The following is a 60,948-nucleotide window of genomic DNA, read 5'->3' on the forward strand; positions in this document are numbered from 1 at the left end:
TTGCAAGTTTTTTATATATATCTATAGTATATTCATAACGTAGTAACTAGTGTCAGATAGGCTAAGGAAAAAAATATTTGTTTGGTATGATTTCAGTGGTTTGAAAAATGACCAGTTTCCAGAAACATTTCCATTAAAACATGAGATAGATGGTCATCCATTCCCATGTAAATACCTCAAAATAGGTATGTATCATTTTCAGTATTAATAAAGATACATGTATAATGCCATTATCAAAAGTAATTAGATACACGATATTAGTGAGTGATATTTATGCTTCCTTTTTAGTTTTAATATTTAGTGCTGAAGAGTTTTCTGCAACATGACACATTGACTTGAATTCCAGTTTCCATGGTCTTGAAGAAGTTGTTCACTGCCATCAATTCACCAAAATAAACATCAAGCAAGATTTATATAGTTTAACAAAATGTGGCAGATAATATTTCAAAAGGAAAACTGTCAGCCATCCTTTTTTTCAAAGTTGTAGTGAATCTGATTAATAATTAGAGTCAATTAATTGGCAGAGTTAGGGGTGATTCTTGTAAGTTACCAGTAGCAATGTTTGTGATCATTCTAGTATATATTTTATGTTTCTTTTGCACTTTTGCAGTGCCAATACAGTCATGGGGACCTAGTTTTAACTTCAGTATTTGGTATGTAGAGTTACAAGGAATCTCGGACTGGAATGTAGTCAAACCAACAATGCACTGGTACAATAATGTAAGTATGCATGGATGTTATGAATGCAAATTACAGGAATTTTTTTTTTTAAGGATCCTGTTTTTGATAATTGTGTTCTTCGTGTACAAATTCATAAAATATCTGAAATTCCCGAAGATTCTGCAAGTAAGAATTTTGGACTTTCAATATTTATGAAATAAAAACTAATATGTGATGGCACAATATGCTCATTTTTGCCAAAATTCTTAGTGGAAACAACAAAATTTACCAAAATACTGTGTATTTGATCATTGTGTATTCAATGTTTATATGTAGATAATTTAATTAAAAAAAAAAAAAAAATTAAAAATCATTTACCAGTTGTGCCAACACAACATTACAAAATTGTATTGATCAAGCATTTCTTTCTTTTAGTTTAGAGAAAGAGAAGCAATAAGACTGTGCTTAAAACATTTTAGACAAAGACAATATTTAGAAGCTTATGAAGCTTTAGAAAAGAAAACAAAAATAGTGTTGGAACATCCTATATTAACTGAATTACACACTAAATTGGTAAGTACAAGATACATGTACAATATGTTTTTAGGACTTTTTATGAAGCAAATATTTGAATTAAATGGGTAGTTTGACTTTATTTAGTTTCAGCATTAGCTTTAATTATTATTTGCCAGTTCAGTTACAAATTTTCTGGTCCATTGCAGTACTCTATTAAAAAAAACAACAAAAAAATCACTATTGCAAGTTTTCTGGTCCCAATCCAGGAGGGAGCCAGTATTTTTAATTGTCACTGTTTTATAGAACAGCTGATGAGAAAAAAACTTGCTAAATTAAGTATAATATGGTGTATCAGGTCTTCCTACACGCTAGTACAGTATAGAGGAGAAGTATAAACACCATACATATAACTTTTTTTTTTCATTGGCCAGAAATATATCTATGTCATGTTCATAATCAATATCTGATTTTAAGAGGAAAAAGCAAATGTTTAAATGTAGGAAATTCTGTGTTAGGCTGAGAAAAAGATCTCTTTTTTCCAATTTGTCTCACTACATTATTTTACAATGTATTTGTTGGCTGCCTGTTTAAAATTTTTTCTCTAAAAAGTCAGATAAAAGGTCAGGTCATTTATTAATGTTGATGCTTTTATAGTTTTTATCTATTTTAGGTGAAAGATGGGGATTTTGATTCTTGTGAAAATCTTATCCACAAAGCATGTGATGGTTTGTAATTAATGTGGTTTAAGTTGCGAATATAAATATATTTTTTTTGTTAATTTTATTTCAGGTCTCTTTGCTCGTAGAACTTGGATTGATGGATTTTATAAAATATTGATGAATTACATAAAACGAATACCTCAAGTACATAAAGTATCAAAATCAATAATGAATTTTATTTTTATAAATTTACTTTTTAATGGATTGCTTCTTCTTGCCATTCTATTTAAACTGAAAAAAAAATTGTACAATGTATAGCAAATAAATAATAAGCATTGATCTTTTTTCTTTCATTTGTATTTGAATTATTACGTGGTACAAGCCATAGTCATTGTTTCCTATTTCAGAGGGTTTATTTCAGCACTATATAACATTACAAGATTATAAGCCTTTGTGGTCTCCTATAGAGCCCGTAAATAGAAGTAAGTTCATACAAAATGAATAATATTTTTATTATATCCCCACTTGCAGTATAAAATAGGAGGTATACAGTGATGATGCTGTTTATCAGTCTGTTCTTCTGTTCCCAGTTCTAATTGGCAATGACTGTCAAATCTGGATGAAATTTGATGAAACATTTACAATTCTTTATCACACCATGCCATTGTACACCTCCTGTTTTGTTTTTCCATCTGAATGACTTTTGGGATTTTCTATATGGTTTCTAGGGAGGGGAGCGGGGAGTATCTAGTTTCAACTGCACAGTTTGAATTTTACATCTCTATTTACCAACACAATGGATAAAAAATATCTCAGAACATGCTTTTAAATGTCATATAGAATATTCTAACACAATATGTTGCTCATAAAAAGAGGAAGAATGCATACAAAAGAACATTAGTATATATATTTTCACAGTTCTGCATGAATGACAGTCAGATTAAATATGCTGGAGGGTTACGTCATGAAATATTTGTTTTACAGATAATGAAATATCAACTGATATAAGACCTGGTATGAGAGGCGGTCATCAGATGTGTGTAGATGTTTTATCAGGTAACAAACTTACCAAGTATAATGATTAATCTTTTTTTGTATGTTGTGTGGATGGTCACAAAGTGTTTCACACAACAATATAATCAGTGTTCTACCCAGGGCCTTTTAGCATCATGGTAATGTAAAGCTATTTTGATTTGATGTGATGTTATCTGATTTGATTTACCTGTAGATTATGTTGCGAATGTGATGCTGTGATTTAAAGGAAAAGATGCTATCCATATTGTCTACTTTACCAGGATGCTATTTGAATTTTCTAGGGGGAGCACTGGTAATGCCATCTCCATCTCTGTGGGTGTGTTTTTTTCTGTGTATCCTCCCTGAAGATGTTGTAAACATTACTCCTCTTTGGAAACAGTGTCATTTTGAATGAAGCAACCGATCTACTTTGAATATGTCTGCATGTCTACATTTTTTTAATACAATGTAAATATTTGAGTTTAAATAGAATATGATATCAAACCATATCTAACAATAGGAAAGTTTTACGTTTTTAAAGGAAAAGTATGTAACTCCAATTAGATATTAGTAGTTAGTTAACTGTTGGTCCCTTTGCTAAAATCCTTTTAATTGGTGTTTTAATAAACTGTTTAATATTTTTTTTAGAATCTTTGTATCTGTTTGGAGGATGGGATGGTAATCGTGATTTATCTGATCTGTGGTTATATCATGCTCCTTCAAAAGAATGGACTTGTTTATCTAGAAATACTCAGTTAGAGGTAATAATATATTTTACTTTGTTATTGCTAAACAAAATGTATTTATTCCTTAAATTTTATCGATGAGAAAATATTATTTATATGGATAATTCTATAAACATTTCAGTAGCCAATTTAACAAAGGGTAGTTAAATTGACTTCGGTAGTATTATTCTAAATTACTTCAATATACAGTACTTAAAGCTATGTATGGAATATCAATTACTTTGTTCTTGCACTAAATAGAGAATGCTTTTTTTCATTGAACAATAAAATATATGATGGAGTAACTTTGATTATGAATTTCCAGTATGTATTACTCCTCCCACAAATCAATCTGTGTGAATAGCACGGAACCTACTGGGCTTCTAAGTCTCAAATTGTGAGTTTTTATATGATCTGGGAACAAAAATAGCTTGTTGTTTTTTTTTTTGTTTTTTTGGTTTTTTTTGCACCTAGGTTTTGTACATTGATGAGAGATTATTGTTGCAGTGGCATTCCTATTCATCCCCAAATGTATTGTAAATTTACATAGAGATTAAAACCATAGCAGCTTTATGACTGAAGCCAATTTAATGTAGACAGGACAAGATAAGACAAGACAAATACTTTATTTAGGTTTCACCTCTTAATATTGAATGACAAATATAGATTACTTATTTTCATACAACACACAAGAGCCTCTCTAAAAAGAGTTATGAGAGACTATATCAGATAAATTAAAATATACATGCTATAAATTTCTATGTGATATTATATACATTAAAATGTTTTAGAATTATTTATATAAATAAACACTTTCTCGTAGATGAAATTTAAAAGCAGGTTTTCACAGTATAACCCACATCAATATTGGGAAATAAAAAGTGATTTTTTCATTATTTGACTTATTCATAAAATTCTTTTCATGTAAATAAAAGTGCTCATCTTGGTGACCAAAATAGGCAACTTTTCTGTTTTAGAGCAGTCCATATTCTAGAAAGATCTATATTCGGTTTCTTATATATAAAATGCTGATTCAGGAATAAATTAGAGATATTTTAGATAAGTATGAATACAAACAAGATGTATTTGTAGAAAATATTCAGTTTAGTACTTCCTAGTATTTTAGTATTTGATGCATGGTATTGTTCCATCTATAGGGCGGACCTGGTGCAAGATCTTGTCATAAAATGTGTATAGACTACGAAAGAAAACAGATATTTACATTGGGAAGATACCTTGATTCTGGCATGAGAACCCCCGAAAATTTAAAGGTACACATATCTTGTAGTACTAAGAGGCATAGGCAACCTATTTTTTTTCTCAAAGATGACTTAAAAGGAACATATTGTAAAATTTTAATGTAAAAAACATGGGTCAATGAAATTGATTTCTAGACGATTAAACTTTATGGTAGGCAATATTTTTTAAAATTTTATATGGGTTATGTAGTAAATTCTCACTATCTGGCAAACTATTGAGAAACTGGAAAATAGAATTCTTTTTAATTTATTTAGCATTCTTTCATATTTCATCTGGAAAATAGAGTTCTTAAATAAATTATCTTGCATTCTTTCATATTCCAAAAAGAAAACCAGGTGTCACCATACTATTAAAAAAACTAAAAATACCTATTACATTTTATAGAACAATTACCTGTCAATTATCTCCCCTTGAAGAGACTTTATAAAATATTAATGTCAGTAGTTTTAGCTTACATATTCATAAGTCAAAAATTATTTTAAAAGAATTTTACATTTGAAATAAATATGTCTGACAGAAATCAATGCTCAGTGTAATATGTATAATATACCTTAAGTTGGTAAGATAAATGTAAAAATAGACCAAACTGAATGTTAAAAATTACATGCAGTTTTGTGATTCTTTTAAGTTGAAAGAAATATTTTGAAGCAGTAAAAACTTCTTGGACAAGGAATACACAGATCATTAACTATACACTGGTAAATTTTTAGAGTGACTTCTACATGTATGATGTATGTTCTGGTAAATGGACATTGATAACAGAAGATACTTTCGCTATGGGAGGACCTAGACTTGTTTTTGACCACCAGATGGCCATAGATGTAGAAAGACGTACACTTTATGTATTTGGTGGTAGAGTTTTGTTAAGGTAGAACAGTTATACAAAGATTTTAATAGATATCACAAAGGTTTAAATATAAAGGAGATAATCTTTTTTTGTAGTACATGATAATTTTTCAATTCAGGAGCAGATAACTCTGTAATAGTTTAATTTCTAATAAAATGGTCCAGATTGAAGAGATTTCCAGCTATGGTAGAGTTCAGAAGACCAATAATGTTTATTTACAATGAAGAAATAATTGTTTTACCATGGACTAGCCATTTATGTCACCTGATTTTACACCAAGTGATAGCACAGGGTAAAATAATGACATAAAATGGAGTTTCTGTGAATTATTTCAACTCTTATAGGACAAGTTTCAACATGTTTATCAAAAGACACAGCTTCTGTGATGCAGAAAACTGCAACCACTGTGCAACAGAGTTTTGTGACAGTATGGAAAACACATCGTATAAAAAAATTAGAATATAACAAGTGTGTGGAACTTGTTTGAGTTTAATCTTCACATGTTCTGGGTGATAATATTGTGGTTATTCAGTTGATTATACTTTTCATTATGTACATTTCCTCCATTATTTGTTGCTATTTTCAACATCAATTTTAAATTTTGTGAACGGCTGATTGATATTCGTGTTGTGACATTTGGTGGGAGAATGTCAAAGAGTGAAATTACAGAATTTATTTCACAGAGTGAATTATCGAAAATTTTTACACTGGGAACATTCAGTAAATCACTGCTATGTGTATAATTATACAAAAATAACTTTGAATGAGAATAATATTGTTTTATCAATGTATGTGGGATTTTGATATTCAAGTTTTACAATTCTGAAAGAATTTTACAAGATTCTAACAAATATAATACATATTGTGTTTTAAACATTTTACATACCATGTCTCCTTATTGCTGTGAATACTAATTTCAGTCCAGCTGATGGTGGAGAGAGAGGAAGTGAACCTATATTTAGTGGATTATATGCATATCATATACCAACCAACACATGGAAACTAGTGATGGAAGACAGTAGTCAGCTGAGGTCCAGGATAGGTCATTCTATGTTATTCCATCCAGTATGTATACTACTAAACAATCTATACTTTTATTTGATTCAATTTGAAAAATGTACAAATGTATGTTTGAGATTGTTTTATTTTTTAAGTTATATGCTGGCTATAACCAACTTTGCGGCAGTTTACACTCTACGAACTGAAAAGTGGCTTATAGTTGGATTTAATTCCTAATTCCATTTCAAATTTTATGTGATCTTTGATAAAAAGGCTATTTAGTTTGGTAGTTTTTTTAATCACAGACAGCAAACAAATTAATGATGATAAGTTCACTGTACCAGATTAGTTCATATAAAACAACCTATGTTGTCCAGAGAGAACTAACCATTCAGAGGGCTTATTAAAAATCAAATTAAATTATGTTGATGTAAATTTTGGTATTTATGTTTATTTATTTAGACATGTTTTTTAATTCTTTTTTGTGCTTTTTAAAGTGTATGACTATTAATCAAATATTTCTGGTCCTGTTTTTCACACTTATGTCTTTTCAAATACAATACAATGTATCATTATGTTTTTTGTTGAGAACATGAAAGCAGCAATTTAAAGAAAAAAAAACCAAAATTTACATTAGCTATTTACTAATTACAAATCAACACTTCTATTTGTTTGTCTGCCCATTCCTTTTGACATCCCCAGTACTAATCTGCAACTCTTCTCCAACCACTGAAAAGAATTTGATGAATCTTTCACACATTCTTTATCACATGATGCCATTTTGCACATCCTGTTTCGTTTTATACCCCGCAACATGTAGTGGCGATGTATTGTGTGTTACCCTCAGAAAAATTTTGTGGTTATGTGTCAATCCATCTGTCTGTCCTTTTTCTGTCCGCCCCTGCTGCCCCTAGATGATAAATTGAAAATGGGTCAATTTATTGTTTTGAAACTCTGCACAGTTGTTTAGTACATTTGTACTATAAAATACAGATTAAATTAAATTTTCATGTAAATTCAGAAATCACTTTTTAAGTTATGCCTTTTTTCACTCTGTACTATTCCTCCTTTTTTAAGCAATACATGTTTCCAGATGATAACTTGAGAACTGATGAAAGAATAGCTTTGAAACTTGACACAGTTGTTTAGTACTGTAAAATAGAAGTTAAGATGAATTTTCAGTTAAATCCAAAAAAAAAAACTTTTTGAGTTAACCATACATTGAAAAGCCATGAGCTGCCTTTGGCTGATATTTGTCATTCTAGTTTTGTTGTTTCTATGACATATTCACCATTTCTACTCTTTTTAAATCCTGCATTTATATATAAAACAACTTGGCGGGGTATCATTTAATATCCCATTAGATGCCCTTTTTTTCCATTTGAATTTTGGCGTTACCTATATGTTTTTTTGGCCCCATGCAGGTCCGGGTGTTAAAAGAATTGGCCTGCAGCAGCGCTAAGCTTGTCATAAAAGGTGACTAAAGTGCTCAGAAACCTAGCTGGGGGCTAGGCGCCTCTGCCCACAGAGCAACTGGGATGTGTGCCCCTGGTGGTGGAATGGGGTACCCCTGGCATGTTACATGCTGGGGTTGTCAGGCTGTAATACGGAAAATCTGACCGCAAACCATAGTGGTGCACCGTGTTGAGAAAGATGTCACATTCCTCGCACGTTAAAGAACCCTGCTATGGTATTCAATAGGAGTAGGAACCTTTGCGCTCTGCCACAGGAGGCTAAATTGCCCGACCTTTCCCATCCCTCCCTTTTTCTAGTGGCAGTCAAAATTTGTAGACCCTATTATCTTTGTGTCCCATCCTTTTTTTTTTCATTTCATCACCATTTCATGTTCATTTTATCATCCATTTCATGTTCATCGTCGGAATATAGCTGAAATATTGCTGCTGGGACGTTAAACCCCAACAATCAATCATTCAATCAATGTTTTTTTGGGAAGGGGAGCATTGGGTATCACCAAGTGAGCTTTGGTCATATTATTTGTAGTTTAATTGTAACTGGTCTATTTACATAACAATTGTGTGTATAAATATCAAATTTTTTCTCATCAGTGCTGTTTTCTCTTTTCTTACAGAGGCAGCGGTGCTTATACATCTTTGCTGGTCAAAGATCCAAGGAATTTCTGAATGACTTTTTTACTTACAATGTTGACACTGGCCATGTTAATATGATTGTGGATGGAACAAAGAAAGATTCTCTTGGGGGTACGCAATCATGTCCATTATCAGAACAGCCAGTTCGTCATTTTTCATATCATCATGTTTTGAAAGATTTCATCAGGACCACTGGTGAGAGTTGTATCATATTTCATGCATGTCCCTCATTCACCATTCCGTGGAAAACTCTTATTGTTTGGTTATTATGGTATTGACATGCAATTAAATCAAATTCTTTATAATGAATTTACTTAACTTTAAAACTACAAGAGATATATAATCATAGGTGAATTTTGACTGCAAATTATGCTCTATGGTTTGTGATCTCTACATAGTATCTATGTTAAACATTTACCAACTTCAGGATTTTACATGTCATTTTCATTAAAATAATGACGTTAACAGTTTAAAACTTTATTGTAACATTTACCTAGCTACAAACTGTTAGAGAACAATGCCATAATATAAACTCTCATGCCAAGAACACTTAAAGATTTAATTTGATCCAAGATTGCTACACCACAATGACCATATTTTGGTTATTTACTTCTCCAATTAAATTTCCTATTCTGTTAGTTTACATTTTGCCATGGTTTGCACTATGAAAAACCATGGTAAAATAACAAGATAAAATGGATGAAAAGTATTAAGGTAAAAACTATCTAAACCAAACCCTGGAAATCCAGATACCGGTCTAAACCAGACCCTGAAAATCCAGATACCAGTCTAAACCAGACCCTGAAAATCCAGATACCAGTCTTTGTTTCAGTTATTTATGAATAGATGTATTTTGAACCTCTGTAAACTGAACACCTTTCTAAACCAATCCAATTTCAAAGTACAAAAGATGCATTATTTGCTTTTTCTTGTTTTTATAAAGCATTTTGTCTGTTCATCTTTAGTGCCAGCAGCTGGATTTACACAGAGAGCTACCATTGACCCTGACAGAGATGAAATTCATGTTTTATCTGTAAGTTACAATACTTATCTTTTTCTACATTGCATAGGTGGTGTGAAGAGTGAAGACCTTTATTAAAAACTAGTTGGAATAAGAAAAAAAGTCAGTTAGTCAATTTGCACAGAAAATGACTGCTCTTTATTGGAAGTCTTCAGTAGACACCTATACTTTGCCATGGAATACAATGGCTAAACTTTCAAACAGATTTTGAGGAATAACTAACAGAATTGAATAAAAGTAAACGTTTCCTGGTGATAAGGCACTGTTAAAAGAATCTTTGTTTCCCCTTTGTCCGGGTCATGATTTTGAGACAGACCAGGCAGGCAGGTGTTTTTTTAATCACATGAGATGAAGTATTTTAGTGACTTCCAATTAATTCCTGTGTCAGGACCAATGACGGACTCATTTTCCACCATTTATGAAAGCAAAAAAGAAAGATGGATTTTCCTGTAAAAAATTGTTTTGCCCCACGGCTCTTTTCAGACCCAGTTGGCAAAGGGGAAACAAACTTAATTTTAATTTAGGCCTAATAGATATATTAGATCAATTTTGTGTTCTTTTGAAGGGTTTGAGTAAAGACAAGGACAGAAGAGAAAATGTGAAAAATTCTTTATGGGTTTACAATATCAATAAAAATAAATGGTAAGCAAGGGTATAACTCAATAAATATAACACACAGCTTTTATATACATTTGTATTAACAAATGTTAGATATACATTTTAGATGCATGCTATTAGAAACAAGTGTTTTCTGTATTAAATAGTGATTATTGTTCCATGCACAAAAAAGTCTCACTGCCCAATCTGTAGAATAAACAGTTTTACAAGTTCTATCCAAGTAGACTAGACCTAATGGCATATAATACATACAAATGTTTCCATTATAATAAAAAAAAAGAAAAATAAATACTCTTAGAGCATGTTGTAAAGATACAATGTTCAATACAGTATTAAAGTCTACAGTTTTTGTATCCATAACAGACTGTTCGAGGATGTATAAGAATTCCTTTATCTGTCAAGATCTCATTCTCTTGTACTGCTTAATGGATTATGATGAAACTTTATATGAAGGCTAGGCATTACATGTAAATGTGCATGGAGGAGATTAATTATTATCAAATTACCTACTAAGGAAGATACTCCAACTTGAGAGAAATGTGGTTTTGATAAAATTTTATAAGAAAGTAGATGTAAAATGTAAATGATTACAGTTATATACAAAAGTAGATAATCCATTTTAAGAGTTTTATATGTTGAAACTTTGTAATAAATAGCTCAATGGGTTATATTGAAATTTTATAGGATAGGAAGACACCACATGTAAAGTTGCATACTTACTAAGTCCTCTTTGTTCCTTTTGAAACATTCAGCTGATACAGTCATTCTGAAACTAAATCTGTTTTGGCATTTGGCTGCTACAGTCATTCACAAACAACTCTGTTTTGGAAGTTCCTTTTGCCATATTCCAGAACGATATTATTTTCCAGTTGTATAATGGTCATCTTTGTTTTCTGTGCACTTGTGGATTCCAATCCAACTCCTCTGTATTAGAACCGTTTTTGAGTTTTTGTGATCTTTCTTTTGCATGCTTTCTTTTATCTGAATTTCTGTTGTTTCCTGGCTTGTTCAATTTATTTTTTCATTGGCCACCAGACTTTACAAGTGTGTCTTAAGCATTTGTTGGTAATTTCCTGGATTTTTTTGTTGTAATCCTGCTGTTAGTCTCCAGGATTCACCTCTGAAGATCATTGGTATTAAATATGCTGATCTTGGTGTTTTCCTTTAACCAAGGCTCTGGAAATTTTGACACCCAATGTCGATCATTTTATCAAACTTCAGCAGACGAAATGTTGTGTTTGTCCTTTACTTGCTCAGATCAATAATAAACTTTAAAAAAAAAATATTTTGTAGTTATTTGAAGACAAATATTGAACTTTGTGTTATTTCATCACATACTATGTCTGTTACAAAATAACTGAACGAGTGAACAAGGTAAGTTTCAACCACACGTGGACATTCAAACAAGTAAACAAAACATTGTATATTTTGGGCATCAGCAAACAGCTGAGAAGTTTCAAGTGATAAAAAATTTTGATAAATATAAAAGAAAATTGTGAACACATTTTATATTTTGATTAAGTGTGTTGTTGACTTTGATGATAAAAGGATTCAATAGATAAATTAATAATTACAAACTCCGACTGATTCATGTTAAATTTTCATACTGGCTAGAGCAATGCAAAGATGTGCATGAATACTAGCTTGATCACCCAGACTCCATGGAACATTTTTATTTGTAATGAAAGAGGAATGCTTAGGAATTTTGATTTTATGATAACTACTATATCACTGATGTCATTGTAGTGGGTGTTACTGTTTCAAATCAAGACAGTAACGACAACCAATGATTATAAAAGGTTAAAGACACAAAACCGAAGGTTAAAATGTGGAGGAAATGCCCATGATAAGTCAACAGTGTTAGCAGTCATATACAAATAAACAAACGAGAAGGCAGCATTCTGCCTTCAACATTGAGTACTTCTCACATTTTAACTGCCAAATCTTATTGGTAAAAGCTACAATAAATAAGTTATAAATATTTGTACTTAATAAACTAACATAAATGAAAAAGAAGAGATACATGAAAGATAATGTAGTATGAAACAGGAGTAGAACAAGACAACCATTTTGTAAGGTATAGACTTAGGACAGATGCATAGAAATTCATGTACGCGTCTTCATCTCTCTGCTTGTGGTATTTGCCCCTTGTAAAGGCCTTATTCCTTTTGTTTTATTACCTTTTATTTGTATTTTAATTGTATTCAGTTCCTTTTCACCTTTATATGGGGCTATTTTTCTCTTATTATTTGCATAGGAATGTGGACTACAGGTACACTGAGTTGTATCTCTCTCAACAAGTTTGTTGGTAAACAAATTTATGGCCTTGAGTTAGTGAGATGTCGATAGTAAAAAAATTGAGTTAGTGAGATGTCGATAGTAAAAAATCAGTAAAAAGAGAAATTTGGCACAATACATGTACTGCTTTTTTACTAGCCATAATATTGTCTTATGCAGGGATCCTTTTTCCACAAAAATAATAATCCTTTGTTAAAATATTGGAAAAAAATGATAATTTGAATTTTTACATTTTTTTCCCTTCTAGTTGTTATTAAGAACTAAAAACTAAAGAGATTATATGTACCCGGTAGTCACAACTGAATAGTTGTAGATCATGAGATATAAACATAATTATTTCCACAGACCAACTTCTGTATTACCTTAAATGATATGTAAATGAGCCAAAAATATGGCCTTAATTGTAATACTAGTAAATACAACAACAGAAAATAAAGAAGAAATAGCAGTTAGAAAAATGAAATTAATTGAGTTAAATAGTTATAAGAGAAAAAAAGAAGTGACTTAGGATGAAGGTTTGAATCTTAACAAAAGCAAACAAATGTAAATATACCCGCTTACCCCTATACTTGAATGCTTGACTTATCACCTTATTGAGAGTTGCAGGTTTTACTTTTTTTTCAAAATCTAAAATAATTCCAGATTCTATAAGATAAATTTTAACATGACCTATTTAAATGTATGTTTTATAATGATGAGGTGTAAAAAAGTCTTCATAGTTTCATAATTGCAGGAAGACTCCTTATTAGAGTTATTGCTCTTGAAAGGCAAAAATGGAGATTTTTTGGGGTTTTAGCATATAGCTTTAAAACTAAATAAATTAAAACTTTCAATTGGTATTATGATCCATTTGATAAGGCTTACAAAAGCCCTCCAGGGTCCAAGATGTGTAAATAAGCCTTATTAGATCTATTACCATCAAAATGCCAAAAATGGTGATTTTGTGGTTATAGCTTACAGCTTGTAAATGAAAAGAAATAAAAAGAAACTTTCATTTTATAAGATTATCCTTATGACAAATGCATGATTAAGTCTTCATTGTAGCTCTTTATTTGAGTTGTTACATTTGAAATGCCAAAAAAGACTTTTTACCAGTTGAGCAAATCAGGCTTTAGAGCTTGTAATTGAATAGAAAATCAATAAAATTTTGATTTAGTTAAGCCTTTGTATGTCTTGAAAAGTTAATTAAACTGGTCTTTGGCCTTGTTAATGTAAACTTTACCAAGAAGTAAAGCTGAATTGACAAGTAGTAAAATTGATGGGTTGTTAATTACCGCAACAAATGAAACACTTCAAGTTTCAGCTGTTTTTTTTTCTGTCTGATATCACAATTTCTTTTCAGATGACTTCAATTTATGAACCTTTTACAACAAATGTGAAGAAAGAAAATGTTATATTAAAGCTTCAAAATAAATTCTACTTTATATATTTTAAAATACCACAGTTGCTAAAACTTCATTGTGTATAGTAAACAACTTAATTTTATTATCTAATCTTGTCTTATTGTAAGATATTATCTTGTTTGTTTTCTTATTTATGAGTATTGTATTTTATTTTTTACTGCCCAAATTGGTCATTGAAGATGAGCCATTAGTTTTATCATGATTTCTTAAGAATGTATATTGCATCATGAATTCAATACAGTGAAACTGTCTAAACCATACCTTTGAAAATGGAAAATCTGTGTAAAGCAGGCATTCATATTAGTTTCAATATGTTTTGACCCTGTGTCGCCAGTCTTCACTAAATAGAACTTAGAGTCAATATTGTACTCCCTTTTTTACTCACCTGGTCTGAAGGGCCACATGAGCTTTTGCCATCATGGCAACAGTTGTCTTTGTAGTTGTTGTCTTGTCACCATCATGGTTGTTGTTAACAGTTTTTCAAAACTCTTCTCCTCTGAAGCTACTGGACCAATTAGAACTTGGTTTGATTGTTCCTAAAAATAGAACTTAGGAATCAGACAGAAGTTTTTCGCATGTATCTGTAAAACCATTAGGTTTAGCAAAATTCTGGCATGGGGGTTAATGTTTTCAGCATGTTGATATTTATTTGTGGTTTAGTTTTCGTGTAAATCTGTTAAGCTATTTTGGAGTTATTGCTCTTTTGAGACATTTTTTCATTATTTTTATTGTTATTACATTCAAAATTTTCTTCTTTGACACTACTTGACCAATTAGAACCAAACTTGGTATGAATGTTCCTTACGGTATTCTGCCTCAGAGACTCTGGACAGAATTCAATGAAAGTTGATATTGTTGTTCCTTAGGCATGAGCATTAGGGAATTTTTATCCAAGAAAAAACATGGCTGCCTTTACAAAAATAGAATGTTGCTTATCAGGTGAGTGGTTCAGGCTCTTTAGAGCCTTTACTTTAAGCTCACCCATTCTCAGGTCCATGTGAGCTATTGTGCTGACTATGTCTACTGTGGTATCTCATCTGTCGTTAACTTTTCTAAAAAAATTTTCTTTGAAACCCTTGAGTGGTTCATTCCTAATTTATGTCATCTGCATCTATGGGATGTCTTCATACATTGTGTGAATTATGTAGATCAAGTGTAAAACATGGCCACCATTGCTATTTATAGACCACAGGGGTCAAGTCACCAATAAGAGATTCTGTCAAATGAATGTGAGATGCTTTTTTAGCTTAAAGAGCTCTACAAAAGTTTCCCTTTGGTTGAAATTATATGATGACTTCTAATTGGAATTTTTGCAATTGGAATTATTGCCATTGGAATTATTGCCCTTGGAAGGTCAAAAATGATGATTTAGGTTTTTTTAACTTTAATTTAAAGAAAACTGTAATGGTTAGAAGCAAACTTTCAGTTGTTCAAATGGTCCTTATGTGTCCTTAAAGGTTCAAGGTTGTGTGACTTTTCTTCACAAGATTTATTGCCAAGACCAAAGATGATAAATTTTGTAGTGCTCAATTTATTAGGGCCTTGCCACGAAATGTGGTGGTTGCCTTATAGGGACCACTCTGTCTGTTCCTGCGTCTGTCTGTGTATTACAAAGTTGATGTAGACTTTTGATATTTGGCATGTAGGTAGATCACCTAAAGACAACGTGTTGCATACCATGGATAGTGGACTATGATCTTGAACTTTGACCTAATGGTCAACTTCCTGTTTTTTTGGGGTTTTTTTTTTGTGACAAACTTGTGTCCGGAATATATATTTGATGCCACACTACTTTCTCAACTGATAATTATTGAATATGAGTGCCACATTTAAAGCTGAAAATTTTTAGTAAGCTTTTCCCAAATCCCTTTTGTACATATAGCTTAATTGCCTTGGCAGTGCCAACAGTGATGAATTCCATCTCAGTGATTTCCAGTAAACTGTAATAGACAGAAATAAATTTTCAATTGATGAAATGATCCTTATTGCAAGGCCTACACATTTTTTTAAGAGTTAAAGTTGTATAATGATTCAGTGTCAGAGTTATTACCCTTGAAAGGATAAGCCTCTGGTCTCTATCAAATTTTTACCTGTTTCACCAACAATGGAAGCAACTTTAGTAGCTACTCAAATCTGTCCAACCCCGTTTGTCAGTCTGTCCATCTGTCATGCTTTGGGGTACCCATTTAATGTGATCTGTGACTCAACAAACCCATAAATATTAGAAATTTGTACTGTGTTATTAAACACATTGAAAATGTACATCTCATATCATAGAGAAATGGAACAAATTTTTTCCTACATTTTTATCATGCTGAAGTTTATGTTGTCTAGGATACCTATTTCATGTCTAGACACCTGGCCGAAGGTATTGTGAGCTTTTGCCATTGCTTGAAGTCCCCTGTCGTAGTCTTCTGTGGTTGTTGACAATTTTTCAAAACTCTTCTCCTCTGACACTACTTGACCAACTGGAACCAAACTTGGAATGAATGTTCCTTATGGTATTCTGCATAGAACTGGTCTGGGGATTTTTGATTTTATGTTTTTCGCATGTATCTCCAAAATTGATAGGCTTAGTCAAATTTTGACTAGGTTAAAGTGTTTAGCATGATAAGATCTATCAGTGGTCAAATTCTCATGTTAATCTGATAAGCCATGTTTGAGTTATTGCCCTTTTTCAATGGTTTTTTTTTTTTAATTTTGTTGTTATTTCTTTCAAAAATCATCTCATCAGACACTACTTGACCAACTGGAACTAAACATGGTATGAATGTTCCTTGGGGTATCCTGCATAGAACTGATGTGGGGATTACTAAAAATAGAACAAAGGGGTCAGTCAGAATTTTATCTCATATATCTCCAAAACTGTTAGATTTAGCCAAATTTTTTTTATTGCTGAAATGATCCTTGACTTATTATGAGGCCTACAAAAGTCTCCAGGGATCAAAGTTTTCAGAGGACTCCTTGTAAGAGTTATTGCCCTTGAAAGGCAAAAAAATTATGTTTTTATCAGTTTTCAGCCAATATCTTGAAAACTATAATTGATAGAATGAAACTTTCGATTGATGAAATGATCCTTATGATAAGTCCTATCAAAGTCTTCATTGAGTCATAATTGATGGACAGCTTATTAGAGTTATTGCCCTTGAAAGACAAAAAATTATGTTTTTAGCAGTTTTCAGCCAATATATCAGTCTTCATTGAGTCATAATTGTCAAACAGCTTGTTAGAGTTATTGCCCTTGAAAGACAAAAATATAACCAGGTGAGCGATTCAGTCTGCTGGGAGCTTCTTGCTTATATGTTGAACTTAACCATTTATTGTCACTTTATGTCTTTATGTTGTCACTGGTACCTACTTTGTGCTATCTGTAACTCAAAAGGAATTTTAACATTAAAAATATAAAGCCTCTTTCACTGGGTCCATTATGGTCTTGGGGCCAGTAATTCCCCTAGGTGTCAAGATACGTGGTAAGCCCCTTTCCGTGGATATCAAAATTCTTTTCCGGATTTGTCTGGTTTAGAACTTCCATAACACAAATATCAGTAGCGCCTTTCCGAATTCAATTGTGTATTTTCTGTTTAAAGTAAAGAAAATGCTAGTCCAATAAAATTGTTATTCTGAATTTTCATCCAAATATACATTTATTTTAATGAAAGCCTTGAAACCTTCCAATGTCATGGAACAAATTAAATAAGAATCCAACAAAAAATGTCGCCATTTTGTTGATCACATGACATTCCCAACTTTGTGCTATTTTTAGCACAGAAAAAATGACAGTTGTCATCAGTTTTGTACTGAAGGTGGCAAAGCAGAAAAATATATTCATATTTCAGTTTTTTTTTTCAATACAAGTGTAGTAAGAGGTTAGTAAACGTTATAAAAATGCAACTGAAAAAAACATTTGTTCTATGTATCTTGAAGATGGACATAATTATGTCCCTTTAGTGTGCTATTAAACTAAGTCAGCAATTTGTTTATACATATGATTTTTTATGGATCATATTTGTAATTAATTTTCTTGAAACAAGGAGTTTGGAAATGACAAATCCAATGCTATATTTTTAATTTTTTTGCAAAAATACAATATTGAGAATGCAAATATATTATACTTTTTTTAACATATTACTCTTTTATGAAGTAGTTATAAACAGATTAGGGTCACGTTGTTAGTAAGAGGATGGAAGAACAAGAAAAAGGTTCTAATAGACTGACAAATGAAGAATGTGTTATATGTTTCGAAAATATTTGTGATATTGATAGTGTAAAATTGCGAGGCCTTCCTATCTACAATGAAAATATCGACTGTTGTATAGTACAGTGTCATGAATGTTGTATCGACAGGTGGTTGGAGGAGAAAACTACGTGCCCATATTGTAGGGCAGAATGGACAGGGGATGAGGCCTCCTGTCTACAATAAAAATATCAACTGTTGTAAAGTACAGTGTCATGAAAATTGTATTGACAGGTGGTTGAAGGAGAAAACTACGTGCCCACATTGTAGGGCAGAATGGGCAGGGGATGAGGTTTCACTATGCTAATTACGTATCCCTTCATAACAATACAGTGTTATGAAAAGTATCCAGTTGAAGCAAGTCTATGTTTCTCCTCCCTCGCAATTTTTTAGCTCACCTGAACCATCACTTTACATTTTCTGTCCTTGTTAATACTTTTTCCAAAAAATCATCTCCTCTACAAACCAACTCATTGGATTGTAACCAAATAGTTAGAGTTGAGAAGATTGTCTTAATAGCCAAAGTATGAAAATTACTTTGAAGAAAACGATTTGTTGTGAAAGTGTTAAAAATTAATAGTATCTGATTATTCCAAACTGATTTTGCAAAGATTTGGATTGATCTAGTCTATTTAAAGATGTTTTGTTACTGCAAAATATCTAAATATGCCAGGAATTCGTTATTTTTTACTGTATTTTGAATGAAATGAAAGTGTTTGCATGCAAGTTACATATAAAGGGTGATTACTGATGAGTGACAAGGACTAGCAAAAAAGGAATATCCATATCACAACAAAACAGTTACAATGATGGCCTTTATGATACAGACATTTCCAGTGATGGCCTTTATGATACAGACAGTTTCAATGATGGCCTTTATGATAGACATTTCCAATGATGGCCTTTATGATACAGACATTTCCAATGATGGCCTTTATGATACAGACATTTCCAATGGAAATCATATAATTGATTTTATAGGTGCTTAATCTGTTTTTATTACAGTTAATTTTTGTCTGGTATATTGCATTACAATCGGGCTGGAAAAATATTGCCACTGGGCATAGTTGGTAAAGTTAATAGTTGGGGTTTTCGCAGTTTTTAGTCAATATCATAAAAACCTTCAAAGATAGATCAAAACTGTCAATGGATGAAATTACCTTATGATCAGCTCTACAAAGCGTTCCAAATGAATTGTTGTCTGAAAAGGCTCCTATTAAAAGTTCTTGCCCATTTAAGTTTTTGGCTTACATTCTAAAAATCATGGCAAATAAGGAAAAGGTTCCAATTACTGAAAGATCATTTTATTCCTTACAAATATTCACAAAGGCAAAGAAATTAGTTTCAGGTGAGCTATTCAGAACTGTTTATGCCTCTAGTTTATTTAAACCACAATTTTCTTTATGTTAATGCCTTTATCAAGATTTAAAGTTGTCTTGCTATTTTGTAGGTCTTGTATATATAAAAATGAGAATTCTGGTCAACAATATTGGACAAAAATGCAGCATTTAGAACCTGTCCCAAGGTTTGCACATCAACTTGTCTTTGACCATATTAAAAAGGTACTATTAGATGTAATTACCATTAAGCAGCATAGCCATATATTCAGACGAGAAAAAAAATTTCAAAAATATAAAAAATACAGATATGTTGATTTACTACCTGACACAGTACATGGCAGCAAAATTATCATTTACTGGACTTTTAGAATTTTACTTCAGTTTAACATTGTTAATTTAAATGCAGATATGTTCCAAGTTGAAAAAAAGTTATCTGTAAATGTTACTTTCTGAGTTGAAAAAATGAAGATTTACTGTTGATCGTTAAAAAATAGATACCATTTTTTTGATATTTTTACTGGTTTTAAAATTTTGTTGTAGGTGCATTACTTATTTGGTGGCAACCCAGGTAAAGAAAGTTTACCAAAAATGAGATTGGATGACTTCTGGGCTCTAAAGGTAGGTTTATATCTTCTCATTGCAATATACGTTAGAAATAGCTTACAGTTATCAATTGTTTATTTACATGTTAGTTTTGTGGAAAGCACTTCTCTTGATTGGTTAATGTCTAGATGTATATTTAGAATCTACAATGGTAGTGAGTTGATTATGGAAATTTCTCAAATTTTCATGGTTTTAATATTGATGCTTTCCTACTATGAAAACTTCTTTTTCGAGAAAGAATTTTATATTACTCTCATTCTATTTTGCTTATTAGCTTGGTAGACCTACAGATAGCGATATATTAAGGAGATGCCAGTATCTGATTAGAAAACACAGATACCAGGAAATGGCAGAGAGACATCCAAGAACAGCAATGGAATATCTTCAAGGAGAACTGGCAACAATTGTAGACCATCACAATGAAGAGGAGAAAAAGGAAGTAAGGGGAAAGTTAAGTCTAGATATAAATAGGTTTTACAATTTTAATCATTCTGTAAGAATGTATTATATTTTTTTGTGGGAATCGCCTGTGTCACCAACAATGACTACATGTTTTAGCTTGTTTGCTCAGTATTGATCACCTCCACTCTGATTATACCTATTTTCTACCTACTGTTGATCCAATGTCTATTTTTTTTTGGTCATTTTTTACAGTTTCATCAGCTTGCTTCAACATTATTTAAATCTGACAATGAAGATGAAGAAATGTTTGATGGTAAGTTTTCATTGTTGATAAAGCAATATGTTAGGAAGGTATATACTATATGGATAAATATGGAAACAGTAGTTAGTGATTGATAATGATAATTCACAAATACCACTATCAAGTACCATAAAAACATGCCCCAGAGGCAAAAAAAAAATGTTTGTTTCCTATAACCCTATATACCCAATTTTTTTGTACCTATCCTAAATATATCATTGCTATTTTGGCTCAAGCACTGTTAAAGTCTGTCTAGATATTTTCCTCATTACCTCAATGTAAAATGTTCTGGAAAATGATAATTTCCTTACCTACCTACCTTATTTTTTTCTTGCTGGTAGCAGGTAACAATTTTTTTTGGTTGCTGTTCTTCTTTGAATTAGACAGAACTCAGTTTCAAAATCAGATTTTTAAGAATAAAAATTATGGGTTAGTTATAGGTGTACTGTTTTCCCTGATTTTTTTTTCGCCTTACAGCAGAATTCTGTTTTTTCAAAACCAGATTTTATCACTACATTTTTATTACTGTATATTTATTGCCTAATTATTATCACATACTGGTAGTTTTGACAGAGGCTTTAACTTCTTAGAAGCAACATGTAGCTTATAAAAGGAGGAAGATCCAAGATTTGACATAACTCCTCCCTTGTAAATATGATTTTTTGTAAGAATCAGGCAAAATCGGAAAAATTAGGAACATGCATGTCAAAACCCCACCCTTCTGACAATATGATTTCACTCAAGGATGCTTTTTCTATTTGAAAAGACCATTATTTGATCTCTGCATCAGTGGATTTGCTTAGAAATTTTTCAATAGAATGTTAGAAAAACTGAGGTTTTTTTTTTTACAGAGTTATTTGCCCTTGAAAAGTTCATTTTTAGTGTATTTCAATGAAATTGTAACTCAGTTTACCAAAATGATTTTGAAAATCTTGTCTTTTCTCCTTTTTTTCTGATGGTGAAAATGGTTAAATTAAATTTTAAAATGATGGGTTTTACAGAGACTGACCCTTAATAACTTTCAATGTTTCAACAAAAACTTAAAGAAATGTAACCTAAGTAAAGTACTATCGACTATTCTGATACATATGGAGTTGCAGCTTTATATACTTCAGTAGAATAATATATACTAAGTAATATATTTCAGAATGTATAGTTGCCATGAGTGATCACTACCAGAGCAGAACAGACTTATTTGATCAGCTTGTCTCCTTCTTTCCTGACAACATGACACAACCTAAAGAAAACCTCGTTGATTTAATTCCTATCTGCTGACAAGCAATCTAAAACAAGGCTAATGACAAAACTTAGTGATGTTCAGGTTCCTAACTACTACCAAACATTCTTACACAAGTCTAGTGATTAACTCTGTGATGTTAGTTTCCTGACCACTGTCTAGCATTCTTACACAAGGCTAGTGGGAGATTTTTTATTGTTAAGCTGGCATTTGAAGCAATTACATTTTTAAGAAATGTTGTGTGCTTTTCTTCGTATTTTTGTTAGGCATTAGAATGCAAAGTAAAATAAATTAGTATGATGAATATAGGGGTCAATGAAAATGTGTTTGTTAGTGAGAGGATATTGAAGATATTATGATTGCCAATGGGTATAATTGTATTGTGTAAACATTTTTAAGATTGAAATACCAAGGATGAAATAATGTTTTATAAAACTTAATTGAAATAATGGATAAATTAGCCATGTTAATGATCCCAATAGATATAGATTATTGTGTCCTAATATCTTTATAAGAAAAATTGGTTCTTGATTCCTTATACGTATATTGCATTCTGTAAGGATTTCTAAAGTAAAGTCTAGTCATTACTGTCATTATTTGTATCATTAATGGAATTATTGGTACCTTTATAGTGTATGTTTACTGGGTTATCTAACACTAGTGTCTGTCAATAATTCAGTTTTATCCTTGTTTATACTCTGGAATCTGGATCCTTCAAAAGATTTTGACCAAAGTTGGAATACATTTAGTTAAGAAAATTCTTGCACAAATTTTTTTTTAAGATCAAAATTCAAATGTCAAGGTAAGGTATCAACTTATAAAATGACTTCCTCTGTCCTTTAAATATGTTATATGAAATAGACTCTTTTAAAATGTGTTGTGGACTACAAACACAGAGACTTGCTGACAGCAGCATAATTATCATACCAATGAAGCTGGATGTTTAAACCAGATACACATTATATTTTGATTAGTATTTTTATTTCATGAACTACCGGTACTCGCTGATATATTCAGGGGTTAAAAGTAAAGAAGCCTTACTTCATTTGATAATGGATTAGCCATGACTGATATCATTTTTTTATTGTAATGAGTGTGTTTATATTTCTCATATTGAGAAACAATTACTTTGATCAGAGGTGCGTCATCCTGGAGTTATAGAATGGAAGAGCGTAGCATAGACATGTTCCAGAAAAACCCCAGGACAATTTTTTTTAATTTTTGATTTAAAAATGAGAGGAAAATTTTCAAAAACTCTTTGCTCCAGGTTCTGAATATGCCACTTCATAGTTATATCATGTGTCATACCACTTTTTGGTGCAAACAGGAAGGACATGTGGTGAAGTCTTAACTTTTGAATAGCTAAATGTTCATTTCCCGGACAAGAGCAGTATTAAAATAAAAATTGGGTGGAAATGTAACCGAATATTAGTTCTATACTGCCTTTGGGGTGCCCACTAGAATTTACTTGAACAAGTACAATAGCATTTTACAAGTAGATGTATGTGTGTATATAATTACTATGTTCTATAAGTTGATCATGTGATACATCTAAAGTGCTGTAGGTTTTGTTAATAAATATAGTAAATAACATCAAAGGGAAAAGTTAAGATGTAATCTTGTCCATTAGGACCTGTGATGTAGAACTTATTTCTGGACCTTAAAAACAGGGTTTATTGGTGACATCTTTGTTTGATATACTGGTAATAAGAACTAGATAATATAATGGTTAAAAGGAGTAGGGAACATCTCCGTGTACAACCTGGTCTGTCAAAACAGGTAGCTCAGTCTAACTTTCAGGAAAAATTGGACCATAATGATATAAAAGAATTTTACTTGATACTTTTCAAAAGGACAACTCTGCCCGTCCTTAGAAATGAATGCTGTATTAATTATACTTCATTAAATTATTGGTCCTTGATGTCCTTTTAAAATCTAAGTATTTTTTGCATTTGAAACACATTCTCCCATCAAGATGTCTTTTTTGATGGGCTGAATAGGCATTTTTATGGTTCAGATTGTTTTTTTTACAGTCTGAGATGTCCTGGTCGAGTTGTCAGAGGGGCGAATTGTCTTGCACCCACTTAAAGGTGTGATTAGTTATGGTCATTTGAAAATAAAATAAAAAACAATGACAGTTATAAAATAATGTGAAAATGACTATTTAAAATGATAGTTTTAAGATCTAGACAATGCAGAAGAAATAGTCTATTTTTGAAGTTTGCTATGTGTATTGGTCCCTGATGACTTGCCATGGTCTATTTATAATCCTGATGACTTGTCATGGGCTATTTATATTTCTGATGACTTGTCATGGGCTATTTATAATCTTATACTTACAACTGTTTTGATTGATAGAAGCTATTAGTGTTGAAAAACTACCAGCATGTGATCTTTTTGTTGCAGTAATGATGATTAACAAATGTATTTTAATTTTATCATTGTTTTACTAGACTTAGTATGTTATAAGCATTCATGTATTACCATTTATTTACAAAGCTGTGTTCGAATATAAAAATTCTTCATGGATTTTAATATTAAAAAAGTAGATACCTCTGTATTATGAGGTGGACTTGTCACACAGATACATTCATATTAGGAAAAATAACTGTAACAATAGTTTTGATAGTAGTATGTCACAATGGTTATGAAGATGTCTGTATAAGTGTCAGTCTCAGTAAGAATCAGGCAGTTGGTGAATCATGGTGCGAAATAACCCACTATTTTAAAAGTGTAATTTTATAATATGCACTATCCAAATCAAGGAAAAAAAGTTAAGATTTTTCGTATCGTTTTGGTAAATTGAGTTATAATGTCATTGAAATGCACAGAAAATAAACATTTCAAGGGAAGATGTCTCTGTCAAAAAAATCTCATGTTGTCAACATTCTATTGAAAAACAGCTGAACAAATCCAGTGGTGCAGAGATCAGGCAGTGGCATTTTCAAAAAGAAAAATCATCTTTTGGTGAAATAGTATTGTCAGTTCGGTAGGTTTTTGACATGCATGTTTCTGATTTTTCTCATTAATACTGTGAAAGTACTATTGTTCGTGGGGTACCAACAAATAGTAGATTCCCCTTGATGTGTATACTGAAAACTTTAAAACCATGAATTCAAGAATCCACAAACTTGTGTTTCTTCCCTGATCCACGAAAATTGGTATCCACGAAATTCAAGTAGTTTCACAGTAGTACTTGATGTTACATTGTACTTCAGCTTGGTGACAGTAAAGACAGTGAATTCTTTTGAACCTTAACACTGAAGCTGTCAAAACAAAACATTTTTTGAAGTTTCTTAAATATCATTCATTGCATTTTGAACCTGTGTTATCCAAACACCTGTCTAAACAGATCAATTCTTTCAGTTACAACTCTTTCTGAGTTTGGTTTACACAGATTTTGCTGTACATATCTATGTTATGCTTCATAGGTGCAATAAGAAAGATTGTATGTCAACTGATGAACCTAGATTTGTTAAGTGTAAAGAATTTAACGATTTAAAGTCAGTAATGTATCATAGACATATCAATATAATACTTTTCAGTGCAAATTACAAACTAGTGTGTAATAATGGTAAGCTAAGATTTATTGAAGTAAATAATGGATGTCTTTAGTCACTTTTTTTAAGTTGAAATTATTATTAAAAAGGGCTTTATCCAGGTTGAAAATAACAAATTGAGCTGTCTTTTAATCTCATTTAAGCCAAAATAAACATTTAAAAAATGAATTTGCATTTATTAAAAAGATAAAGATTTTGTAAATAGAATTCCTATTGAGCTTTGCTAGACAAGATAAATGTCAGAAAAGTAGGAATCCATATATTTACACAAACTGGCATGGTATTATGTGAATATGATAACTTACGAAAAGTTGCATGTATGTCTGTCTGTCAGTCTGTCTCCTGACAGTTTCCAGATGATAACTTGAGAATGAATAAAAGGATTTTTTTTTAGAACTTGGCACAGTTGTTCAGTACCTGAAAATACTGATCAAGACTAATTTTCAGCAAAATCCAAAATGTAGTTTTCTAGTAAGTCCAGTTTGAACATTTTGCCATCCCTTTTTTCACCATTCCGTGGCAGGGTGTCATTTAATGTTCCATTAATGCCCTATTTTTTTCTTTTCATCCTTCAAAACATGACATGTTTCCTGTTTCTGAATAATCCACATTTGTTTTTTTGGACATTAATTTTGATTGCATATTAGAAAGTAGACTTAATATTTATAAGTGCTATACGGAAACAGAGTACCACTGGTAATAGTACATATATTTTAATATAGTAGTATGTGTTCTGTATTCTTTGACCATGGTTTACAAACCCTTTAACAGATTTATATATTTGAATTAGGTTTTTGCCATACAGTGTGATAGTTACTGATGACCTGTGATATACTCTATTCAGTCATATTCAAATTTGTACTGTAAACTTTGAAACCTAGTATTGAAAGACTGGCTTTCACAGATACCATTGAGAGCTGTGGTATTTTTATGAAGTCTTTTATTGTTATACCTATTACAGCCAGTAATATAGTTCACTTCAATGGATAGAGTTGGTCTTCCTTTGATTGAATGACAGTTACCTGATAAAATGTCTTTGGTAGCATTTATAGTTTACTGGACAATAAACAAGGAGATTCTAACGTTCTATAATTTTATTGGTGTTTTAATCCAAGTTTGTTAGAAAATTTAAATCACTTTGTTAACTGTCTGGTTAAGGAATCAGGTGGCTGTCAACCAACTTCATTCCCTGAAGTCAACTATATTACTTGCTGTAAATAATGTAAAGTATTCAGTATTTTATCGTAAAAGTATAAACAACTTGCCTATGCAGACATGTTGTTATCAAATAAATGATATTTTGTTATAGTTCTTACTTATGGTGTACAGTACGAAGTATTGTCTGTGTTATCTTTTTATTGACCCTCTTCTCCCTAACTCCCTTTTGCCCTTTATCATTTATTGACTGCTAGAGTTTCTCAATTCTTTGAAAGTTTGTGAGCAGATTTCATTACCGAATTTACAATGAGATTGAAGTTTTTCCACTTCTGCATTTTTAAATCATTATTTATTTTTATAGGATTGTATTGACTCAATTTTAGATAGTACAACCACTAAACAACTAGTTATGACTACATAGTTTGTTTTTTTTTAGCTTTTTCTGCAAGTGATGTGACACTGGTAGTCGCTGCTTTAAGGTGGATTCAAAAATATGAAGAGAAAAAAAAAAACTTACGATTATTTTTAATATGTTGCTTTTTACTAATTCAAACCTTTCAACAGAACAGAACACGTCAGCACCATTAATATACTTAGTATGTAACTTATGATCAGAGTACTTTTTATGCAAGTCAGTAGGCCACAGGAGCTATAATTAACAACATTTATGACTCAATAAAAATACATACCGACATACATTCAAACTTTGATAAAGCGTTGGTAAACATAAAAGTCAGGATGGAGAATCCCTTGACAAGAATCAGTTTCTGGGACTGTGCGTATCGAATATGAGTGCACATTGAATATGTTGGCATGCTCACAGAGGTTCATCTTTCTTGTATAGAAAATACAAATCATCTATGAAATTCATTTTTTTATGTATTTTTGAAATAGTAAAAAATTGCAAAATATTCAATGTGTTAATCACATTTAGTTTACAAAAAAAAAAAGAAACGAATAAATAAAAGTGGCTTTTCACTTACTTAGTCTGTTCATTGTAGTGAATAATATTTGATCCAATGTTATTCAGCTTCGTTTTGTGAGATGTGATTCAATCGATTTCTTAATCCCCAATAGGAGGACCAAATTATTGTTTTCAAGGAAGCCTGGCTTCAGATAGGTTACCAAGTCAAAGTAATCTGGTTTTTCATGGTTTTTATTTCATGGATCAGAATATATACAATTACCTAATCTATCGTTACCCTTGAGTTATTGACACCATTGGCAGACTCCTAGATTAAGGGAAAGTCACTTACTGGCTTTGGGTCAGCAGCTTGATTAATTATTAGTCTCGCCTTATATTACTTATTTGTGATCGTAATATTTTGGTTAGGGTTACAACAAATTCTCGTCCATTTTCGCGCAATAACTTGAATATTGGTTGATCTTTATAAAAAAAAATACCACAAGGTTCCAAGTAACCCATAAGGAAGATTGGTATTGCTTTTGGGAGTTGTGGCCCCAACCATTTTTGAATTAGGGAGCGAGATAGGACACAGACAATTTTTTCAAAGAATTAAACTATTTAATCCAGTGCAAGCAAGCATATGAATGTCTAGATTATTCGTGCACAATATTCTATACCACTGATTATACTGAGATAAAGTTTTTAGAAGTTAATATTTGAACCGTTTAGAAATGAGAGACATAAAATTGACTAGAAACCGCCATTTGTCTGGTTAAAAACTCAACTGTTTGTAATAAATATCTTATAAGTTGCATACTACATGGTGTCATACCGCATATTGATTGGGATTTAATTTTAAGGATGTTACTTGACCCATTAAAAAATTAAGGGCTACAAAGGGATCAGAAACAGGCATTTTTTAACGTTTTTGTTAGCTTTATTTTTAGAGTTTCGTAAATTTCGTTGCATTATACTTGGCAACTTTTCATGGGAACAGTTAGCTATTTAGTATAGACGTTTGTACCATGTGTATCCTCCCATCCAGTTCATGCTTGTCGAATTTTGTTGCATAAAATTCGACAAACTTTCATAGAATGTTGAATTTGGTATGCATCTTCAGCATGATAGATTGTATCGTGTGTATCATTTTCCTATTTGTTCGTCAATTCTTGTCAACTCTTTATTGGAATGATTTTTTAATTGAAATTCCTCGGAAAGCTTTAAATTTGTTCTGAAGCCTTACCTTTTTTGTATTGTGGGAGAGCTAAGCATCACGCCTACCTCACATTTTATGACTTTAGGGATATTTTTTGGTCTCGGATACATTTTTTCCAGTAAGTTCAAGCTATCATTCGATAGAACTTTATTATTCATTAATATGATTGATGAAATAAATGAATGTACTAGATATTCATAACAACGTAATATTTAGACACAGTAGAGTCAAATTGTAATTTTACAAATTTCCATTTGATAATAGTATAAACATTGCAATATAAACAGTGCCATTTCTGATATATTAAAAGAGTCATGTCTGGAAAGCTGTAACTAATACAATTTGTACTTGCGTTGTGTCTTTTCTAATCTGTAAATGTTTTCTTACACTGATAAGTAAAATTAGTATCAAAATTTTACGTAAAAAAATGACAAATAAAAAGTTAAAAATTTATCACTTTTATAGATTATACCCTTATCAACAAATTCTTTACCACGGTATACGTTTTAAATATTTTCCTTTTATTACAAAATCGAAGTCAAAAAGATAAAGCATGTCGGAGACGCCAAACCCTGACTAGGGGTTATCATTATAAATTACTAACAAATGCTGCTTGGCAAACACATTGAGAATTTTATGAATCGTATCAAACTCATTCATATTTAACTATTGGGTACATGATTTAATCTTGTCACATTATTTCATTGTCAAAGTATAATGCCTCATGTCACTATTGCAAGGAGTGTAACCTTTTCTGCGAACTTGTTTATTCATATACAAAATTGGGAAAAAATCTAAATTTTACTGGTGAGTAGGGGATAGCACTTTTTTGGAAGTTGAGTCAGTAAGGATGACAATAATTGTTCCTAAAGCGGATAATGGATTCTAAACAAATCCGTAGGTAAACAATGATGACAAAGCTACATTGCAACAATCCTACAAATCATTAAAATTGACGTAAATATTATGATTATTATGCCAAAAAAGCTTAGTGCAATCATTGTATAATCTTGTTTAGTACATTTCAACTCCCCTTACACGAGATGCGCAATAAATAACGCAACATATATATACTCGCTGAACTGAATGTTCTAATATGGAACGAGATGGTTTAAGAAAAAAATATAGACCAATCCGATGTATTTTGATTGCGAAAACGTACTGAAGTAATAGTACCAGAGTTTTTCCGAAATTACTGCAAAATAATAACATCATTCTTCGTCCTTTTAGTTTGGCTCATAAACACCTCATGGTTGACACCGTAAACATTTTACCTCTTGTTCATTTTGATAAATAATCATTTGATATGTTTTAAAGAATTCTGTATCAGTATTTATACTATATGAGATTTTGCCAGTATAGAGTTGATTTTGTCGACAATGCTGTGATAATAGTTGTTTACCACGGATAGTAAAACAAGTTAAATACGTTTTAGTAGCATATATGAAATAATGATTCTTTTCAAAACTGCGTGTTGGATAGGTTTTGTTATTGTCAATTTAAAATTTAAGCCTATGGTGTGCAAGAATTTAGATCCCGATGTGGTAAAGAACAAGTGGATCCCAAGTTTCTCACAGATTCTGTCTGATTTCACGGAAGATGTATTAGCATACAAGAAAATTCAGCGTGATATTACTACACACAGACAGAATGACAAAATAAATAAGTTGTCGAAGTATATAGACAATGAGATTTTTCTAAATATGATGGCGAATATCAACGACAGACTTATCAAAGTGAAAAGGGCAGCTTTTAACATCAGAGATGCCAAGGTAAAAAGTGGTGCCTTCAGCGGTAATAGCAATTTTGAGAGATGCTGTAAGCAAGGACCTACTCGTGGATTACAATATGAGGGACGTCTCAGACAAGAAGTGAATACAGATAAGGCATGTGTTGGATCAACTAATAGAACAGCAATACCCAAGCTTGATATACACAAGTTCTACAACGTATTTAAGGTTTGTTTCATGTTGAAAAATTTATATTTCTGCTATTTAGTTGTAAATACAGAATGTCAGAATAGTTATAACCACATAGGCGTACAGTGACTTTTATTCACCCGTACTACATCCTCTCAGACAGATCTCGATGATATATCGCAAACTTCTTTAATTCGAGAATAATTTAAAATCAAATTATAAGTTCATGTGTTATAAAACAGCGCATTCAATGATAGGTTTGAGAGGATATATCTGGTATTTCTCTGATCGAATGAATATGTCTAAGGTCAAAATTATCACACAAATTCATTTACCGGTTGAAAACTCATTAGATGTTTGAATTCCTCTTTATAAATTATGGATTTTTAAAAATTTTGTTTATTTTGATGAATATGTGGTAAATATCAAGTATCGTCTAATGCTTCTTTTTTTATGATTTCCTATGAGTTAAATCGAATTCTATTGATAACAAAACAAATAGTTATTTAGTATCAAGTCGCTGTATAACTTATATTGTTTTGATAAATTAATAAAACAAGACAAAAATCTACTTGTAGATTAATCCATACGGCAATTACAAATATCAGACAAATCAGCCGACTTCAACTTACTGTTAAAAGTAGCTCTTTGTAAGAATCATGCAAAATCTGAAAAAAATGTGATTCACCCCAAAAAAGCTACCTATTTTTATTTTTGTAATTAAGTTGTTTTAAAGGTCCATATTATGAAATACGTAATTATTCATTCAAATTTGCCTGCTCTTAGGAGTTAATCAATATTGAAAATCCAATAGTTTTTTTTTTATTTGAGTGTCATTTACAGAGTTTTTATGTCCTAAGAACACGGGTTATATGAAAAGTCGAATGTTAATTTCTGTTTATTATGGCAATTCAAACAAAATATCAAAAATAAAAATACGTAGGCATGATTCTTAGCTGGAGCCCTACTTAATTACTCGAGACTGCCGTTTTTATTTCCCTGTGACAAATAACATGCATGTCTGTAAATACAAATTTGGAATTAGCCAAACTAGCCACTATTATGCAATATTGAGTGAAGTAAGCAGGATACATTTGCAATAAACTGCTTTAATTCTGCTTTTAAATGTTGAAATCTCTTAGAATCCGAATCTGATAGCTGATTAAAAATGCATATACATGATGCAAAACTTTATATTCACAGGGTTGTTACACTTGGTATTACGGTCTTTAAAGACTTCTTCAAGTTTTGATAATAGTAGGGGAATTGAGATGTTGCTCAATCGCAAACAACCGGGTATTTTGATATAAAGATTAAACCTTTTACAAAAGCACATTTACAGAGAAAATTGGTTTATTTATAGAGACAAACTTGCGTCTGAAAATGAAAAATTGCGAACTTACCTTGATTAAAAAGAAAACACTTTATGTTCATTTTTGGTTGTATGCCCCTTGTTGACCCCTGATTTGGATAAATAAAATTTTGCATTTTGTATCTTGCATGTTGTTTTAATCATTCTTTTGGGGAGAAAATCCATTCATTTAGTACAGTTATTATAATGTATTTGCTTAAAAAAAAGGATCGGCAAAAACTGAACAAAAACAAGAATGATAGTTATATTCCTGGAAACAAGGAGGGATCATCAATGCGCATAAATCATAAACCAATCGTTTATATTCAATACCATTCACAAATCAGCCGATGTCTATATATACCATATCCACGTGTTAAACAAATCCACGTGCATACCTGGCTTTGTCAACTTTAATAAATATATTTTTATTTTTATTCGCTCTGCTCAACCAAATATAAATTATTTAATAAAACTCAAAACACATTCAGAATAAGTGTTTCAAAGGGTATAGCAGCTTCGAATGTAATAACAAAATGTTAACTTCTATTCACTAAAGTTCTGAATACTGCTTTATACTGGGTGGGTCGGTACCATATAATCATAATCATAACTGCTAACCTTAAAGACAAACTTCGAATGAAGAAATTTTGTCAAATTTCATTTAAATACTTCTCCAATAACACCGTACACGGTATGCACGAAGACCGGGAAACTTTATGCCGCAATGTGCATAAATTATAAACCAATCGTATACATTTAATACCATTCAGCTGATGTCTACATGTACCATATCCACATGTTACGGTTATTAAAACAAGTTCTCGGAATTATTTAGCTGTGGGTGTGAAAATTCAAACCGTCTCCATACCCTTTCAAAAAACTACAATTAATACATATGTGTTAAGAACAGCTTTACCTAAAAACCAGGCAGGTTTTTTTTTTAAGCGATTCACGAATTTCTTAATTCCAAATATTTTTTTAGACCCCATAGAAACTGTATTAGGAAATATAAGGGCAAATAAAACTAGTCCACTTGAGATATTAAAATTGAAAATTTTGTTATGTTCTACTACTGAAAAAGTACGGGAAAATTTCCCGCCAGAATTTTTACACTACAACCAGTCAAACATATTTCACGAGAAGTTGCAGATCTAAGGATATGAACATAGGAAGAGTTATTCATAATGTATTCAGTATCATTGATTATCTTCTATTTTTAATTTAAACATATTTTATTGCTAAAGTTTACAGGCAACTGGATTGGACAGAAGTAATACCAACTCACAAAGGTCCTTTCCACATAATTAATTACAAATATTTTGTGAACTACTTCAGCAATAAAACATAATATACAATGTAAATAACTAATTGTGACAAAACTGAATCAAGAACAGTATTTATGTTATCTTATGTGATGAACTTGTCTTTTCAACATCAGTGACAATACTTATCTGAACTAAAAATAAGAATATAAAAGAGAGAAAATATGGGAAATATTAACAGGATGAAGTTAAAATTGCTTGCTGTGATCATCCAATGTCAAAACGCTTTGATTGTTTGATAAATAATTGAACTGATTTAAATATACCTTTGTTTAAATCATCAGATATGATGTCATTTCCAAAAAGCAAAGTTTCGATTGTTGGTTCTGGTAAAAAGGCAGTATTATTCTTCAATTGTTCTCGTGTCTCTAAATATAATGGGCATTCCAAACGGTAATGTATGGCATCTTCAACCACTCAGCCGCAGACACAACCTGGATCATTCACAAAATTAACACGGAATAGATCTGCATTCAGGGCACTACACCTATGTCGAAGTTTCGTGTGTAGAATATTATATAATCTACAATCTGTGAAAAAATAAGAAGGAGGTATATTATATATATTTCAAATCGGTTTGCTTTTTTTAATCTGGAAATGGTTAGAGGATTACGTATATTTAATTATAAATTGTTCCAAAGTCTAATCGCGGACTGGAAAAAAGAGTTGGAAAATAACTGTAATCCTGTAAATGGTTGCCGACAGTCAGAATCAATTCGCAAGTTTCTTTGCCTTACATCTCATTGATACGGTGATAAACAGTCATTAAGATAAGATGGACAATCTTGATGGTGAATTTTATAAAACAAACTAAGTTTCCTTCTTTTCCTTCTAGATTGTAGGGTTTCCTAACCAGTTTTAAAATATAAGGAGTCTATATTTGCATATTTTGGAAGACCAGTGACAATTCTTGCAGCCTCATGTTGCACTTGTTCAATTTTGTTCATATCATCTTGTGTACAACCACCCCAAAGTTCACAGACATATTCCAACAAGGGTACATTATAGGCAAAGTAAATTTTTTCCCGGTTCTGTCTACTAAGAATAAATTTAAATTTACGCAGAATGGAAAGTTGATTGGAAGCGCTTTTTACTATATTTTCAATATGACAGGTCCATTTACAACTTGAATGAAATGTAACACCTAAGTGTTTATGATTTTTAACACAATCAATCAACTGATCATTGAATCTAATACTTGGTCTATCCGGGTGCCGATTTGTAAAAAATAACAAAAATTCTGTTTTTCGGTATCTTCAGATACAATGAATCACCTCTAGACTGATTTTGAGGCATAACCATACTTAACTGTTAATCCCAGACGAATCTTAATGTGCGCGATATATTTCTTCCAGAAAAGCTTTTGCATCATCAGGGGTATCGGTATAAACTTCTACAAATATTTAGAATATTTAGTATTTATTAAATATTTAGTTTTTTTCCGAAACAAAACTTTGACTTAAAAAAAAACATGCTAGCGCTTGCAGGTTCTTAATTAAAAATGGCATTGCTCATTCAGTTTTTTTTACTACAACATAGTCTGTACTGTAAAAATACGTTCCGATGATACTTTATATTCGTAAAGGATATGGTTTTTTTGTCAGTTCTTGAAATCTTGGTTTTGTAAATAGAGACATTCGACTCCCGATTGGATCTCTACGTCAAAACTTAGTCATTTTTGTATAGCAAAAAAAGTTTATTTAGCCCATTTAGCGCTTGCTTGACGTTGATTTTTCAAATCAAGTGCACTGGCATTATAGTGACTGATAATTTCTAATGCTAGTAGTATTGAAGGTTTCATCAATCTTTAATATGTTATGAGTTAGCTTTCGGTTACAAAGAGCATTGTTAAGTTTTATTGTGCCGTAAATGATGTATGGATCTATTTGTTTTCGCTTTCACCACAATGTACTTGTAAACCTCTTATACTTCAGAAAAATTTTGATGAGATATCTAGTGTCCTATGGCAGTGTTATGCTACGATAGAAGGTGATTTCGTAGAGTACCCTGACAGCCACAACCATGTCTGTGATGAATATGGAAACACCAACAGCCCGTTAACAGAGTAAGCATCGATGATTCACGGTGTTGTCAGCTCTCAATTGCTCATTAGAATAAAAATAAATAATTGTTACTAGGACTGAATAATCAATTAAAAAACAGTGCTACGGTAGCCAAAACCATATTATTGTATAGTATTATGATACAATTACATTCTATTTTCTGCTTTTTTTAAATGATACTTTACAATGTTTATTATTGAAGCCTTTTTGGATTATTTTTCAGGTATTTGTTTGCAGTGGCACATTCAAAAACAGAGAAAAACGTGATAATTGTTTTAAATACTGATAAAGACCTACTCAGAGAAGCAGCCAAAATTATCCTGAAGACGCTTACGCCTAATGACAAGGTATGAAATAAAATTTAAAAAAAAAACCGAGTCGATTATTGTTTTCTTATTAAAAATAAAACACAAATTAATTTCGTTTACTTTTTTATACCCACCTTATAAATATAGATGATTTTATTAACTTTTAAAACATTTTTTAGGTGAATATTGTAGTAGGCAACTCAAGTGATAATACAACGCCTAGTTCCTGTAGTAAAAGACTTTTTGTCGCAGACCAAAGAAACAAAGATATCGTTGAACAATTTTTACTCGAATCAAGTAAGTACTCTTTTTTAAAGAAGTCAAAGCATTAGATAGTCTTCCTCCGGTAAACCACACTAAGTTTATAAGATAATATCATCTCGTATACTAAAGTATATTAAGTTACTTTTGGCGTAAAGTAGCTATATGGTCGCAGGACTATCACTGTAATCAATCATTTTTATATAATTCTTGGAAGTTTGTGTAGAACAAACTAATAGTTTAAACGAAGGTTTAGGAGAATATACTAGTACATGATCCATTAGAATTTAAGGTAAGCCAGGTGCTATTTGGTGAGGCATAATCCGTCGACCCAATACTGGCATGCCAGTAACTGCTAGTAATACTGTGTTTATTGGGTTTTTTTTTTTTTTTTTGCTTGTTTGGTTATATTCCCTATTTTAACATTGGAGACAAGCTTTTTTAATTAGCTTGATGGTGTTTTAAATTTAGGAGATTAAATGTTTAGGTTTATAATGTGATGCCCTTTTCTGCTGAACCGGTATATGTTATATGCTTTAGCGACCAGTCGAAGGCAGACATCGCGTGGTAGCAACTTCTCGCTATTCGATGAAGGTTTGTAGTCTATCTAATGATTGTTATTTCTTCACTCTCCGGTAGTGTCGTTGTCTCTGATATGTTTTTTTATAACATGAGTAATAAAAACTTAATATTAAGCAGTATATTATATCTAACGATTGACTTTTTTTTAAAGGAATTCAATGTGTTGACATGATTGCCAACTGTAGTAAATACGATAGTGATCTGTGCACTAATCCTTTATACAGACTTTTTAGTGAAGAAAGATGTAGAAAATTTTGCCGGTTATGTGAAGGTTAGTTATTAAGGTAGATCATACACTATAAGGAGCATCTTGTTTTTTTAATAGTTTTTTTTTTAAGTCATCTTGCAAATTTATGTGCAAAAATGATATTTTTAACTTATTGAAAGTTTTTGATAAGATGTAAAATCTTTATGGCTGAATTAATTTAAAAGATTTTTTTTACATAAAACATTAGTACAATTACAAATATTTATCCTAGAAAGCCTCTTTCAAGAGGAGATAGTTGCAGGAAAAATATTCTATTGAACTGTAGTGGTAATTTCAGATTTGGTTTTTAATAACAAGAAAATAAAATTCGGCGCCCACTTTTTACCTTTTACAATTCCTTATTTTTTTAACATTTTTTACGAATTCTGTAGACTAGTTGTTAATTGTTTGCAAGATAAGACCTTACCTTACTTAATCAGTATAAAATCCAACATTAAGCGTCAATTATCTCGAAATTAAGTTCGATCACCTATTTTTAATATTGTAATTCCTAATTATGTTCATCAAGCATCACCTTCAAAAAAAAGAAAATCTGTAGACAAAAATATAAGGTATGAGCTATCTTAAAAAAGCTTTTTGAATTATCTTACCTACTTATCATTCTATGTTTTTTTTATTCTTCCGAGTTAACGTTTTAGTTTAGAGATTTGTCATATTTCCTTAGTAATAGTATTATGAAAATGATCATACGTGTATGACACCATTAAGAACTATCCTAAACCATACGTAATTTATAAAAAATTCCAAACTTAGTTTTAGATGCATTACATTTTTTCTTAATCATACCATGCACAATTGACGGCATAATGACAAAGAACTTAGAATACATATCTAGGCTATGATTTAATGCATTGTTAGATAGCTTCAACGAATATTCTAATGTTATCTAAACGTGATTTTGTCGTCTACAAGATACCGAAAAGTAGTTTATAGCTCGTCCTAAGGTGTTCTATATGTTTTTAAATAATAATTTGACCCATGAACTTGAACTTTTTTCCAGATATATTTTTATTTACTTATTCTACTAATGAGTTCTCCCTTTTCAAAAATAATGAAAAATACTATTAATTTGAGAGCTGAACTATGAGAACTAGATCATTATGTATAATTTCAAATACAAAACTGGAAAATTCTCGTTTCAGCTGCTTCATTTTCTGTGAAATTAGAGACTGCCTATAAATTATTACTTAATGAGAAATCAAATAATAAGGTATATATATTAATATATCTTACTATAAAAGATCAGGATTTTTTTCTACGAATTATAAAAGTTATAAAAATATAATTGTAGTGTAGTATAAGTATTAGTGAGATAAATACCCTCACCATTTAGAAATGAAGTCATCAACTGACGTCCTCTTTACTGCTGAGTGGCAGATTCGTTATATTTTTGAATTATTTCCGAGTAATGCCATCTATGAATATTATTGTACGCTATGTATATTGCTTTCAAGCAGCAAGATTATCATTAAAGTTGTCAATACAATATTTAGGATTACATTTTGGATGTTAGAAGCTTGATATTAATGTAAAAGGAATGATAAGTGATGCCATGTATACTTAGTTAAACAAATAGACGTAAATATAGTAGGTATTTATAAATTCTTCCATATTAACAGCTGAAATCATGAATTTTATTCTAGACACCATCTACAACTGCAATGGATATAGTTGTGATATTAACCGATGAGAAAGAGCCAACGACAGACGACGCTAAAGATCTTTTTTCTATGATAGACAAGTACCAAAAACAACTTGGTAGAAGCATCTCTCATATTGTTTATTCTCTTGGAACTCCAAACGACAGAATTCTTGCGAATGTTGCTGAACAGCACGTACCCAATTGGCCTGTGGTAAATGTTTTTTTTCTTATATATTCTACACATATAATCGATATACAGATACATCGGTTTCGATATCTAGACTGATCCAGTCTATTTTCGTTAATTATATTTGCTAGCTTGAATATATGATATTGTGCTTGCTACCCGTGGTCCATTAATTGCCCTTTATTCTTTTGCAAACGTTTCCAAAAAGATGATAATTTTGCAGGTTGAAAAAAGATGGTTGAATTAATAATAATCCAGTAATATATTTATACCATATTTTATTTCGTTTTTAATTTTGCGAATTGATTCAAATCCCATGACTTCCTTCAAATATAATGAACAAGAGCAAGGCTTCAAAATACCTAATTAATTTGTTTCTATATAATATTGAGTTTTAATCTCTGAGATTGCTTAAAATTTTCATTTGGATACAAATCACAAAAGTTATCTACAAATGATTACCATATACCATTACCTTTTTGCAGGGTTTAAACATCACTCCACCGCTGTCTTTGACACCAAACCAAAATGGATATATTAGGTTTTTTAATGGCACCCCAAGCTTTCCACACGAAGTCGGTGAATCGTTTATATCAAGTATACCAGAAACTACCAACAGGAATAGAGACTATTCAATTATAACACCTGTTATAGATGAACACATCGGTACAGCATGATATGAAATAGTTAAATTTACGTCAATGTCAAGGTTTCCATTTCCGTCAAGATTTATCTACGATGATTGATTTGTTAACAATTGATTATTGTCATCAAATATCGTAAATTTGTATACGTAAATTATTTCACACAATAAGATATGATGTCTTTTTTCGAATTTGATGTTAGCACTTGTTTACTGTATCATTTGCCCCTTTGTATCTTTATGTTTTTGCCAAATCATTTTTACTTAAAAACATACATGTATATGGATTTTTATTTCCTAGGTTTAAAGATGATAGTTGCTGTACCAGTGAAAAATAAAGAAGGAGCCGTTGTTGCGACAGCCGCTGTAGATGTCTCCTTGGCAACTTTATTCACTGAAATCGAAGATTTTGTATTTGGTGTTCATAGCTATGCATTTCTACTAGATAAGAGTCGTGGTTAGTTTGTCACTTTTATTTTTAAAATGCCGTTACGTTTTGCTTCATCTTTCAAATTAAAATACTTTTCTTTAAGTCAGAATCTTTGCAATAGCTTTATCACACACACACACACACACACACACGGTTATCGCAAAGACCCATTGACAAAAAAGTATTTGATACGTGTTTCTGTGATTTAATTCACATTTAATAGAAATTAGGATTCTACTTGGGTAATGAGTTTTAATTTGTTTTTCCACTCAAGATGGTGATACTAAGATTTTCAACATGTAAGCTTTATCGAGTATGTTGATATCTTAATTTTACCATAGAGAGTGGAGCTAGAGATATAGTTTAAATCCAGCTTATGCTGAAGGAAAATCGGTTTCTCAAATCTATTATAGAAAATGTTAAATGACAGGTAACCTTTCACAAAAACTTAATCACTACTTGGTGGTTCAAAAGTCACCTGCATTTTAATTACCGGGTTAGAATAGCACAAACAAATTAAAGGTAAAGAATTCAATCTCAACTGGGTTAAAAAAGGGAGCCAACCCTTTGTTCCAAATTTACAATCACTTTGTTATTTGAAATTGAAATGAAGTGAAAAAAAAACCTTACGTGATATACTAGAGGAATAAAAGGAAAAAGAAAGACCAAATGCACAACTCTCGGTGAGAAAAACACAATGTAATGGTTATGAATTTAGAAAATATTATAGAGACCATTTTTCTGTCTTAAACGATCTCAATACAATATGCCTTTATTTTTAGGCCATGTTTTACTTCATCCGAAGTTAAAAAATCCTGGAAATTTGAAACTTAATCCGGCATACGATCCAACATTCCCTTCAATTGAAGTTATAGAACCGGATTTACGATCAATCGATATAACTTCGCTTATGAGTGGTAACGACAAAGTTGGATCCTTTTCTACAAAGGTGAATATCTTGCATACATTGAGTAAGGAATTGACTTTGCTTTTAGAAAAGTAAATATCATTTTTCATGTAACCCATATAGTCAAGTAACCAGTCGAGTTGTATACTTTTGTGCAATTTGATATCAATTATCGCTTTTTTAAATGCCCATATCTTGTTATTGAAATAATATAAAATCTTATAATTACCTGCATTGCATGAACCCGAATTTAAACATAACTAACCTTCTCAAAAACGCATTCACTATTAACATCGTCAACTTTCCATTACTTAGAAATTGCATTCTATCCGCTCCTACTAGTATTTATTTTACTTAGTAGAATGATTTATAATTCTAACTTTTAATGAACTTAGGGTTGCTCAATTACGTGTTGTCTCACTTACTCAAGAAAAAAATGCAACATAATTATGTTTAAAACATATGGAAAGAGTAATCAAAGGAACCAAGATTCTAGCAAAGATCAAAATAGTGTAATCCAGGGAATACAATCAGACAGGGAAAACTGACTCACACTGCAAAGGACATAAAATAATAAAGATAATACGTACAAAGAAACAAAGTAAATGAGCAACCTGAAAACTGGGAGCATGGACCAGGTGCATACACCGGTATGGTAAGCGTCTCCTGCTTTTAGAAACACCTACCGAGTTGCTCATAAACAGTCAAGTCCGAGGTAGACGAAAGAGGATAGGAAAGCTATGACAAGTTGAACAAATCGGTTTTCATGGTGCAGATGGAAACACCACAAAGATCCACGAGTTCATGATGACGACCATTGAACTTTTGTAACTATGACTTCAATCTCGTAGCAGCATAATCCTGTCCAGAAGCCTAATTTTAAGAAGTCTAGTGGTATCTGACATTCTATAGCGGTTAATGTGGTTACAAAGTTCATATTTTACTCATCATTTACTGTAAACGTATATGTAACATTATTACAAAAAGAATAAAACAACATTAAATTGAATTAATGTAGCACTAACAGAAGAAATGTCTCGAGATTAAAATAGACATAACAGCATAGTTGCATGTAGCATTCATTTTTATTAATTTCACAACTTTTTCGTATTAGTAATTCATCAATTATTGCATTTTTTCAACAGTGTTATTCATCCTTGCTCTTCATTATGTAGATAAAGCCAGGAAGAACAACGTTCATGACGAACAAAATCTTCGCCCCGGAAGACGTTACTATCATCTTTCAACACTTACTAAGAACACAATTTGTCATCGTCATGGTCATGTTTGATTCAGACGTATCATTGTCAAAAGATCCATTTCCACCGGTATGATTTACTAATAGACAAATAAATTGTATGATACCGTGTTAAAAAATTTATTTTAAACGCAGAACACAATAAAAATAAGTATATTAATTCATGAATGCATAACATTTGTTGTTTTTTTCTTATAATTGTTGATTCTTTCAATTGACAATCGACTCTGAATTGATAATCCGGGTTTCTTTTACTTAACCATCTCGTCTCATTATTCCTCACATTTATTTTCACAAATCTTAAGAAATGAGTATAACGATAACAATTAATATATGTTTTTGTTTGTTCTATTATGAATAATTATTCAATTGTGTCTTTTTTTTTTTCTGATGATATGTTTTTTAACAGGGATACAGTATACCTAATGCCCCGTACCATCGAGTAGATATAAATCATAGGTTTCCAGTGTGTTCCGTCGAGAAACACATAGTAACTACCGCGGCAGCCACCGTCAAGGTATGTAAATGCAGATTACAATAGCAAACATACTCTTATACTCTGAGTTAAGTATAGTTGTTTCAATTTTTCTTTAGCTAATGTATTACTTAAGCTATGAAATTGAATCATATAAACTGACAATATATAAAACGTACAAAACGAATGATCAAAGAGTTAAACGGTATCTTGAATAGTAAAGTAAAGTTTTATAAGTAAGAAGTTCTCTTCTAAAAGACTTGACTTTTACTCATGGCATTGTTCAATATTTCTAATCAGCAGATGAGAGGTTACTCTTTGACACACGTGCACAGCATATCAACATTTGCAAAATATATGATTGGTATTTTTTGTATCTATTTCACCTCTCTAGATTGTAAGAAATCCTAATGCCTCAATTGAATGCCTGAAGGGATACAATTGCTAAATGTAAACAAACGGAAACACTCATGGTCAACTCACAGTAATGAAAACAATGAAAGTGGCGGTTACAGACTTAAGTTGAAAAGAACATGCTATTTACGTTTACATCAAACTTGAATTCTTTGATATAGGAAACGACCATAAATAAAATGCATTTGTAGTATACAAATTTATCCGTACCAATGGTTGAATTATAGAATATTAGATATGGTATTTACAATTAGTCATTGGTCTTCATCAATATGAATGGTGCATATCTTACCGGTTCATTTCAGCTGTCTCCATCAATCTTTGTTGAGTCTGAAAGATACAAGTTCACCCACGAATCGAGACCAACTGTTGATGTTATTTCCAATTTTCTCAAAGGGAAGAATAATACAGATAGAATTAAAGAAGGTGAGGATTATTTTTGGTAATCATCTTTCTCACCCTATAGATGACGATAATAAAAAATGCGTTCCTGTTAATTTAGGAGGGATTTAATTCGATGGAGTAATTCTTTTTTTTATCTTATGATTTTTGTAACCATTGATTACAAAACCCACATGTCTTGGTCCGCTGCACCGTCAGGCCCGGATATAATAAATGATAGGCCTGAAGCAGATTTCAGTTTGTTTCAGAAGTCGACAAAGTGTACTCAGAAATCTGGCCAGTGGCCAGATGCTCTGCTCACAGAAATGTATGTACCCTATGTGACAATATGGGGTAGCTTCCCTTCGGAGTGGGCCAACATGTGTGGAGAATGCACCATCTAAATTGTTCTATCAGAGCAGCTCCTTGGAGACGCTACGGGTCATACAATATGCCCCTGTCACCCATTGTTCCCATTTTCCGGTGGCAGTCAAAATTTTGCTTTTTCTTGTACCAAGTACTCTTTTTTTATTTTATAATTCTTATTGATTTTTGGTAACTTGTTCTTGTCATGGTTATGCATGAACTATTTATGGATAGACGATTAATCAATCGTAGTCTTCTCATGGTGGAAAGTAAATTTCGATGAACGATTTAATAATTGTTTTATAGTAATAACAAAAATAATTCATGTGCTGTAACAATTACAACACCTTAATTTCTTGAGTGACTGCTCCCTTAAAATACACAGTACAATATTCAAAGCAGTCAGGATAAAAATAAAAAAGTTAGCACAATAGATATGGTCACAATAGCTTTACTTTCACCATGTTTTTTTTTCATTAACTGTACCATTGTAATAAAGAAATAAAGCCTCCGTGGTTATATATTTGATTTAAATTATAAACCCTTTCTATGAAACTCGCTGCGAAAAATGTCAGATGGTTCAATAAACTAAAATAAATTTTCCTAAAAAAAAAGAGCTTGCTCTTTCATTTCTTTATTTCACTTAACTCATTAACAGAGGTAGAAATGTTTTTTTTAAACATTATCTAAAATGAAAGTTCTTGTTTGCTAGCTTAAGAGATCGCTTTTTCATGTTTAACACAAGTTTCAATTGAAATATATTGTCAGATTTCAGGATGGTGCTTTTAATAAATTTGTCAGATGCGGCTTGATATTCATATAGACTCTTCACTTCATGGTTTATTTTTAGATTTAAAGATTGACATTTGGCACTCCCTAATTGAAACTCGGCAACTCAGCAACTATTGGAGAGTAACAAAAGACCAAGTTATCGAGAGGTTAATAATGGAATACCACGGTAGACCTTTTTCATTGAAATCATTGAAATAATTAAGTGTCAAGTTTATGAATTCATTTTTTTTTAATTGTTAACACACTTCAGACAACAAGGTCGAAATATGCGGTTTTTCCATCGGTCGCAAAATTTACTAAAAAAAGTTTATTTATCAAAGAAAAAAGTTCAAAAAATAATGCTAAATCATATTGTTAAACCTGATATTCTCATTTTTTATTACTGATTGTAGATTCTATGGATCCTCTATCGGTGTATTTAGAATATACCCAGGGGTTGTCCTCAGCAATAGCTTTGACCATTTGCAGTACAAATGGTTTGTATAAAATACTTTTTTTTCAGTACTCAGAATAAAAACAGAATGTTTTAATTTTTAAAACGTTATTTATTGATATTTGGGGTTAAATCATTGGTAACTTGTAATCAGTGTGTAGTGTAGGAGACAGAGTATATTTTTTTTATCATTTTAGAAGATGCTTTTCAGTGCATTGTGCCACTGGTATTGGATTCTCCAATATTTTAAACAAAAATTCCTTAACTGCTTACGTGAATGGTATTCAATAATGTTTGCCTAATAATTTATTTCTCAATTTTATAATTACAAATGAGCGGCATGCCTCAATATAGTTTTAATAATTAATAATTTATTAATATTTAATAATATATATACATAAACGAACGTATTCTGCAGTATTGTTGATTATGAACGCCAAGATGTTTTCCTTTTTAAGGTACAAGAAGACTGTGGCTGGATATCGTGATATTATATTGTCTAGTGGAAAAATCAGCGATATTACGAATCAGGATATAGTTATAGTAACGAGATCCTTGACGGATGATAAAACGTGAGATTTTTCTAAGTTTAGGAACAAATATATGTTTATAAAAGCTTGAGACAGTAACTGGAATTAAAATATTCAGACATCCTTTGGCATTGTTTTTGTACGTATTTTTAATTTTACATGTACCTTCTAACAAGTCAAGAAACAAGGTAAAAACATTTCATTAAATTACTGTTATGTAAATATTATATAAAACATGAAATATTTCAAATTTTTCTGGCTACAGAAATGTTTTACTTTCAAAAGAAACGTTCAAATAGCCTTGATAAATTAATTAATACAGCTTCAACACAGTTGAGGGCGAAATCACAGACAAGTTTTGGTATCTTTCAAGGAAAGATTAAAAGTATAATCCTCTTCTTTGTATTCAAAACTTACAAAGAGTGCTTCATTGCTGGGTCAGCAAAAACAAAAAAAAAACCACGCCAAAATCCCTTTCTAGGCTCATGACTTCCATCAAGATAAGCTATTGTCATACGAAGTGTCTTTAATCAGATGTAGAGTTTGATAAATTATGATGAAGTTGCAGTGAAAGTAGAATTTAAACTGTTAGATTTTTTGCTCTACCTTTTCTACTATCCAAAATCCACAGTTAAAAGAAAGTCTAAAATTTATAATGAATTGGTTTTTTTTCTAAAAGGACGGAAAATGCAGATATACGTACCTTGTTATAAGCCGGGAGAAATCTAAGTTTGTAAAAATAGTTCTAAATCAGACAACAACGTTACATGTGTCGAATTTTGTAATTTACATTTAGGTAAATCAGTTTTTAAAGGACAATGGGCAACCTCGTTAGTATCTCTTCAGTACATCTATTTGCTTTTTTATACTCTTATGAGACAGTCTTTACAAATTACTAGTCCAACAAAAGGAAAACAGTTTGGCACATTCCTTCTACACTGATTTTTTGTTTACTTTCAACATCTGAAATGTCACGAATGCAATATGCTCTAAAATTGGGTAACTTCCGCTAAAATCTTGGTTCGCTTAGTATGATTGCGTACTCTTTCGTAACCATGATAACCCGAATGTTTTCGATAACTTGGTACCAGATTAAACAACTGGCAATGGCTATATATTATCGATCTTTGGGTCGCTTATGATATTGACCAGGAAACCAGATTAAGAACTAGATTACACAACTGGCAATGAGTATCATAGAATCATAGATATCGGGGCCTTGCTAATGTATACTACCTATATAGTCTTGTAACGATTCCCTCTGCCTGAATCGGAAACTGGGTCATATTCAATGCTAACTGTTCATAGAACACGCGTGAATGATATTTAAGAGGTACATTTTTTATCTCGTATGGAGCTTTAACTATGAAGTTTTCTGCTATTTTGCATTAATTAGAGAAGGGGTCAAAGATCAATCAACACCGATACACGATGCATGTTGTCACAATATTTATTTTTTATGGTGTTTAACTGTGCGCTAGGCTGATGCTTGTAATGCAATATCCTCTGCAATGGCGGATCCACACTGTAAAAAGGAGGGTGCCAGCCGGGATTCCTCAGAAAAGGGAGTGTATGCTAGGATATTTTTAAATATTTTATCCCTTCAGCACCTGCGTATGGAGTATTCATATCACAATTCATACGTTATGCCAGAGCTTGCCGAAACTACGCAGCCTTTTTGTATCGCGCTAGAACTCTAACAAATAGGCTTCTGGAACAGGGTTATGTTGCTACAAGATTGAAGTCATCACTACAGAAGTTTTATGGTCGTCATCATGAACTCGTGGATCGTTATGGTGTATCCATCTGCACCATGAGAACTGATTTATTCAACGGGTCATAGTTTTCCTTTCCTCGTATGTCTACCCAGGACTTGACTTTTTATGAGCAACTCGGCGGGTGTTACTAGAAAAGCAGAGGACGCTTACACTACCGGTGCACCTGGTCCATGCTCCCAGTTTTTAGTGGAGTCCGAGTTGCTCATTTGCTTTTATTACTTTGTATGTATGATTTTAGTTACTTTATGCTCTTTGTTGTGTATGTCTGTTTTTCATGTCTGTACTTTGTCCCTGAATAACATTATTTTGATTACCGCTATAACCTTGGTTCCCTTGATTACTTGATTGTGTCAATGTTACACATGCAAATGACAAATTTTCCAATAAAATGAGGGAAGCCAATCCCATGCACCCCTGGATCCTCCGCTGCTTTGAACAGATTATACGAAACTAGTTGATAAAAACAAACCAGATGCCTCGTAAAAATTCTGATGCAAAAATAAGTAAGAAGTTCAGACGCAATAAAAACTTTTTTTTACTTCTCAAAAAGACTCCAGTTTTAGTAGCCGTATGAATAGGACACAATGATATCATAGTTGTTATATAATATTAGTTCAAAGGAAACATAATTGTCCAGGCCAGGGGCGGATCAAGAATATTAAAAAAAAGAGAGGAGGACTCTGATCAAGACGTGTAAAAACAGGGGATACAATCTATCGTTTGCTATATTTACTGTCTATAAGTTATTATAAACTTTCTGGGTTTTTTTTTTTTGCGGCGTAAACATACATGTACACAGCAGTTGTAGTAAGTGGTTTGTGCATTGAATTATGCGTCACTTCAGTTGTCATATTTTGACAACGTAAAAAAGTAGTTTCGAACATTTACAATATCATAGTTTTAATTTTCGGGTAGCTAATCGTGTCTGTCTGTTTCACGCAAAGAATGAACAAGTGAGCCACTTTATGGTTCACTCTAATTCTGATTTGATATATTCTAAATACCAATAAGAATTAAACTGAATATGGGATCACAACTGCAAAAGCATCTTCGCTACCCAAGGGTTACGGTCATTCCCCCTCCCTTCACGGAGTGGGAGGGGCAGGACCGTAACCCTTGCCTAACGAAGATGCTGTAAAATATAGGAATCGGAAATAAGCCACTCATAAATTGGAAACTTTTCATCGGTCTATATGATAGTAAAGGCCGATTGTATTTGAAATAATCTATTTACAAAAAAATTTTGTAACGTTCTCTTTTTCACCGTCACATACTAGATGACCTTTAAGCAATGCCAGAGTTTCCCTCCTTCGTTTAAACCGGAATGACATCATTTTTATAAGAACAGATCAACGGGCGCTTGAGGAAAAACAGAGAAAAGGCTTTAAAATTAATATCCTAGCAATGGACCTGGTCCAAAACCCCCAGCTTTTTTATCAAGCCTGGCTTGCTAGTTAATTCTTTAAATTTCTGTATGTTATTCTTATGACTATTTTGGTATTTTTGGTGCTTTGCCTTGACTATGGATATCCTATTCTTCGTTCCAATTTCCTGAAAACGAACATTGTTGAGCGATCGATTATTGAATAACAGAAAAAATATGTCATCATTTTATCTATCTTCTAAAAAGCACTTAAAATCTTGATCATGTCATAAAATAAATTACTTGGGATGATATTCATGCTTTTCTGTTGTACCAACAGTTCGGAGACATGACAGGTTGTCCGGGAATTGATTTCGTATTTTACAATTTTAGTATAATCAGTAGTTAAAATATGTGAAAATTTGCTTCAAACTAATTTTGCAAAGCCCATGTTGCAGATCGAATCGAGAACGTTGTGTTTATTTTATTTGTTATTTAATAGTCAACTTTTGTCGGAAAAAGTTCTTTTTTACATTTCTGAAATTCTATACATGTGATCTTAACATGTCATTTGTTTCCCAATACCTACAATCAACGATTCCACTTAAATTACTTATCAAAGTGTATTGGGGTCGATTGTTCTTTGATCTCTCTCTAATTAATGCAAAATAGCAGAAAACTTTACCTTTTTCACTTTGATAAGTACAATGTTCAAAAACTACATTGACTTATCTTTCCATTGACATATGATACAGTCGTATACCTTCTAGGCCCATTAAACTCGAAATCAAAAGCACTTTTTGATACCTGTCCGCAGCACTAAATGTCTTGAAAAGAAAAGCACATATTCTGAGCACCTCTGTTTTATAAGGTTTTTGGCTGTCCGTACTTTTTTGTACTCGTGGTTTTTTATGTTATTTATGATCTGTTCTTCGTACCTTTTGTTATAATTTCCTAAATGACTGTTCTGTATTTCTGTTTTTAGTTGTGAGAGTGTTATGTTTTATATGGTTTTTACAATAAGTTAAAGTTTAGTTAATATTGATTTTTTTATTTAGAAAGCAAATAGGGTCTCAAATAACAAACCTGCAGGGAGTGATTGGAGCCACGTTTACATATTCTCATTTAACTGCTTTGCTCTTTAATAATGTGAGTATAACTATTCAAAGGGTAAAATATTGAAAAACATATCAAATGTTATGCACTAATCCAGATAATGCCCCCTTTTCGGTAAATACGGTCGAAGTACTTACAATATATGATATCGCCATTACGGAAGCTACAGACTAGTTTTTACAGCACTTTAGAGAAACAGCTAGGGCAATATAGTCAAATTATGCCAAGACATTAAAAAAGTGGTGTTCACTTCATCGATGTTGTCATAGTCAGTATGACGTAATGTGTTGACTGTTGTCACCTAATAATAACATAGTATCAGACGAGTAAGTACTTTCAATATAAATGTTAACAATTTAATCATTAAAATCACCGATCACAAGATTTTTGAGTTTTTTTATCATAAGTTTAATATGTTAATTTACGGTAGTTTATAGAAACAAGGTTATTAAAACCATGTCATGATATTGGGTGTTCAAAATTTGGGTTTTTACACTTAACCGGTCATATATGTAACAGTGAAAGCAGCTCAGGTAGTCGTTTGAATCCATCCGTGTGCGTCTTTCCGTCCATGACATGCTGAGTTATTTCAAAAACTCAGAAAGTTTCAAACAAAACTTAGGTCAGCAAAATGCTTTTATACATATTAAAGATGTGCAACTCCTTTCATGCACAAATACGGAAAAAAAAATAGCCAATTTTTCAGCAGTATATTCTATTATAAGTACATATTTTTAACTTGATTTAAATCAAAGAACGTTTATCTGTTAATAATGTTGAAAATGCTTAATTTTTGCACAGATTACCGACTGTGTATCCCGACAATTGGTATGTCATATTATTGACGACGAAGGGTGAGTCGTGTAATATAAAAGTCTATTAATTTGTAATTTATATTCTGGTTTTTAAAGAATTGAATACAAACCGTTGAACACTTGAATGAAAGACGGAAATTCAGTCATTATTTTACATAATAGACAAATCAATCTGACAAGGAATTCTAAAAGATTAAATGTTTAGATTTTATATTGTATGTACTCTTTTCTTACTTATAATTAAAATGATCTGTAACTATTTCACTTCTTATAGGTATATTCTTACATTTGGAAACAAGACTCCAGATGGGAAGTATAAGTTTCATATGACCAGAAAATTTCCCTGGTTATCAAATAAACTAATACGAAAAGGCGTGTTACAGGTAAGAATATTCAAAATAAAAAATATGACGGTTTTACTCTAAACTAAAATAAAATCGACCAAAAATACGCGATAAAACAATTTTCAACAACAAAAATGTGTTAACATTTCATTTACTCCAGCAAAGATATAAGCAACTATTTCACTAATTTTCTATATGCTGGCATAAAAACTACATGACAAAGAATTTGTTGTAATAAATGAAGAATTCTGGAAGTTCTGCCTTCGTTAACATGACTTTATTAACCGGCATTGGGTGTCAATTTCTAATAATGACAGACGACCTCTGTGATAACTATATTTCTCTCTTACCAGCCTTTCGACGAGCAACAGGGCGGATGACAAACTACAAATCCGTTTAAAATTAATGGAATATTGTAAAAACTGAACTTTCATCTTCGCAGTTTTGAATTTTGATTTTTTTTCCTTTTTACATTATGCATTACAATTAATAATAAAATACTAGTTCTTTAACTATTTATTTTTTTCCACTTTAGCCTAAATGGTGCACAAGTATGTCGGAAGGAATACACAAACTATCTTATCTAATGGCTTCATTTGATATTTACTATGAATTACCCCCAGATGCATGCAGACAATATGTTTTCGGCTCTGTCAAGGGAACAAACATTTTTATTTTAGTATTGAACGACCGTGTTATCAATGGATGCAACGAAAGCAGTACAGTCACTGAGGTATTGATCAATCGGTAATTCTAATGAATATCAAAGTCATTAATGAAGAACATGACGATATTTTATTCACACGTGTACTTTTCAAAACCAGTTTCACACAGGTTATATTTTTTGGGGGGGTTTGATAGGTTGCATGAATTTAATATAACGAGCTGAAATCCATGACAAATTCACCTGTAGACAATAACAAACGTGAAAAAAAAATGAATCAGTCATAAAGATTTTTCTTTCTTTGGCATGTCTTAAAAACAATTGAGAGACTGACCATGTAGAAACCGGGCATACCCTAAGATATGGGTGACAAAGGGTAAATTTTATCCCACCAAATTTTGTGAACCAATGTCGTGTTTAACTAGCATATGTTGTCAGGAAAAACAGGGATTTTTCTTTTTTTTAATAGTGAATGACTCAGAATATATGTACTAAGTTCCCTAATGAATAAAATAAATTACTAATAGCTCAAACATTTATTCCCCTTTATTTTATATTTTGCAGTGTTTACTATGTAATTTGTTTTATTATTTTCATATCTACAACTGACAAACCGACCATCATTTTTTAGTTAACAATAGTTTGGGATTTTTAAAAGTTGGAAATGTTTTCAATTCAAAATTTGGTATGTGGCACGCACTGTCTTGTTCTTCCATAAACACTCTCTTAAACGAAAAATTTTGTTCCCCATATCATTATGGTTAAATTAGATCTAAACTGTCAAAACTGCCAACAACCTGTAAGGCCTAAGGAAAGTTTCATTGATTCTTGTTATAAATAATAGTTACATTTTTAGAACATCCGTATTGAGTAGTCATTCATCTGATTTCCATTCGTTTTTTCATAACAACAGATTCACTATTATTTTAAGGTATAGAAATAAAGATAAGTAACCGTTATGAGAATCCGAATCATTTATAGAATTAAAGACCTTTGAAAATGCTTAAATGAAAGAGCATTAAAAAAAGATGGTAATAGATAATTTTCACATACAAAACAGTGAAACAACAGGACTACACATATAGACTCCAGGAAAAGCTGCATGCATCTATAGTATTGTGTGTTTCTCTCACCACCTTTGTTTTCATTTATTGAACCATATTTGCCCTAATAATTTATCGTTATATTATTATTAGTTCATATTAACATGCTTAACAAGTTTAACATGCTTTTGTTGTAAAGAAAAAGTATATCAATTCATAGAGAATTATCATGCAAATATTGATATAACAGCCGTATTATAGGAATGCCAATCTTGTGGATCAATGCTCAGCAGGTGTGATTATTGTTTATCAACAAACAGTACCGTATGTCAGTGTCCGTGCTATTGTGATGGTGACTTTGATCAATGTAGAAATGAATTTGATCGCATTGACAGACCAGATTTTCCTCATCAAGCATGTTTTTGTAAGTCTTTACGAATTAATCACAAGTCAACAACTAAAGTAAATAAATTTTAACCGAATGACGTAAACACATTGATTGGACTTCTGCTATCAAACTTGACTCGTTTTATCCATGTCTAAAGAGTTTTGAAAGAGTAATCAAGGGAACCAAGATTCTAGTGGAAATCAAAAGAATGTAATCCATGGACAAAGACCAGACATGGAAAACAGACACACACACACACCAATATACATAAATTAATCAAAATAAGATGTACAAAGCAACAAAAGTAAATGAGCAACTCGAACTCCACTACAAAATGGGGTCATGGACCAGGGCCACCGGGAGTAGTATGGATCACGAATGCATGATTTAGTCTTAAAGCCCAATCTCTGAGAAAATCATGCAAACATTCCACAAAAGGGTAAACAGAATTTCATCATATTTAGTATATTGAATGACCATTATGATACAAGTCCCTTGCAAATCTTTTTTTACTTTATACGAAATATGTATTAAAAAACGCAATTTGTATCGGGAACCCTTTTTTTAAGAAGCAGACAATTTTATTAATAAATCATATCTGTTCTAGAAAAAAGACCGTTTAATATATCACTGAATGACATGGGTCTAGATATGTGTTTTAAATTGGGTATAAGTTGTGATGCCCTTTAGACTTAAATTGAACTAGGGCCACGAGGTCACTAATTGGGTTGACATGTGTACAAGTGTAAAGTAAACCTTAACCGGATTCGCGATCCTTATTCATTTCCAAAGTTGAATAGCCAGACTAGTCCCGTTGATAAACATTAACTCCAAATTAAGTTGAATATATGGACTGATTTAGAAGCACCATCCAATGATGCATAAGGTAAAATGGATATTGTGAATCTAGACAAATGCACCAATGTATAGTCAAATTAAACCACTAAATACCATCAGAGATCACCATAAGGTATTCATCGGGTGTTAACGGACCTTTAAGGAATATCTGGTCCGCCTCGACAACAAAGGTAATAAATCCATGATAGCATAAAGATGACAGTCCATCATTATTAAACTAAAAAGTAATATAGCAACACAAAGACACATTAACCACTGGCCTCTCCTGACTGTGGACGGCATTCACAACCTGTATAATTTCAAAATCTTATAATCTGTTTGTAAACATTGTATGTTCTCTTTATGTTTCGTTTTTTTGTTTTTTGTTTTTTGTTTTTGTTTTTTGTTGTTATTTTTATTTGTTTTTGGTTGTTATTGTTTTGTTGTTTGTTGTTGTGGTTGTTTGATTATTGTTTTTGTTTTTTCATGTTCAACCATCTTCATTATGTACAAGAATACATAGAGAAACTAGAGAAACGTACGTTCTACTACAGTTGCAATGCTTACATTGGATGTGTTTTGTGTGTGTTTTTTTAATTTTATTTATTTATAGATGAGCCTTTTAAACAGAACATAACGGAAGTAAAACAGTTTTCCCCAACTAAACCTTGCAAAAAGCAATGTCAAGCAATGTAAGTGTCTTATTATACCCCAATTTGCAAAGCGGAATGTATACAGTGATAGGAGTACCCGTCCTATCATTCGTCTCTACTTTCAGAAAAGCTTTTACAGTCTTTATATTCCTACATACCTTTCATTTTAGATTTTGATCCAAATCAGTTAGGAGATTTTTCAAAGCAAAATATGGACTTTATTATCTATATGCATGAAAAAGGGAACGAAGCGGTAACCATCTCACATTTGTTACTTCGCCAATGTATGGTATATAATGAAACTTCGACAGAATCTTGATTACATTCCCATTACTCACTCCAATAAAAAAATAATTTAAATCATTTCGGAGTAAAAAAATGCATTTTATCAAATGGATGAGTTGGGAATATCAAGTTAGTGAGCATTCTTGTAACATTTTTGTGTGTTGGAAAATGTACTTAATATTGCTTTGCGACTTCAAAGATTTTTAAATATAGATATATCTTTTCTTCTAAACTTTTCTTTACGTTTTTATGTGTATAATTAATTTCATCTGAATTTGATTAACAATTTATTAATAATAATACTGTTTTAAAGTTTGCTTGTTTCAAAATATAACGTTATTAAATTGATAAAATCATTAACTGTTACACATTATTTTATTTCAGAGAAGTACAGCATATCTGCAACGTAAACTCTCATTGTCTATGGACATCCAATAACAGCTTTCCTGTATGCATCCATAAAACTACAACATTGTCCTCAGTAACGACAAAGATTTCTATACCAACTAAACCAACCAAAAAAGTTGCTGCTCCAACTAAGCCGTCGATGATTCTAAAAAGCTCTCTGAATAAGGTTATTCCAACAAAACCTGCGCTGTTTCCGACTGTATATGAGACTACTTTTGAAAGCACAAAGTCAGTTGTTACAACGGAACAAGCAAAACAAGTCCAAAATCCACCAAGGTTTGATACTAAAATTCCGTATTGTATTGTACTTTTTAGTGTATTTCTTTATCACTCTGCATGTATCTTTTGTTTTTTGATTCTAGTTTGACTACAAAAAAAATAACCTGATACCTTAACCACACAAAAGAAAGAGACAAGACTTTGGCGGATTTATTTTGACTTTTGTTGAATAAAGTGAAAATTTGGTATACAAAAAGAAAAGCTACTGTTATATGATAATACATATCTTGTCGCTGAATTTTTCCTTCTTTTGTGGAATCTTTATAAGCAATTATTGTTCACATCTAATTGTTTTTATTTAGAAAGATTCCTTTTTCGTCCTTAACTTACTGCTACAAAAAGAAAATTGACACATGGTTCAGTCCTTTTATTCCAATTATAAATGATATTTAAACACTAAATTAGATTTGGTAACCATCGTTTTTTTTTAATAAAAAGCTGAAATCAGAGTCATTACTAGCACACTGAATCTAGCTCCTCATCTGGACCTACAGAAAAAAATGACTTTAGAAAGTTTCAAAATAAACTCTGTAACAAAACTGATGATTTTAATCTCTGTCATGTAGTTAATTTCCAGTTGCTAGGGCGTATTTAAACTCGTACGCTTTTCCGGAAATTGCGACCATTACACCGAAAATTTGGGTAGATTAGATCGGATCAATATTCAATTTGATTGGTTGATTGATTAAATTAAACGATGTAGGGCTATAACAGCAACAGTCGGTCCAACATTTTCGTAAACTATTTGATTTATTTTTCAACTAGAATTTTGTTATCTTATGTATAATGGTGTTGTAACAACATTTTTGTAAACAGCAGTTTTTTAACCTGTTGCTGTGACATAATTATAACGTCATGATAAGGGATGTTTTGTTAGAAATAGTGAAAACATCTTCGTAAAGCCCTTTTTTACATTTTTGTACTTAAATAGTGTAACCCTCCATATTCTTCTACCAACCAATTATTTTAAGATGTTGTGTACAATAAGTAAATGCAAGACATGTCAAATTGACAATTTAACCGGAGGGTGATTTTAACAATAGAAGACTTAATAAATAGCATTTTCGATCAATATTAAAATAAATAGAATCATATAACCCTAATGTAATTCATGATGCCATTTCACAATGATAGTTTTGTTATTTTAAAATCAATATGTAAAACAAGAAAGACTGTCTATCAGAATAGAACATGCATACTTATTCTAAACAGTAGAAAGAATTTAAACTAATTATAATTTTAGTAACGATGAAATAGGACTAGCTGTGGGCCTAGCATCTGTTGCTATGGTTATTGCTGTCATCGCTTTGTTCTTCGTATGGCGTTTTTTCGGGAAAACAGTGAAAGAATCTTTGCGGAAAAGTAAGTGTCAGTAATATGATTTGGGAACACTCTTTCTAACGTGATGGGGAAATATTTGGTTTCATAAGACATTGTCAAAGTACATTCCAGTTTTATTATTTTTTTTAATTATTAACAATGTTTACTTATACGGTTAGAAAGAGTTCTGACAAAGAAGAAAGGACCCATCATCTGCTGAAATCTCTGAATACTGCACCATTGTAGAATTACTCATTTGGACACACTCTGGTGTTTTACTTATCATCTGCATGTTTGTTTTCATTTTTCACTTGCAGCAAAAGCTGGAAGATACATGAGACGCAACAGCGTTGAAGATCAAGTTACTTTCAACAAAATTGATGCTTCAATCAACTTAAAACTGCCTCACAGTACAGCTATACCTTACGGACAAATGACTAATACGGAGTAGATTTCGAAATATAGATATACAAATAATGAAAAAGGTTTTTTGTGTATTTACAAAGATTATTTCAAAAAAATCTGACAAATATATTGAAAGTAGAATTAATTTCTAAAAGAAAGAAAGTAAGATTGATTATTTGATTATTGATAATAGATGTCAAAGACAAAAAAACTCGGATTGAAATCGACCTTTGAGAATTAAACCGACAGAGTACTAGACATAGAAGCAATTTTACAATCTTAATGAAATTTATATGCCACTTTAATTCTTTTACAGACGGATTGATACCTTAACACCTATTCAAAATTAAAAACAACGAAAATCATTTTAATGTGAGCAGTTCATATATTAAAGAGTAATCAAGGGAACCAAGATTATATCGGAAATCAAATGAATGTAATCCCAGGGACAAAGACCGGACATGAAAAACAGACAAACACGACAAAGAACATAAAGTAACTAAAATAATACATACAAAGTAACAAAAGTAAACGAGCAACTCGGACTCCACTAAAAACTGGGAGCATGGACCAGGTGCACCGGTAGAATAAGCGTCCTCTGCTTTTCTGGATACACCCAACGAGTTCATAAAAAGTCAAGTCCGGGGTAGTGAATAGAGGAAAGGAAATCTATGATACGTTGAACAAATCAGTTTTTCATGGTGCAGATGGATACACCGTAACGATCCACTAGTTCATGATGACGACCATAAAACGTCTGTAGTGATGACTTCAGTCTTGTAGCAACATAGGCATCAAATGTATTAACACGATACGTTCCACATACTTTCTAGTTAATCACATTCCTTCATTTAACAAACACTTAACTGATAATCAAACAAAACAAAAAAAGAACGCTATGACCAAGTACAATCATTTTGACAATGGTATTATTATCAAGTAATAAAAGATTCGAAATACTGTGAAACTACTGTTCGTGGGGTACCAATTTTCTCGGTTTTCGTGGGTAGGCTTAACCACGAAATTTGGTTCCATTAATGTGTAGAATGTATACTGTAGGCCTCAAAACCACGAAATGAAGAATCCAAGAACTTTTGTTTCTTTCCGAATACGTAAAAATGGTACTTACGAATATAAGTACTTTCACAGTACATAGCTTTTTTACCCTGCAATGAATTTTCATAGATACAGTGGCAGTGCTAATGTTTATGACCTATATAGTCTTGTAACGAGCCCCTGTGTCTGAATTGGAAACTGGTAGTATTACATAAATTCAATGCTATCCGATCATTTCATGTAAAATTCCCGTTATCATACAAGCAAGAAACACAGGAGAAGTCGCTAACAATATTAGTGACTTAAAAATAGTAACTTCTCTTAACATAAGATTCTGGTTTGTGAGTTTTGAAATGTCTAGTTCACAATCCCGGATTCGTGCACGGACAAAAAAATTAAACAAATTTCTTAAGAGTTGTTTCTATCAATCTGCACACACGTGTACGCCATACCGAACTTTGCAATACAAATGTATTTATATGGTAGAACTATTTTGTGTAATAAATGCTCAAAAGATTTATAAATAGTTTTGCTCATTTCATATAGCGTGTCATAAGGTTACTAGAAAAGAACAGAATGCATCATCATCTACATTACCCAATTTTAATACGTCGGGTTTGTTGTTGCATGTACGGGACAACCCAATTTTTTTTCAACTAAGCGTAGTGATACAAATGAAAAATAAAATACAGTTTTAATTTATGAACTCTTGGCACCTAACCATTCAGTTCAACCTATTTGATGATAAATGTAGCGATAATAGAAACGGTCAATATCTCAAAGATACAACAACCCAACCGGAATGAAAAATGTCAGCTCGAGGTCACCTGTGGGACATCAATGAAACCATTACACCACACATACCACAGGCCAGGTACAGCTAGCCCCTAGACAACATTATGGTTAGGTACAGCAAAATAATTTCTACTATATACTCAAGAAACATAAAAGTAAAGTTAACATTTCAAATATGCCTTGATCAAAAGTGATAAAAATGTTTGAAAGGAGTACATTATTCTGTCCGGCTACCTTTGAGGGAATTTTGTGTAATGATATGTGATAAATAAAGGTAATTAAAAAAACTCATAACCATAATCTGATGGAAATATATTCTGTTTGCTACTTTCTTTTCCTCGTGATTGAACAGTACTTTTTTCCTCCTGATGACTCGCCACAAAACAGGCTGATTATGCCTTCTTATTAGTTGTAAAAGATATCAGAAAGTACTGAATTTATTTGAAAGCTTTATGATAAAACTTAATAGCTTTCACATTTCATTCAAGCTGGATGTATCATGCTTAAGGTCCTATTTACAGATCTTGCATAATATTCAATGTAAACGGAACAAATTTATGCTGCCCCAAAACAACAAATACAATACTTTCCATGGAACAAAAGTATTTAATAATTATAACTAAATTTCAAAGCCCTTGAAGAACAATGCAAACAGTTTATTGACAGATTCACATATAAATTTCCTTTTTCAGTCGTTATAAGCAAAATTTCTGAAGAAATATTATTCAAAAATCCTATCCTTAATTGTACAAAATGGAAGTGTACATTCGCATAAATATTTTTCTCTTGATTATTATCCATGGATTTTGTCTGAAAAATATGAATAGATATGGACATTTTTTTAAACTGAATACTTTCAAGTTTAAGTACAATGTTTTTTCTGTTGGACAATGCAGACATGACAACATTAGCCTAACAGCATGTACTGCTGCTTGTGTAAGAGACATAACGTGTGTTTCTGTGAGTTTCAGTTCTGTCAAAAATACATGTTTCATGTATGACATCTCTCCAGTTAAACCAGAACACATCATAGGAAAATTGCAAAGGGATGAAGATTGGGCCATTCTCTTTCCTGTTGGAGGTTTGCTTTTGTCATATTTTTGCAAATGGCTGTTATTTCATATTTATAAAATTATGATTTAAAACAAATATCAACAAATGGTACAACGACATAAAATGACAGTTTAAAATATTTACATACCTTGATCTTGATAACAAAATGCTTTTGATTTTGATGGAAGAGTAATCAATGGAACCGAGATTCTAGCGGAAATCAAAAGAGTAATCAAGAGAACCGAGATTCTAGCGGAAATCAAAAGAATGCAATCCAGGTACAAAGACAAGATATGGAAAACAGACATACAAAACAAAGAACATAAATAACCACAAAAATACATACAAAGTAACAAAAGTAAATAAGCAACTCCGACTCCACTAAAAACTGGGAGCATGGATCAGGTATACCGGTAGGATAAGCGTCCTCTGCTTTTTTAGAAACACCCACCGAGTTGCTCATAAAAAGTCAAGTCCGGGGTAGACAAAGACGAAAGGAAGACAATGACGTTGAACAAATCAGTTTTCATGGTGCAGATACATTAACCATCATTTTTGGTTTGCATTAAACGTCTACTTCCGAAGAGGTATAAACGTTTCACAAAAGGTTAAGACGGTTGAAAATACATCTTATCCTCGACACTTTTTCCGCAAATAACACCACAGAAGGAGATATGCATGGAACGATTTATTTATTAAAGGGTTCTTGAAAAGGCAAATACTGT

At 31.6% G+C, this 60,948-nt stretch overlaps 2 protein-coding genes across 3 annotated transcripts in view; both read left to right on the forward strand.

The window, feature by feature from the left end:
• Positions 1-22,567, forward strand: part of LOC148627742 (muskelin-like) — a 25,346-nt gene extending 2,779 nt beyond the window's left edge. Inside the window, exons 4-21 of one of the 2 annotated variants that reach the window (XM_088577778.1) lie at positions 97-185; positions 611-720; positions 1,096-1,233; positions 1,847-1,901; positions 2,243-2,317; positions 2,820-2,891; positions 3,498-3,610; positions 4,732-4,845; positions 5,545-5,702; positions 6,602-6,746; positions 8,770-8,899; positions 9,754-9,821; positions 10,375-10,451; positions 19,813-19,924; positions 20,243-20,320; positions 20,580-20,744; positions 20,960-21,020; positions 22,156-22,567. In XM_088577778.1, coding sequence (XP_088433904.1) covers positions 97-185; positions 611-720; positions 1,096-1,233; positions 1,847-1,901; positions 2,243-2,317; positions 2,820-2,891; positions 3,498-3,610; positions 4,732-4,845; positions 5,545-5,702; positions 6,602-6,746; positions 8,770-8,899; positions 9,754-9,821; positions 10,375-10,451; positions 19,813-19,924; positions 20,243-20,320; positions 20,580-20,744; positions 20,960-21,020; positions 22,156-22,283 — 1,888 coding nt within the window. In that variant the 3' untranslated portion in view covers positions 22,284-22,567. Of the gene's footprint in view, positions 1-96; positions 186-610; positions 721-1,095; positions 1,234-1,846; positions 1,902-2,242; positions 2,318-2,819; positions 2,892-3,497; positions 3,611-4,731; positions 4,846-5,544; positions 5,703-6,601; positions 6,747-8,769; positions 8,984-9,753; positions 9,822-10,374; positions 10,452-19,812; positions 19,925-20,242; positions 20,321-20,579; positions 20,745-20,959; positions 21,021-22,155 lie in introns of both variants that reach the window. The other variant, XM_088577771.1, reaches the window with a different exon arrangement.
• A 7,627-nt stretch (positions 22,568-30,194) lies between these two features.
• Positions 30,195-57,398, forward strand: LOC148627743 (VWFA and cache domain-containing protein 1-like). Its single transcript, XM_088577793.1, has 25 exons — positions 30,195-31,044; positions 35,616-35,746; positions 35,968-36,091; positions 36,232-36,349; positions 37,047-37,166; positions 38,306-38,373; positions 38,807-39,016; positions 39,478-39,658; positions 39,937-40,092; positions 40,848-41,014; positions 42,148-42,300; positions 42,640-42,747; positions 43,425-43,545; positions 44,717-44,804; positions 45,051-45,134; positions 45,550-45,663; positions 49,821-49,911; positions 50,680-50,732; positions 50,968-51,076; positions 51,573-51,770; positions 53,006-53,168; positions 54,583-54,661; positions 55,292-55,591; positions 56,838-56,956; positions 57,232-57,398. Exons 1-25 carry the CDS (start codon positions 30,538-30,540, stop codon positions 57,363-57,365), a joined length of 3,696 nt encoding a protein of 1,231 aa, XP_088433919.1. The 5' UTR covers positions 30,195-30,537; the 3' UTR covers positions 57,366-57,398.
• Positions 57,399-60,948: the final 3,550 nt, after the last annotated feature.

This window comes from Perna viridis, chromosome 1, assembly GCF_037379345.1.
Source record: "Perna viridis isolate PV_CMFRI_1.1 ecotype Kerala chromosome 1, ASM3737934v1, whole genome shotgun sequence".
Taxonomy (NCBI): domain Eukaryota; kingdom Metazoa; phylum Mollusca; class Bivalvia; order Mytilida; family Mytilidae; genus Perna; species Perna viridis.

What these genes read in the sequence shown, in the direction of transcription:
- LOC148627743 (XM_088577793.1), top strand. Translation starts at nt 30,538, where the DNA reads ATGATTCTTTTCAAAACTGCGTGTTGGATAGGTTTTGTTATTGTCAAT. An exon ending in ACAATTTTTACTCGAATCAA is followed by an intron (nt 36,350 to 37,046) that starts GTAAGTACTCTT and finishes TTTTTTTTAAAG; the next exon opens with GAATTCAATGTGTTGACATG. An exon ending in TTGGATCCTTTTCTACAAAG is followed by an intron (nt 41,015 to 42,147) that starts GTGAATATCTTG and finishes TTCATTATGTAG; the next exon opens with ATAAAGCCAGGAAGAACAAC.